General features: G+C 46.9%; 1 protein-coding gene across 1 annotated transcript; it reads left to right on the top strand.

Moving 5' to 3' along the window:
- Positions 1-13,007: 13,007 nt before the first annotated feature.
- Anxa2 (annexin A2) lies at positions 13,008-52,669 on the top strand. Its single transcript, XM_041679843.1, has 13 exons — positions 13,008-13,062; positions 24,890-24,953; positions 28,867-28,966; positions 38,694-38,788; positions 42,417-42,530; positions 45,598-45,688; positions 46,636-46,715; positions 47,462-47,521; positions 48,673-48,766; positions 49,686-49,781; positions 50,144-50,202; positions 51,798-51,920; positions 52,338-52,669. The coding sequence occupies exons 2-13, from the start codon at positions 24,906-24,908 to the stop codon at positions 52,395-52,397; spliced, it is 1,020 nt and encodes a 339-aa protein (XP_041535777.1). The 5' UTR covers positions 13,008-13,062; positions 24,890-24,905; the 3' UTR covers positions 52,398-52,669.
- The last annotated feature ends 18,778 nt before the right edge of the window (positions 52,670-71,447 follow it).

Below are 71,447 nucleotides of genomic sequence, written 5' to 3'. Positions count from 1 at the left end.
GAGCTTTGAGGTAGACAGCCGAGAGAGAGAGAGAGAGAGAGAGAGAGAGAGAGAGAGAGAGAGAGAGAGGAGACAGAGAGAGACACAGAAACAGAGAAGAGAGAATGTGTGTGTCTCTGTCTCTGTCTCTGTCTCTGTCTCTGTCTCTCTCTCTCTCTCTGTGTGTGTGTGTGTGTGTGTGTGTGTGTGTGTGTGTGTTCAGAAGCCAGAGGTCAACCTTGGGTATCTCATTCAGTCTTTCTCCACCTTATTTTTTGAGGCAGGGTCTCTCACTGAGTCTGGAGCTCTCTGGATCAGTAAGGCTAACAAGATCCAGAGATCTGTCTGCCTCCATTCCTCTTGTGCTTTGTTTACAAATTCACCACCACACCCAGCTGTTTTGCATGAGTTCTGGGGAATTGCACAGCTGGCATTTTACTAACTGGGCTCTCCCGCCAATCCCCCTAGCTGGCAATTGTTGGACGAAAGAGTGATGGGAAGTGAGGTTGGGAGCAGCTCTGAGGCTGATTCTCAACCCTACTAGTGGACACGATCCATCCCTTTTTTCTCTTCAAGCCTGTTTTGTTTTTGTTTTTGCTTTTCCATTTTTTTTAATCCCTAAAGTCTTCATGTCAGACCAAATCAGTGAGGGGTACTACCATCGGGGCTAAACTTTGAAAGGCGTTTTGGAAATTTCAAGCCGGGAGAAAAAGCACAATAAACACTGCAGAGAAAGAGACATGCATGAGCTGTTAGAGTGGTAGGTCACCAGTGGGGTAAAGGCCTCACCTACAGGGAAGCAGAGAGGAGCCGGCCTGCAGGATATGATGGGAGAACTCGTGTCGGAAACACTGTGGGGCATTCTGATGGCATGGGGGTTAGACAAAAGCTTTTCATGGGAGGGGGAAGGAGGGTAGGCAACTTGGCTGACCTTCTCTAAGGAGAACCACTGTACAAGAAACGGGGGACAGGTTGGGAATGAGGGGGATCTGCGGGAAGCATTGGGAGGCTGATTTTTGTTGTAAATCACAGTGACCACTTTTTCCTGGCAAGCCCACCACCCTATGTCTTTAGTGCCAACCAAATCTGCCATATGTGTAGGAATGCAGCTATGCCCTGGCTTCGAGTTTCGGTGGCAAATGCCCTAGAGGGATGGGTAAATCAAAGGGAGGTGAGTCCCACAGCCTTCCTATGACAATGGCAGATGTCTGTGTTTACTGGACAGCAAAGAGCTAAATAAAGCAGGGGTTCCTTTCCACACCTTCTCTAGGGAGAAGTGAGCTCCAGATGCATCATTTGAAGAGATGCTGGTGACTTCCCAACAAAGTCACTTAAGAAATGAAAGCTGGGGCTGGAGAGATGCCTCAGCAGTTCAGAACATGTGTTGCTCTTGCAGAGGACCCAAGTCCAATACCCAGCACCATATGGTGGCTCACAACCATCTGCAATCCCAACTCCAGGGGATCCAACAGACATGCAAGTGGAATACATACATCTATGTAAGGAAAACATACACACAAAGTAAAAATAAATAAACCTAAAAAAAATTACTACTGAGATTTGAGGCTGTATCTCAGCTGGTAGAACACCCACTTCTATTTCCTCTTTTACTTTTCTATTGTGCAATAGCTTCAAAGAATACTGATATGATTGGGCATGGCGGCACGTGCCTGCTACCCCAGCAGTGAGGAAGTTGAAGCAGGACAAATAGAAGTTCAAGGTCGCCCTTGGCTATGTAGGGAGTCCCTGGCCGGCCTGGGATTTGATGGAGAGGCCGTGAACTGATCTTCCCGCCTCTGCTGGCACCACTATGCCCACTGCACCTGCTGTGAACAGCTGTGCACCTCTGTTCGTGCCTTGGAGTGTTGGTTTTGAAGAGTCCCCTGGTGTGTCAGTTCATTCTCTGTAGATATGTCACCACTGAAGATTCCACTCCAGCCCTCACATTTCCACTTTCTCCTGCCCTCTAAACTAGTAACTTTTTAAGCAGTGTTGCTCATTTTTAAAATTATACAGTGTATCAGCAACTATAAAAGCTTGATTAGGTTGATAGAGCTCTACTTTGACCCTCACATCAAAATGACTGAATGTCCTTAAAACAAGAAAGGCAATCCTGCTGCATTCATAGATTAGCATCCTGCACTCAGGACCTGGCTGTGGGTTTGTATACCTTTAACTCCAACTGGGCAGTTCCCTCTCTTCCTGTTAACCTTTGCCCTCTTAGTCACCTGCCTTGGCTGGGGATGACCGTTAGCTTTTCCTCAAAACTCTGCTCCAATGAGCAGGATTTGCTTTGGACAGAAATCCTTAAGCAGAGGAAGATAGTCTCACAATGGAGTGATTAATCATATCCCTAGTGACCAACATTGCCACCAGCCTTTATTCAGGATGGGGTGTGTAAAATAAGCAGTCACACCTCTACCCGGCCACTTCCTGCCTGTCCAGAATGTGTGGGTGTGTGCTCTATTTCCTCTTTTACTTTTCTATTGTGCAATAACTTCAAAGAATACTGGGTAACTGAAGCACTGGCTCCAAAGGAGTGGCTTGCTTCTCTCTCTCTAATGGTTAACTGCTCCTCACAGAGCTAGTCTTTTTCCTTCTGTGTTCCTGGAGCACTTGTGTTTCTTTTCTGATACATTTACCAACCAGCCTATAATTTTTTGTTCCCATGAAACCTTGTGGAGGAGGCATTTCCTGTTGTCCATCTGTCGCACAGCCCTGCCTGGTGCCTGGCACTTGGTGGAGTATAATGTTGGTTATATTGGATGATCGATCCTGACAGCTCCTGGAGGATCAAAACCAAGCATGTTTCCACTTGTCACAGGATAAGCATTCTTTTTTTGCCTCAAATTTCGTCGAAAAATATTTGTAAAACTTTTGATAAGAGCCAGGTGTGGTGGCCTTTAATCCCAGCACTCAACAGAGGCACTGTGAGCTCAAGGTCAGCCTGGTTTACAAAGTGAGTTTAGGACAGCAAGAGCTGTCAGAGAAACACTGCCTCGCAAAACAAAATCAAAAACAAACAAAAAACTTTTGATAAGAAAAATCCTCTTTCTCTCTATTCCTAACAGCCTTTCTGAGTCTTTCCTTTTGGGCTGCATAACCTGAGGCTGGAGCTGTATTTTTGACCCCACCCTAGTTGCTATAGCTGATGAATCATAGAAACCAGAGTCGGGAAAGACCAGTGAGATCATCTGGCCGGTCTAAAGATCAGGGAGTGGAGCCCTGGAATGCAGGGATGACTGCAGAGAGAGAAGAGGTGCCGCAAGGGTCGAGCAGGCAGCTTGCCCAGTAATTTGCCTTAGCTTCTACCACAGTCCTGAGACCCACCCTCTTAGAAAGCATCAGGCATCCCCAGTGCCCTGGGAAAAGCAGAAGCTGGAGAGCAAAGGGATGACGCTGAAGTTGAGTTGCCTGAGTAATAAGGCAATCATTCAGTGATTGATTTAACAGTCTCAGAAAACTTGAGACACTGTCTTCGCTTAACTTTATTAATTTAGGAGCTTGTAAGGAACTTAGAAGTAACCTGGGCCAAAATGCTTTGTTCCTAGATTCTGAGAGACTAACACTGGGAAGGTAAGAAACCCCAGGGCAGGAACCACCCTTGTTCCTCTGCCATAGCCTCACAGTATCTACTTCCTGGGCTTTCCCTCACTCACTCCTTCCTCCCTAAGTCTCCGTTTCGTCCTTGTTCTCTCTTGGTTCTCTGTTGTCTGAAGAAATGGCAGAGCTGACTTTGTGTCTGTAGCAGCTATCCACTGTAGGCCTGACCTCTGCCACCCTGAATGAGCAACACAGAAGCAAGTGAAGCCCCCACTTAGCCCACCCGAAACCTGTCCCGACTTTTCTGACTTCCTTTCTGGCAGCTTCTCTGTCCTTCCAGCTGTGGAGCCTTAGTTTCACCTCCTGTTTCTGTTCTGCCCTCGTTCCTTAGATTTTGATGGCTTCTAGTGCCCTAGGCTTCTGTTGGTGTCCAGCCAAGCTCCACCTTAGCTTCCTGCATCCTCTTTTAGCATCTCTGCATCAGTTCTGGCCTTGGGAGTAACAAAACAGGGCTCCATTCTTCCCTGCACCCACCCGTGGCTATGACCTGTGCCTATAGGGTGTTAGCATGTGTCTCCACCCTATGTTCCTGTCTCTGGTTATCTACCTATGTTCTCACAGGTATGTCACATATTATTAGGAATCTAGTACATTAAGGATATTTAACAACTCTCTCTTGTTTTTAATCATGCTGTGCCCACTGGGCATGGTAGCATAAGCCTTTAATCCCAACACCTAAGAAGACAGAGGCAGGTGAATCTCTGTGAGTTCAAGGCCAACCTGGTCCACATAGAGAATTCCAACTGCCAGGGCTGTGAAGAGAGACCCTGTCTCAAATAATAATAATAAATCCTTATTCTACTTCATTTGATTTTAAAAAACATTTTTTAGTCACAGATACACATTTAAACAATATCGTGTCTAAAAACATGTTGGAGGTTCTGTAGCCCAAAGAGTCTGAACTAAAGCACTGACTTTTTTGTACGTAGTCAGTTCTTTTCCAATGGGAGTGAGTTCCAGGGATCCCCTTCCCATGAATAACAAAATCTAAAGATGCTCAAATCTTTTCTTTAAGATGACACAGAAGCGCTGTGTAGACTAGATCCAGAGACAGAGCAGAGTGGACCAAAGAAGTGCGGAGTCCATAGTGCATCCATGACACCATGGAGATAGATTTACGTGTGAGGATTCTAGAATGCTAAGGATGGCTTCTCTCTTACACTGAGCACCAGTCTCAACTGGCAGTGACCTGTGGTTCTGGATTAGGAAGTCTAATGGATAAATTAACAGTAGCCTAGATCTTTGACCACACTGAGACCCCTAGCCTTCTCGAAAGCACAGGACGAGGTCATGGTGGTCAACTGGGGTTTCGGTTCCTGCATTGTTTGCGTCTGCGTGATACTTGCAGGACATATTGTAAATGCATACAGTGTGGCCACTCTGGAAGTTGATATTCCCAATGAGGGTTTTCTGGCTTCTGGAGAGAGACACTCGTGTGGTCACCAATGCAGCTATAAAGTTTAGTCCCAAGTCTGAGGTTGGGGATACCATACCAATCCATGACCACATCAACCTACCTGGTAGTTCCTATAGCCAGAACCCCCTCAAAGGACCCAGTGATAGACTATCTGGGTTTCATTTCCCTGCCATAGCTGATTCTTTTGACCACAGAATAAAGTGGAAGGCTCTTGGTGCCTGGAAACAAATGGGAGAAATAGCAGGAGCCATGTATGATGTTGGTGTCTCCCAACCTTGTCTCCCACGGAAGCTGGGGGCAGACACTGTTGACATGAGCCCAGTGTTTGAAGTTACAGTTGCTGACGCTCAGATCTTCCAGTCTTTGGCTCATCAAGAACAAGGTCATTGCTGATTATGAAAACCCGGAGAAAGTCAGACAAGAGGAAATCCTAGAGACTGGACGGAACAGCCTGGGTGGAAACTGGAACCATTTGTTTCCATTCTAGTGGGTAACATCCCATCCCCAACAATGCCAGTTGCCTAACCTGTGTTGACCTAATGCTTCACTGATGGCATCCAAGTAGCAACTGTCTACTCTGGTCCCTTGCTGGACTCAGATTCTCAGTCAGTACCATAAAGAAAAAAGGGGCCTGCCTTCACCATCCTGCTTTCTCTCTCCAGATGACTTGGGTGCTAGATCCCCTTGTTCAGTTGCCTTCTTCAGAACTGGTGCCTGTGTCCTAAAATCCATGTACACATTTCAACTTCAAACAGTGCCTTGTACTAACTTTGTAAGATGCTATCCTTGTACTCCTGGGGTTTAGTTCTGCTTCATCTGAGGTACTGAAGGGTGAACAAAAATCAACTCAACACCACTTGGATTTTATTTAACACCGTAATATTTTGAGACCAGAGAAGTGAATATGAAATTAAATAAAATAGCATGGTATTTGCGTTTGTAAAGTGAGCAGCCTATAAGTAGTTGTCTAGGGAATAGTGTTTATGCTCAATACAGACACATGATTCATTTTCAAAGGTTCCCAATGAGCAGGTATTTGAACACCTGGATATGAAATCCACGAATGTTAAGGGTCAGTTATGTTCACTAACACAAGGATGCTCTTTCCTTGTGGTTTGAGCAGAAAAGGAACCCAAGAAAGAGGAAGACTAATTATATTTGGAAAAAAAAAACCTGATCTATTGATCTATTTGTTAAGCAAGAGTTTAATTATTCAAAGCACTTCCACTTAGAAAAATACCTGGCCTTTTCTTTTTTTTTTAATATTTATTTATTATGCATACAATATTCTGTATGTCTGCAGGCCAGAAGAGGGAACCAGACCTCATTCCAGATGGTTGTGAGCCACCATGTGGTTGCTGGGAATTGAACTCAGGACCTTTGGAAGAGCAGGCAATGCTCTTAACCACTGAGCCATCTCTCCAGCCCCCCTGGCCTTTTCAATGAATAAATAAAACTTGTTTCTGTGTAACAGTGTGCACATGTATGTTCAAGATCACTAGACCTAAACGTATTACACTGTGCATGTTAAGGGTCTAGTTTTTTTTTTCCCCACTCCAAGTCCATGGCTTCCAGGACCCATTAGAGTCCATCCCCACCAAGTCAGCCCCTCTACATGGAGACAGCTTTAGGAGGCCCACACTGGCCAGGGGCAGGGCTTTACAAAGAAGACGTGCAGCTTCTCATCTGAGTGAAGCCTGGCACACATGCCTAGTACCAGGAGATAAAGATACAACACAAACAGTACAAGAGTTATGGGACTAAAGGCATCAATTCTACCCTACCTGTAAACGTCATGCCGCCCGTTATCTTGTTAGAGCCATTGTCCAGCATACATTTGTGTTCTTCAGAAGCTCAGATGTATACCCTGCCTTGTTGGTCTAATCACAAATTACCAGTAGAGAATCAACCTCAAGTGAGAGTTTTGCCCTATTTTGCATTTCCTAGTTCTGCAGTGTTTTGTCAGTGGAGCATGCTCCCACCTGTTCAGTATCCAGGGATATTTTTCTTAATAATTGGGCTTTCCCTGCTCTCTGAGTGATGGGAATAAAGGCATGCACCCCTACTGCCCATTCTACACTTTTTTTTTTTAAAGATTTGAGTGTTCCCCCAATCCTAGCATAGTCTATCACAATCTTACTGTCCAAGAAGGCAGCTGGCCTTTACCTGGCTCTTTATCTGTTTTCTTTTCTCAACTCTTTCTAATATTATGGGAGCAACTATGTTAAATATTAATGTGTACCTCAGTTGACAGAATGCTTACCTCGTATACATGAAGCCTGGGTTCCATCCTCAGCGCCGCATAACACTAGACGAGGTGGCACAACCCTGTAATCCCAGCATTTGGGAGGTGGATATTGGATTCCAGACTATCTAGTTTGGTATACATGAGACTTTACTCAAAATATGAATAAATGAGGGCTGGAGAGATATCTCTGTGGTTCAGAGCACAAGTTGCTCTTCCAGAGGACTCAAGTTTGGTTCCCAGCACCTACATGGTGGCTCACAACCACCTGTAACTCCAGTTCCAGGGAATCCAATGCCCTCTTCTACCCTTTACAGACATTGCATGGATATTCTGTATGGACATACAAGCAGGCAAACATTTGTACACATAAAAATGGATGTTTTTAATTTTTAAAAACTATGTTTAAAAGGTGACCATTCTTTTGATGTGTACTTTCCAAAAGGTAGCCATTATCCATTTGGTATCTATTCTCCCATGTATTTACATGTATATATCTCTATATATAGATAGATATGTATATCTATATATGTGTGTGTATACATGTACACACCTACACACATTTTTGTATTTACACATACATTCTAACATAAATAGAATCAAATTACTAATCTTATTCTGTTTAGCTTTTTTCTTTTTTTTTAACCCCAGCTTAAAGGATACATTCAGTATTTAAGATTTAAATATATTCAAAACATCCAAAATACATCAGGTAGCCTTCAGTAAAGTTGACAGTAAAGTGGTCTTCTTTGTATATTTTCTTACTAACCACATTTTTGAAAGGTTTATTTGCATGTATCTGTGAGGGGGTATATGCACCATGAGTGACATTCCCATATGTCTGCATGTCCTCACAGGTCTGGCAGAAGGCATCAGATACCTCTAGAACTGGGGTTTCAGGCGGTTGTGGTTACAGACTCTGGGGTTACAGGCTCCTACCTGGGTGCTAGGAGTCAAACTCAGGTCGTCTGCTAGAGCTGTACACTCTCTTAACAGCTGAGCCATCTTTCCAGTCCCTCACCACAATACTTTACGTTATGAAAAATACTACCCCCTTTTTTTTGTTTTTGTTTTTCGAGACAGGGTTTCTCTGTAGCTTTGGAGCCTGTCCTGGAACTAGCTCTGTAGACCAGGCTGGTCTCGAACTCACAGAGATCCGCCTGCCTCTGCCTCCCGAGTGCTGGGATTAAAGGCGTGCGCCACCATCGCCCGGGCCTTTTTTCTTTAACAGATGTAGGAGCATGACTGACATGTCCTGTGTACCAAATTATGTTTCTGACTTGGTGCAAATACAAATACAAAATAATTTTGTGCCTAACTGTGTTTAAAATGTTGGTAGAGCCATCAACATTTTGTAGACTCACACCTTTAATCTCAGCACTCGGGAGGCAGAGGCAGGTGGATCTCTGTGAATTCGAGGCCAGCCTGGTCTACAGTGCTCATTCCAGGAGAGCTAGGGCTATTACACAGAGAAATCATGTCTCAAAAAACCAAAAATAAAAATAAAAAAAATGCTGGTAGAAATACATGATAGTAGTTGGTAGGATTTGCAATGTTCAGCTTTTGACTTGCCAATCTTATCTGTAGTGGAGAGGGAGCTAGCTCGGTGACAGGACACTGTGTGGCATGTGCAAGGCCTTGGGCTCAATTGCCAATACTGTCCATTCCCCCAGTTGACGTGAAATGCACTGAGTTAAGAATTAAGCTGCTCTCTCCCCTCCTCCCGCTCTCTGCACATCCTACTCCCCCATCAAGGGGGATGAGAAAAAAATTGCTTCATAAATAAATAGAGAAAGCCAGAATTAACCAAGGTGGGGGAGATGAAGATGAACTAAGATGCTGGGCTGGAGAGATGTCTCAGTGGTTAAGATTACTCACTGACTGTTAATCCAGAGAACTCAGGTTTGATTTCCTAGTGCACACATGACTGGCCATCTACTTCCAGTGAACCCAGCACCTTCTTACAGCCTTCTCATGCATCAGCTATGCATGTGGTACACAAATATGCATGTAGGCAAAACATACACACATATAAAATAAAATACTATTTTTTTAAAAAAAGAAAGGGGAGAACTAGGTTGTCTTTAGCTCAGGAAGCATCCCTGTGAACTGGCCTAAGAATGAACTTAACTGAAACAGGGAAGAGAGATATGTACAGGCTTAGCCTGAGTCCTGGCACAATCCTCTGAGTTAAGGGAAAAGATGTCAGAAATGTGGGCTATATTATCAGAGTTGTATCATTGAGGGCTGGGCATGTACTCAGTAGACAGAATGCTTGCCCGGTGTGCACGAGGCCCTGGGTTCAATCCTGGCACTGTAAAAACGCATGCTGTAAGGCCAGCCAGCCCTGAAGCAGTATGGACAGGAAGGTCAGGGGTCCAGGCCACCTCAGCTGTGACTTCAAGACCAGTCAGAGATACCTGGGACACTGCTCCAAAAAACAAACAATAACCCTCATCAAACAGACAAAAAACACACACACACACACACACACACACACAAAAAAAAAAACCCTGAATGCTTTTTAGCAAGATCATTCTGGCTGCCCTGCATCAAGCCAGTGGGGAAGTAAGGACCTGTGATGTCTGAGGACACTGGCATCCCACAGATGTTTCTTGCAGATGTATCTTAAAACAGAGTAGAAACTGTGGTTTGTCCACGTGGTGGCCTCTGTGTGGCTTAGGTCATGACACAAGGTTAACAGACTCTGTCTGAGAGCTTATTCTAAGTCCAGCGTGGCTAGACTGTAAAAGCCTGTAAAAGTGACCACGAGCTTCAGGGGACCAGAGTTAGTTCGGCTGAGGGGAAAACTGCGCTTTTCAGAGGTTAGCCTGGCCACATAGCTTTCCTGACATTTTTACAAAGTGCTGTCCAACTGGAATAAGAGCTTTTCCTGTGTACATGTGCATGTGAGTGTGTGTGTGGGTGTATGAAAGTGTGTGAGTGATGTGAGTGTGTGTGTGTGTGTGTGTGTGTGTGTGTGCATGCACACATGTGCATAGAGACCAGAGGACAGCCTCTATTATTATAGTTCCTCGGGCACTCCTTTAAGACAAGATCACTCAGTGGCCAGAAACTGGCCAAGTAAGGTAGGCTAAGCTGTCCAGAGAGCCCCAAGGGCCCGCCCCCTCCCCCGCCCCTTCCACTCCTTCAACTCCCTGATGCTTAGATTACAAGGACACATACCACAGTCATATTTTTAATGTGAATTCTGGGGGTTGAACTCCAGCCTTTGTGTTTTCAAGCCAAGCATTTTACCTCTCCCACCCCTGCCCCACCCACCTGACCTGTTTGTGGAATTTTATTAACTATACATTCAGTGTAATACAACTATTGCCTAGCAATGGTCAATTTGATTTCCAAATTATCCCGAATATGTATCAGTAAGCGTCCCCTCAAATTGCCTTTTGATAAACTGTGTGTCCGATGGACTAACATCAGAACCAGTGAGATCTCCAGAAAGAATGCAGGATGCCAAGGAGACAGGACAAGAAGAAAGGTGCACACGAAAGAGAGACCTCTTTGCTTCCCAAGCAGAACTATAGTCAGTGGTTTCCAAATTAAGAAGTAGTTTCAGGATAAAGATGAAAACAAGGATGCGGCTGTGCAAAGATATCTATCTTAAGACTCCAGGGGACCGGAGAGATGGCGCAGCAATTAAGAGCACTGGCTTCTTTTCCAGAGGAGTCAGGTTTGATTCTCGGCACCCACATGGTGGCTGACAACAGTCTCTAACTCCACTTCCAGGGTCCTCTAAGGGCACCAGGCAAATGTGTGGTCCACAGACATACATACAGGCAAAAACACTCATGCACATAAGATAAAAAGTTTAAAAACGGTGTAAATAGTTTAAGATCCAGAAAGACTCAGCATGGTGTTTTGAAGACCGTCTCAGCGCTTTAAGACTTCCTCAGCGTTTAACCCATGGCAGTCGGCCATGTGTGAAGCAGAGGGAACTGCTTCAGGGAAACAACGGAAGAAGACAGCCTTTGAATGGTGAGGCAGAAGCTCTTCACATTAGCAGAGCTGGTCTCGCATTCCTCAGAAATAGCCACGTATGACTTCTAACTGCCTCTTTTTTTTTTTTTTTGATGGGGTCACTGACAAGTTTAGCAGGGCATAAATGAAGCCTAGCCATATATGTTAAGCTTTGCCAGATGTCCAGAATAAGCCAGAAATTCTTTAGAATGTTTGGTGGCTTTTCCTACATTTCACATGATGTCAGTCAAGTGTCATTTCCGGTACATTCCCACACACAAGCAGGAGTGTGTGGCCTTTGGGGCTGGGTGGAGAAATAACGACAGCTTGCAGGCATGGTGTGCCTGCCTGCGTCTTCTTATGTTCCAAGGTGTTTGCACCCAGTCGACAGATAAACGTGGTTTCTGTCTTTAAAGCTGTCCCTATTGAAGAGCTGTGACTGCAAATCAGACATTGTCTCAAAAACTTTACGGTGTTTTCTTCTTGTCATTCTGCTGGGCCTTGTGTACAGCTCCTAGAGACAGGGCTGGGCAACTCAGAGCTTGAGCTGGGTGTCGAGACCCCAGCTGAGGCCAGCTTCACAGCTAACTGGCCGTGTGACAGTGGGCACTGTACCAAGTATCTCTCCCCTGGCTGTCCTCCTCTGGCTCCTAGGAGTGAACTGAGACTCGGGTGGGAAGTTTAAACAGATGTTGAAGTCAGGAGGGCTAGGAAGATGGCTCAGCTGGCCCAAGGGAAAGAGCCTGAGCCAGCTGGTCTGGCATAATTTGTGAGCTCCAGACCAAAGAGAGACCTTGTCTCAAATAACAAGGTGGACCATTCCTGAGAAACAGCATCCCCGAGGCTGCCATCTGGTTGGCTTCCACATGTGATACATGCGAACCATAGGTACACACAAAGAGATGGGAGATATGCTGAAGAACCATTAGGACCAGAAGAAAAGAGAGGTGGAAGGGGGGAGCTTAAAGACCTAGCGTGGTGAACTGTGTTCTGTATTCTTCTGCTAGCTTGAGTTTTGATACAGTGTGGGCAGTCACACACAAACGTAGTTCATCCTGCCTTGTCCATGTGACTCCCCTGGAAAAGCAGGCTAGAAAAGAAACAATAGACACCAGAGAAGCAATTGGTCAAGGGAAGGAGGAAAAACAAAACCAAAACAACTCAAAAAGCCAAAACCTGCCTTTAGAAAAGGCGGTAGGAAGTCCTGGGATGTAGAAAGCACAGAAGTTCTGCTGTCTGGAGGAAGGAGGCACCTCCAGGCCTCACCTCCAGGTCTTTCTGACTGCTTGGAGGCCTCCCTGCCCTGTGGCTTTGGTTTCCAAGGCTCTGTAGGGCAGTTTCAAGCGAACTGCCCGCCCTTCCCATGCTCCTCCATCTGGTGACCAGAGGTTAAACTAATATGTTTGCAGGCGGTTATGGAGAGCTGGGCGCCAACAGCCTAGCTCAGGGGAATCCAAATATATGTGTCTTGAAACAATTCTACCCTCCATTACCTAAAAGCCTAGAAGCAAAAGAAGAAGTGAATTGGGCAAGTCTGCGGAAATCTTAATTACCCAGGCCAGCCTGAGCCCTGGGTCCTGTACCCTAGGAGTAAGGGGGGTCTAGGGGGTGGAGGCTTGATGGGCCTGGGGAGGTGGTGGGGCTGTCCCGTAGGGCAGGGCAGGGCCTGGGCAGCGTTCCAAGGAGGGTGAATCACCCGGAGCAGGGTGGGAACAGGCCTGGGAGGGGAGGGGAGGCGGGGCCTTACGCAGGGAGGATGGGGCGGGTATAAAAGCCCCACCCAGCCCAGCCGGGCCGCTCGGCTTCTCGGGAGGCTCTCAAGGCTAGGCGCCCGGCCCAGGTAAGTGGGGTGCGGCTCGGTCGCCCGCTATGGCCTCAGGGTTGCGGTGTTGAACGGGAAGCAGACAGGCTCCGGCAATGGGGACCCTGGGAGGCACGGAGAAGGACCCACCCCACTGGGTGATCTGCGGGTCCTGCAGTAGAGTTGCAAAGTGTCCCGCCTGGGGTCGTGACACGTCTCTTTGCATACCACGCCTGGGGGGGTGTTGGGCAGAGGTGGGGGGGCCGTGATTCCCCCCGAGGTCCTCTGGGAAGCGGGGAGACCCTGTGTGGGGCGGAGAGTCGGGGGGTGCGGCATTCCAGACGTGCTAGGTGCCAAAGGGGGACTGGGTGTGGCCGCTGGGGAGCCTGCGGCCCAGCGGTGAAGTCTGTGGACTTTTCCCCTCCGCTTTCTGCACTGAGTTCTCTCACTCTGAACCATAACTCCTGCAATTTCAGGTGAATTTCCTTGCAGCTGACAAACGTACTTTTGTGAAGTCGGGGTACAGGGGAGGTCCCGGGGGGGGGGGGGGGACCTGAACTTCAAGTCTTGAGTATCGTGTTCTCCTTTACCGATAAAACAATCTCATCTCAGTCTTTGTCACAAACTCTAGATTGTCTGGTAGGAGAGCGACCTCAGATTTCTTTCTTTCTGTGGAGTTTGCCATTCTCTGGAACGCGTGCAGAAGGAAGCGTCCCCGGGTGGTTCCGTAGGGAAAGTTGCCTCGACTGCACTGATGCCACCATGAGTCAGTTGACAGGATCTATAGAAAAGGGCGTGGCTCCTGGGCTGCAGGTTCCAGTGCTGGCCCGGAGGGCTGTGGTTCCAAAAGTTTCTTTATCTATAAAAGTGGTTTCCGAACTCTTGTTCTTAGCGCCACCCACACTGAGTTATTGAAGGTTTCCGAAAACAAGTTCATTCAAAAATAGATAGTAAAGCGCACTGAAAACACAGCGTCGTGCAAATGAAAAAACAAACAAAACCCCTGCTAGTTGAGACAAAGCGGTAATCTCCACTCTCAGGAGACTGAGGCAGCAAGGTCCTGAGTGTGAATCCAGCTGAGCTACACAGTGAGACCACTGTCTCAAAAAACCCAGAAGCTGATGATCTAGCTCATTTGTAGAGCGCCCTAGTAGGGTACACAAGATCCAGTCTTCATTCTCAGAACCGGAAAGAGTTACTCATTTGTGTAGTAATTTGCCATACTCAGCCTCAGCCCTTAACAACAACCATAAACTTTCGGGATCCAAGGTCCTCGACCTGTAACTCAGGGACATTACTAGGTGAGTCTACAACTTGACTGGGGAAGCCACTCCCCTGCCATTCCCTCAAGAACTCTGTAGAAGGTGTTTGGAATCCCAAACTAGCATTCAAAAAAGAAAAAAAAATTACTTTGCCCTGTATCTGAGTGCTGCCTAGTGGCAGGGGAGCAGGATACAAGATGGGAAGGTGAGGAGTGGTCTGTGGATAGGAAGACAAAGTCACTGGTGTCGTTTTCAGGTTTTTTCCCCTTTGTTTTGATGATAGTCTTGATTAAATCGTGTTAATTGAAAACGTGTGCCTGCCTCTTCTCCGATTTTTTTTCCCCTGCTTGTCCCCTTGCCGTGTTCCGTTGGCTTTGGAGACTCTGCCGTCCTTCTCCACACCCACTTCCTCCTCATTTCGGCACCGCCCTGCCGAACTTGTGGATCTGAGTCAGGGAACTTGAAGATGGCAGATGAGACCAGGGCAGAGCCCTGGCTCTTTTCACTGGGTCCACAGCTTACCCAGGGGTTTCTCTAGAGCCCATGGCCTCGGCTGCGGCAGGGGCAACCCCCTAGGCACATCTTTCTGTTGAGGGTTTCCTGTTTGGTGTGGTAGAGTTCAGGAAGTTTTACTAACGCTTACAGCTTTAGCTGAGAGCTTGGGTTTGGACTGGTGTCTCAATGTTTCACATCCTGTGTCTTTGAGCTATTAAAGCCCCTCTATTGATTAGCATTAGATATGCATGCAGTCTTGGCCATCGGCTTCCTGGCTAAGTTCTGATTTAAGTAGTTTTCCTGGCAAGGCAGGCACTCTTCTAAATTGCTATTGATTTCTGAGGACTGTGGTTTCTCCCTGCGACTTTGGTCCTGGATTAATGTGTGTGAGGGCTGATGGGAACTTTTGCTTTAACTCTTGGCTTGGGCAAAGTGCAGGGACCTGTTTCATCGGGGGAGAGTGGGTATGTTACAAAAGGAATCCCAGGCACTATGGGCTGCTTTAAATGTCCATTTGTCTTATGAACAAAGTGTCTGTTAGGTGCCCACTGTGTCCCAGTCCCAATTATGGTACTGAGGACACAGCAGCGAACTAGATACACATCTACGTGCATGTGCATTCTCTGTGCGCTTGCACACACAGACACACACACACACACACACACACACACACACAGCCCTTGCTTTTGAGATTTTGAATCTATTGGGGAAAGAGAAAAAGATAAGTGAAGTAGTTGTAGAGATAGCAATTGGATTTGACATTTTCTTTTTTCCTAAACTAGTATCTCCTCGCCAACCCGGCTGGGTCTCTCTTCCCCACTTGTACACAGCTGTTTCTCAGACCTGGACATGGAGCTGAGCTCATCCCAAAGAAGTGTCTAAATCAACTGGCTTAAACCTGTCCTGCAGAATCAACTGCGAGCCTTGAGTAGAAGCTGACTCTTTTTCTGCACCTACAATTAATCCCCCAAGTTACACCCTCCTCTAGCTGTGGGCCTGCCACCAGAGAGGAAATTCCAGTCCTTAACAGAAATTCTTTCCACCCATTTGCAGTCTGGCATGGGTTTCCTTTTGTTTCGAGAGGCAGCCCCCATCCATGTCGTTGAGGGGACTGGTGATTCTGGGTGGTTCCACTGACGTGATCTCCAGATGTTCCCTAATGGGTGCACATGGACGCTTTTAAGTCATCTGAGCTTAGATCTTCTTAGGGTATCCATTTGCAGCATCCAAGCTGTCTGAGTTCAAATCCCAGACTTGAAGTGGACACTGTCATCCCAGGGAGTGGCCATGACACGGAACCGTTTGTACGTGCCCTTTGTCTCCTGGCCACACCCAGAGGACACTCACAGCTCAGAGGAGTTACAAGGTTCTCACAGCTATCTCTCTCAGGTTTCCTCTTTGCTGCCTGGCTCTCTGCTTGTTCCTGTGTGTGCTCTGGTTCCCATGTTGTCCTGTGGCAGAGCTAGAGCCATAGCATCCAGATAATGTGGAGATGGGGCTGGCTACCAGCTGCTTATCACCAATGGGCAGAAGCTGGCCTAACATCATCTGCCAGGCTGTCTGAAGATGTTCAGAGGCTGGGAATGGGAGCTCCCAAGTCTGAATGGGTGGAACTGGACCTGGATTTTTTTTTTTTAAACATTCAGTTTTAGGTAAAGAGGGGAAATTGAGAAAGGAGACTCTGTTGGAAAAGAACAACGTAGACTTAAACCAGAAAGAACCAGTGTGTGAACCATTCCAACTTGCCATCTAAGTGAGACTATAAGCTGTCAGACCTCTGAGTCAGGACAGAAAAGTAAGTCATAAGTCCCATGGCTGGACGGTGTGGAAGATGTCCTCCAAACACTCTACTCTGGTATTTCACAAGTGCGGAAAGACTAGCAGGAGGTCTGGGCAAGGAGGGTGATTGAGAAAGCTGCTCTCCGCTGTCACTCCCTAGAGCTTACAGTCTCTCTTAGATGCCCACTGATATCGAGTGCTCCGGGTAGAGGAGCAGATAGTCCTGAGCATCTGAGAGAAGAGTCAATGGTCTCGCCTGACTTAGGTGGAGAGAGCATGTGTGAGTGTGTGTTTGTGCGCCTGTGCAAAGACAGTATTGAAGATGGGTGGTGTGGCTCAGTGGGTAGAGTGCTTGCCAATGTATACAAGGCTCGGATTCCATCCTCAGCACCATATTAAAATCGGGAGGCAGGAGGATCCAAAGTTGAAGATTATCCTTGGCTAGAAAACTGACGCTAGGCTGTGCTAAATGAGAACCCTTGTCTAAAGACAAGAGAAGGGGAGGGAGGAGGAGGGAGAGAGAGAAGAAACAACAGACTTAAACCAGGAAGAAGGTTCGTAGTGTGGGGCAGTGTCTCAAACTTGGGCTTTTCTTGTTCTGGCAGTTGAGCCCAGTTGGAAGCCTACTATGTGGGCCATAAGACACTGAGATTGAATTATAGGTGCTCAGGCTGCATTTCCCAATGCTGAATGTGTCTCATGCCAAATGACATCATTCTTCCACTCTAGTCTCTCTCCACCCACTCCCAGTCTATCAGGAGGGCCTCCCAAAGCAAGAAGTGGCAGTATCTGTAGCTAGCAGACAAATATTGATTCAGATCCCACAGCCAGAGGGACAGGCTAGAACAAGCGCTGCAGGGGCCTCTTGCTGAGGCCACGGGGCTGGTGGGCGGAATTCCAGGAATCCTGGGGCTTAACTTGGCCCTGTGAGTCAAACATTAATCAGAACCATAAAGCTAAGGGGGAAAGTATGCGCCTTCAAGAAGGTTCTGTTAACTGAAGATGATTTAGAGGTTTAGAGGGTGAGGTCCAGTGGGAACTTCCTTTCCCATCATTCTTGTTTTTTTTTTATTATTTATTTAAAATCCTAGTGTGATTTGTAGACAGTGGTGTCCAGGAACTACAATAAGAGAGCAAAGACTGTGATGGGGAAACCCAGTCCTCCACATTCCCACCCCCACCCATTCTGACTAAAAATCTAGGTTTGGAGTCATTCCCATCCCCATTGATTCATCGTGGTTGCTAGGCATCTGTTTTGGGGTAACCCAACAACATGCTGTGTCTTGTTAACGCTGGCCAAGTGGGTGTGTCTCTGAAAGTGCTGGGCTGGATTCCCTGCAGACCAGCCATGTCCCAACAAGCTCTGTGCAAATGAATATCTGGGCTTTCTGGAACTAGCACTTTTTAACTCGGCGAAGTGTATTTTTGCTGTTTAGAGCATTGCCTGTGAAATCTTTCCTCGGAGTTTTTTGCAAACGATGTGTTTCACTTTTCTTTGACAGAATAAAGGTTAAAAACAACTTTATTTGTACTTTTTGGTCATTGCCATAACTTTGTTTTTTTTTTTTGAAGCAGAACAAGAAAATGTAATAAGATCTAGTTATTAGTTTTTATTTTTTTAAGACAAAACTACAAATTATTTGTAAAACAGACTATCTGTTTTATGTTACATGTAAATGACTCCACAGATTCCTTCACTGCCAACTTTGTCTCCTGAGAGCGTGGTGCCCGCAGGGTAAGTCCCACTGATTGTTTTCAAGGCCACGGGAGACAGTGTGTTCCCTTCACTTAGGGAGGCGCTGGGGCAGTCCCTGTTTCTCCACCACTGTCAGGTGCTACTTCACACTGGCTGAAGGACGGTACGGCTTTCCGAGTCTCCTCGGATTGGACTGGTTTGTTTTCTTAAACAGAAACACCTGCCTGAGAAAGAGCCCTTTTCTCAGTGGTGCCAGGGCCCAGCCCACCATGGGAGCCAAGGCCCTGGCATAGAGTGTTCTCATCAACAGATGGCTTACCTGATAGTTCTTTCTGCTATGCAGGCTGAAACTAGTTGGTCAGCTGGGTGCGGCTGAGGTGCTTGAAAGAGAGATGCAAATCTGGGGAGCAGAGTGCCAAAAAGAGAGGGTGGCTCTGCTCTTAAGGTACCTGAAATTTTACATTGTGGGGTTAGGAGTTAGTTTAGTGAGGACCCTCTTACAGGCCATGCCGACTCATTTTTGTTTGATTGGTTTTTTTTTTTTTTTAATTTCTTTCAAGCCAGGATCTCATACAGACCAGCCTAGCCTCAAACTCAGTCTGTAGCCAAGGATGAACTTCCCTTCCTCCCACCTCCACCTCCAAGGAGCTGGGATTACAGTCATGCACTTTCGCATGTGGCTTTTGGAGACCTGGTTTTAAGTCTTGTGTTTTGGTGAACAGGTAAATAGGAGTATTGGGTCTAATCACATCCCACCATTTCTGTAGCCAAACTTAACTTGGCAGCATTCATTCAGGTCCTTGGGTTTGGGGGTCACCGCACGGACATGGCTTCCTAACAAACCTGTCCCCTTGTTTTCCTGAGGTCCACTGGGGATGTGTCCCTCCCCAGTCCCCTACTCCCTCCACCCCTGACATGTTCCTCTGGCTGATGACTCACTGCCTTCACATAGAGGCCTCACCTTTAGGCCCTAGACTGAGCCACTCTGCTTCCTTGATGGTTGCGACATAATAATCTCTCTGTTGAAGGGGCACTGGGGCAAGGTCTAAAGAACCAAAGCAGAGAAGTCGAAGGTCCCGGGTTGTAGCCCTCCCCTGCCGTGGACCGTGGGTAGTCTCTTAAGTGTCTCTTCTCCAAGAGTATTTAGTTACTTGTCTGGTGGTTGTGACCAAATACCTAAGGAGGAGCACCTAAAAGGACGAAGGGCCTATTACAGCGTGCAGTTTAAGTGCACACAGTCCATACTAGCAGGGAAGGCATGGCGACAGGAGCCTGAGGAGGCAGCTGGTCACATTGCACACACAGTCAGGAAGCAGAGAGAGAAGAATGCTAGCTCCCGGTATATGGTCTTTTGTTTTTAATGTAGCCCATGACAAAAGCTCCTGGCATGGGTCTTCCCATTTTAATGACTCTAAACTAGGAAATCCCTCACAGACACACCCAGGGCTGTGTTTCCATGGTAAATCTAAATCCACTCAAGTCAGCGGCAAAGTTGTTCCATCACAGTGGGAAGCTGCAGCTGAGGATGCTACATCCCTTATGTACAGTCTCGGTGCGCCCGTCCTCTGAGTCTGTGGATGACCTGACCATTACCAGAGTCTATACAAGCCTCACCAGCACTGCAATGACCTTTTATGACCCCACAGCATACTGATCCATTCTCCTTAGTCAAACTAAAGTTTTAGCAATCGTGGTGAGAGGCAACACTCACTGTTTGTTCTAGCAACTAATCGACCCTATTCAGAGAAACTGCACAGCCAGAGGATTGGGTGAAGTGGAGAAGCAAAGGCTATATTTTATTTCCAAGCTAAAATAGGGTCGCCATTAAACTTGCATGAGCTAGGAAATATTTATGGATGTGGGCACTTAGATATGGCTTGTCAGTCTCTATGACTTTGGGGTTATTATGATATTTTTGGTGCAGAAAGGTTGTGATATAAATGGGACTTCTACCAAAAACTGTTTCAAAGTACATGTTTGGGGCCGGAGAGATGGCTGAGTGGTAAAGAGTGCTCGCTGTGCAATAAGAACCGGACTTCAAATCTCAGCCCAAAGGCAGCAAACCAGGTATCACAGCTCTGAAGGGGGCAGAAATAGGAGGACCTCTGGACTGCTGTCTTTCAGCTTGCTCCAGCAAGTGCAAGCTTCAGGTGCCAGGAGAGAGACCCTACTTCAAGAGGAGACAATGGAGAGTGGTAGAGGAAGACCCCAGTGTCCTCTTCCCGCTTCTCTGCTTGCACACAGATGCATGAACTTCTAATACACCCGCGCGCACGCGCACACACACACACACACACACACACACACACACACACACAGAGTCTGTTTGTCACCTAGTTTGTGGAAATATGTATTCTTTATTTGTATAGGGGTCTGAGACTAGGTAGAGGAAATGCAGCAAAGTACCCTTCCAGCATTGAGTCATATGTAACTGTGTACTATTTCAAAGCTTTTCAAGTGGAGGGCACTCAGTACTAAATGAATAAGGAATTCCTGTCAAAAGGTTGCGGAGGGCTGTGTGGAATGGGGCTCTTCTGACCTTATTGGAGCACTACCAGCATAGTGGTGACTGGAGGAATGCACAGAGTGCCATGAGATATGGTGAAAGCTGGGTGCGGCAAAACACACCTGTAATCCCAGGCGAGAAGACTGGGAGTTTGAAGCCAGACTGGGCTACAGAGTGACATCCTGACTTTTTGTTCTCTCTATTGTATATGGTGTGCATGTGTGTGTGTGTATGCAAGAGGGTGAAGGTATAGATGCACATGTATATGTGTGTGCATGCATGAGGGTACAGGTATAAATGCACATGCATGTGTGTGTGCATGCATGAGGGTGCAGGTATAAATGCACATGCATGTGTGTGCATGCATGAGGGTACAGGTATAAATGCACATGCATATGTGTGTGTATGTATGAGGGTGCAGGTATAAATGCACATGCATGTGTGTGTGTATGTATGAGGGTGCAGGTATAGATACACATGCATGTGTGTGTGCATGCATGAGGGTACAGGTATAAATGCACATGCATGTGTGTGTGTATGTATGAGGGTGCAGGTATAGATACACATGCATGTGTGTGTGCATGCATGAGGGTACAGGTATAAATGCACATGCATGTGTGTGTGTATGCATGAGGGTGCAGGTATAGATGCACATGCATGTGTGTGTGCATACATATGGAGTTCAGAGTCTGATGTCACTTTTTGTTTTCCACTTTCATTTACTGAGGCAGGATCTCCTGAAGAAGGAGCTCTCCCATGTAGCTAGACTAGTGAGCCATCTTACTCAGAGATCTCCTGTCTCTGTCACTGGGGCACTGAGATTACAGGTGGACTGTCACATCTACCTGACTTTTAGATGGGTGCTAGGGATCTGAACTCTGATCCTTACACCTGTGTGCCCAGAATTTTATCCACTGAGCATCTCCGCAGCTCCATGACACCCTGTTTTAAGGGGAATGGGGAGGTGCAAAGGGAGGGGAAGTGAGAAGAACAGGAGCCAGAGAGAAAGTAAACCAATTTGCTTGAAGAAAGCAGAGTCAAGGAGCACTTTAAGTACTAATTTTTTTTTTTTTTTTGGTGGGGGAATGAATAGAAGGAGGTGTGGCTTGGTCCTGATGCTAATCTTTGAAGGCCAGCGCTCAGCTCTTTTGGAGTTAGAGGAAGCTCACTGGCCTTGATTTCTTTCTAACTATTTGGCAAGATCAGATGGTGGATTGAGTTGGTAGCAGTAGGGAGGACCAACTTGATGAAAGAACAGATGATTATAAATGCTGGCACAGAAAGCAAGATTTGTGGGGCTTCCAAAAAAAAAAAGAATCCCTCTTATGTGTCCTCTGCTTATGTGTCGAGGCTGCGGGAGAAGAATTAACAGGAATGGAGGGTGTAAAGTGGTACATCAGATTGTCTTTGATCTGCACAGTACTGCGGGGAGGGCTGCATGTGGGCAACTGTCTGCAAAGCAGTGCTCAGAGCTGGGAAGACAGCTCGGAAGAACAACTCAATAAAATCTCGCTGTGTAGCTGAAATCGCCGGAACAGCAGAGCTGGGGATGAGCCTCACTGACTATTCATGAACTTGGAGCCACACACACGTGGTAGTAGTGGGCACAACTGTGCCACTTGGGTGGTCAGCTGGCACTTTTCATTTGTTTCCTTCTGCTTTGCATTTTAATTCCTTAGTCTGGAAGCCTGTGAGGCAGACGATAACTGCTCTTAACTGCTCTGGAAACTCTCGGGCCAAGTGAATCTGATGGGGAGCCTTTGGCGGGTTTGGGCCCAGGTAGACTGGAGGGATGCTCGACCAAGGGAAAGGCTAATCTGTCTGAATAGGTGCAGAAAAGGCGTTGGGGCTGAGATTGAACTGTGGCCTTCTCTAATTCCTTTAGACCAGCACCCATATATAGAGTGCTAGTTTCCATACATTCTGTGTCTACATAGAATGTGAGGAGCGTATACAATCTTGAATTTCCTACTGGCCACATTAAACAACAACATAGGACCAGTGAGATGGTGGAGCAGGTAAAAGGCACTGGCCACCAAGCCTGATGACCTAATTCAGTGCTTGGGACCCACATGATGGGAGGAGAGAGAGAGAATCAACCTCCATACGTATACCGTAGCATGTGCGCGCACACACACACAAGCAAATATATAAATATAAAAATAATAGTAGCAACAGGTGAAGACTGGAGACAACTTAGAGGTGAAGAGCCCTTCTTGTTCTTACTGAGGACCTGAGTTTGGTTCCCAGCGCCCACTTTAGTGGTTTTCAATTACATGAACTCTTATTCCGGAGGGATCCTACAACCTCTTCACGCCTCCATAGGCACCCATATACCACATGCATGTCTTGACAAGTGTGTGTGCACACACACACTGGTAGACACACACACAAATGCACACTACGCTCCACCTTTATATCTTCCCGACCTTGGCTGCCTCCATAGAACTGCCTCTTCTAGAATGCCCTGGAATCAGCCATGTGCAGCATTCCAGCCCAGCTCCTCTCCCTTAGTAATGTGCATTTAAAGTTCCTCTGCATCTGCCCTTGAGACTGAGAACTTCTTAGCGCTGAATAATAGTCCTTTCTAAGGGATGCGCAGAAGTGGATGGACAGAGCAAGACTTTTTACCGTGGAGAATGACATGCGTGCACAGGGGACGTACAGGGGACACACGGGACACACGGCAGAAGAGGCGCTGAGGGAGCTGAGGGAGTGGAGGTGTCACAAACATTTTTGGTGACCTTTCTTTTGGTCTGGCTTAAAAGGCTTCGGGGAGGAGGAGAGGGCATGGTGAGCCTCTTGGCAAAGCAGAAATACATCCTGACCACAAATAAAGGTGACCCTCTCTGCCTGAACTCCCACCTCCCACAGCCTAGAATTCACTTAGTTCAAAATATTCCCATAAGTTGGCACACGGCTGTGTCATAGACTGTCTTCAAAGCAGTTTTATGAAAGCATTTAGGCAAAGCGACCTCCTTGAAGAGAACAGAGAGCGTCATTCCTACAAGTACCAAGGGCACTGGCAGTACAAATGCTGTTGGCAAGCTTTTGGGGAGGTGGCTGGGTGCTGTTTTTCTTTGGGGTGATTATGCAGAATGACCTGTCTTGTCTCAGTAGAAATCACTCTTGGTGGTGGGAGCTGGGGTTATGGGGCTATCAATTCCAACAGCCTAGTCCACAAATAGGGGAAGGCCATTCATCTTCCATTCATATGGTTCCCTGACTGATACAATGTATTCCATGGGAGATGATGACATTGCAACTGCTCTAAATCTGAAATGCAAGGTCAGCCCTCAACGAGATGCGTTTATGTCAGAAAGTTGGTCTATTTGCATTTATAAACAGTTTAATAACCTCGCTGCATGTGTGTGCATGAGTGTGAATATCCGTGTGCTTGGGTGCACTTGTGTGTGGAGGCCAGAGGTCACCATTAGGTGTCATTTCTCCTCTGGCGGTACCCACCTTGTTTTTTTGAGGCAAGAACTCTCATTGGCTTGAGCCTTGCCAATTAGGTTGAACTGGCTCACCACTGAGCCCCAGAGATCCACCTGTCTCCCAACCTTTTGGGGCTCCTTTAAGGTCCTTGTGCTCAGAAGGCAAGCATGTTATGTTCAAACCCATCACATTGCCCCAGTACCTCCTGAGTCTCACTGGAGGAAATGGTTGTGGGGCTCATATTAAAAGCTTTGTTTGGGATCAGGTCAACATGGAGTCACTGCTGATCCCAGCTCATGTCCCTCTTACTATATGAAGTCACTTGAGAGTGACACACAAGTAATGACAGTTTTGCTATGCTTATTGCTTTGGATGGACGAGCCCATTCTCTGTTGGAACGAGTGCTGTTTGCCACAGGAAGCTTTTAGGGTTTGCATTCACAGACCAGACCCACCAGGTCCTGTGTCCCCAGAGCAAGAGACAGACCAGTTTAGAAATCCATCCCCAACCTAAGGCACCCGTCTCTAAGCTTTCCTTTTCTCAATGCTAAGCTTGAGAATTGGCTGTTGGAGACAGTACTCGCTTTACCAGCCTCCGACGCAACAGTCCAAGACCTTGGTGTGATGAGTTGCTGTGCTTCGGGGAAAGAAAGCTTCCTTTATAAAGACTTCATATTATTTCTTTTTTCAGCTTTTTTTTTTTCAAAATGTCTACTGTCCACGAAATCCTGTGCAAGCTCAGCTTGGAGGGCGACGTGAGTATCTAATCTTTCACTTTGTATGATTTTGTAAATTGGACATCTGTTGAACTGTGCTACGGTCTCCCTGTATACACAAGGAAAATGGGGCCATAATTCAGCCATTATTAGGCGTCTCCTCTGCATCCCGGTTCCTCATTGCTTTAACCGTTACTCACAGTTTCATTTGAAATCAATGTCATGGTGCTAAAACCCTTTTTGGCATCGAATGGAACTTGGACAGCATCATTGAGAAGGAAATGGCTGGAATTGTGTTCTGTCAGATTTACTACATGAGTGGTGATTATTGCTTTGGTGATATGTGCGTTTTTAATGTCAAGCCTTGAGCTTTTATTTATCGTAAGCTTCAGCCTAGAATTCTTCAACTAGAATTGTCAACAAACAGTTCTAGTGTCTTTTAGGCTTCTTAGACTATCTGGAATATTCTTCTAGGCAATACCTATGGCTATTTTTTATTATTATTATTATTATTATTATTATTATTATTATTACCCCCTGAGTCCAATCAGTGCTGTGTATATGTGCAGGACTCATCCACTGAACTATGGATAGCCTACTAGTAACCACGTCCTCAGAGAAAAGTGATTCTCTCTCAAAGCAACCACCAGCTACAGTACTTCATCAGCTAGGGTGGGGTCTTAGAAGCCTCTACTTTTCTGTTTAATCCAGCACTTGGGAAAGCTTTTCTACAAAATAAACCAGAAAGTCTCCTTTTTGTTTGTTTGTTTGTTTTTGTTTTGTTTTTCAAGACAGGGCTTCTCTGCGTAACCACTCTGGCTATTCTGGAACTAGCTCTTGTAGGCCAGGCTGGCTTCAAACTCAAGGAGATCCTTCTGCCTCTGCCTCCCCAGTGCTCAGGTTAAAGGTGTGTGCCGCCACCACCAGGCAACAAAGTATCTTTTTAAAAAGAATAATAATATAACTAATCAAAGAGCTTTGTTGTTGTTTTATTTTGTTTTTCTTTTGTCTATGAGGGAGCTCAGAAATAAAATTTGTCTTTTAAGAGTCACTCAAAAGACAGGTGACAGCTTGGGTCCTGTGCACAAGCCCTTCTTTGTTGTCTGTGGCACCTGCTTTCCTAATGTGCAAATGAAGGGACCTGTTTGAACACAGACTATGTGGAATATTAAAGCCTTTTTGCTGTTTCCTCATTTAATTCTTTCCTTGTCTTGGAACTTGGCCTGCTGTTAGGGCCTAGAGAAGTCTTGCTGTTACATAATTTGTTTCTCCAACAGATTTTATCTAATGCCTTTGATAATTAGATTGTTCTTGATAGCAAGTTTCAGGAGAAGTTGCTATGGCTGTGGCCAGGTTGACAGAGTAAAGCCTAAACTTAGTTAACTTGAAGCCATAGGTTCTGTCCACAGCACTGCAGAAACCACCAGACATGAACATCTGTAATCTCAGCCCTTGGGACATAGAGGCAGGAGAATTAAAATTTCTAAGTCATTCGTGGTTTTATACCAAGTTTGAAGCTAGCCTGAGACCCTTAAAATAAAAGGTTTGTGAGAGCTACTCAGTCAGCTGTTGAAGCTAGTCTACCCTAGAAGTACGTGTGGAGAGACGGGGCGAAACTAGAAAATTTCCTATATTGCCCATTACTGTACGGGAAGGAAAGATCACTTTTACCTAATAACTTAATTTTCAGACAAATGGATTTTGTAGACATTCTATTATCCCTTTCTTTATGTCTCTAGACTAAACACAAAGCCACACCCACCTTTCTCCCACTCACTGATACGACGACAGCATATCACCTGACCAGTGAGCCATGTGTCATGTGGGTGTATGGTCGGCTGCCTGCCCCTGTCAATAAGTTACTGGTGGCCCTGTTAAGAATCAGAAGAGAATTTTTTTTGTAGCTTCCTGCACACTTTCTTCTGTAGCTACCAAGAACAAATACAGAAAATTTTTTAAGAAAGCCCTTTGCTTGAAATTTCCTTTATGTAAGCTGGATCACTTCACCCATCTTCCCAGAGCATTCCCTGACCCGAGTCACTGGCGTCCAACCTACAACCCCACAGGCCATATGTACCCCAAGATTGGTATGAATGGGACCCACCATGAAATTATAAACTTACTTCAGATACTAGGGGGCATTATTTTGTAACTCAGTCGCCTCATTTTTTAGCATGAACTTTGTAGATAGTAATGTCATGCATGCCACGGGGTCCAGCATGCCTGGAAGTGGTGAAGTTAGACCAAGCAAACTCTGCTGATGGATGCATTTGTGCTTCAGAGTTATAGATGTGAGCCGGATTTACCATGCGGCCCCACTTAACAGGTGTCTGACCCTGAACTCAGAGTTCTAGCTTTTCCCGGGGGACACTGGGAGTGTGGATCTCAGTGGCTCCCCTGTGTCACCCTACTAGTAAGGAAACCCAGAGGTGTGGGTGCTGGACTGGCTCAGGAGACCTGCAGGGGAGCAGATCATTGACCTCACCACAGTCAGCTGCTCTGACCTTGGTCATCGTCGTGTACCATGGAGGCTTGATGTGGGGCATTGCAGGCTGGAGAGCCGCTGTGGGGGGGGTGTGGTTCAAGACCACCCACCAATCAAAACCGCATCACTTACACCCATTGTCTGCCCTTCCTTTTGGGGCAGGCTATCCTTCTGAAATAAACATTTCAGGAAAGGAGGGCAGTTAAATGTACAGGAGAGGATGGATAGAGAAGCAGGCTGTTATCTTGGGGCGGCGGGGAGAGGCTCCCATCCATCAGCTCAGGAAAGTGGTAGACTCTGACAGGCATCCAAAGAGGAAGGACTTTAGAAGACAATGAGGGAAATGTGCCAGGCAGAGCAGTAGGCAAGGGCATCCTGGCAAAGGCAGAGGGCAGCACTGAGTAGAAGGGAGAAGAACAGGAACTTGTCACAGTAGAGAGGATGCGGGCCAGTCGGCACCAACCTCGGTGCCGCAAAGTAGCCACAGCACAGGCATGAAGAAAGTCCCTTCCCTTGCACAGCCCACAGAGGCATGGGGGTGAGCATGGCTCATAAGTTTGTTTGTTTAATTGTTTTTATTCTGGGGTCCGGGCCTCATGTACCCCAGGCTAGCCTGAAACTTGCCATGTAGCTGAGAATAACATCCGATTCTCCTGCCTCTGCCTTCCCAGGGCTAGGATTACCATCCCTGCTCATATACTGCTGGGGATCAAACTCAGGACTTCATGCATTTGGGGCAAGCACTCTGCCAACTGAGCCACACTCCCAACTCCTGAGTCACTGTCTGAAAGAGTTGGAACCTGGGCAGCACAGGCCTGTAGTAACGCGGGGCAGTGCGCGCTCATCTTTCAGACATTTCCACAGTTTTAACTTAGTTCAAATTCTTGCTAGACCAGGTTCTTTCTCTTCAGAAACTTGAATAGATGCTGGTGTCAGATCCCTAGCTTGGTGCCCTACACTTTGAAGCTCTCGCTACGAGTAAAATGCAGAGTAGAAGCACTGTACGGTCTAAACCAGCAGAGCCTTTGAAGAACAGCTCCTGTGGAAACAAGTGAAAATTTTCTCTTTTTTGATATGGGCTTGGGTCACTGAAACTGGCCTGAAACTCCTAATGCAGCTGAGGATGATTTTGAACTTCTGCTCCTCCTACCTCTATCTCCAGGGTGTTAGGATTATAGGTGTAGACTACCAAGCCCAGGTTATGTGGTGGTGGGAGAGGAAAGTCAGGGTCTGGTCTATGCTAGGCAAGTACTCCACCAGTTGAGCTCCATCCCCAGTACCAAAATGAACCCAATATTAAGAAAAGAAAGACACCCAGAGTGTGGTAGCCTGTCAACACCCATTCATTTAGCATGAAAGTAGCTAGAATTATTAAGAGAAATGGGAGTGCGGGATCTGGGCTCGGGGTCTTCTTTCACCGAGAGGATCTGCAGTGTGTCATTGAGTGTGTCTGTGTTCTCTTCTCAGCACTCCACACCCCCAAGTGCCTATGGGTCAGTCAAACCCTACACCAACTTTGATGCCGAGAGGGATGCTCTGAACATCGAGACGGCTGTCAAGACCAAAGGTAGGCCATGCCCCTGTCCTCTCCTTGTCAGGGTGGCCTCCAACTCACAGGATGACCGAGTCACAGTCACCCGAGATCCCAGCTCCAGAGTATCAGATGCCCTCTGCGGGCACCACACTCTTGTGCACCCCCCTCTGCAGTCACCACACTCTTGTGCATCTCCCTCTGCGGGCACCACACTCTTGTGCACCCCCCCCACATAACTAAAAGTAAAAATTAAAAAATATTGCTACTTTAAAACATGTATACACATACACACAAAAAACATGCAGTCCACTTTGTTAAAACGATTCCTCTTTCACCATTGGGCCTGTGATTCTTGTGATTTCTCTATAAACCTTTGCAGAAACACCCTAGAGGCTAATAGTTAACTTATTCAACAAAGATGGCGTCTTTTACAAGCCTAGCACAAAGGGTGCTTTTTATCCCCGCACGAGAAAGCTCTCAGCCCACTGGAATGTAAAGATTGCATGGGTGAACTCTTCCCCACAGCTGAGATGCTCACGTTAATAAAAGTACTTCCAGGCCCTCCCTGAGTCAGCAGGAAAACATTCTAGTTCCCAAGCAAAGAAAGCCCTGAGGGCTGAGACGTGGGTTCCCACATTCCTGCGTGGGCAGGTGTGGCTGACATCACTACCACCATCTTCATCGTGGTTGTCTTCACCAGGGTTTTTTTTAAGTACTTCTCGTGGGCAGATGGTGTATTGGGCCCTCTTGGAACTCCCCACTTAGCTGGCCTTCAGATTAACTTCTGATGCTATCTTGTACCTTTCCCAGTTTACCTACGACACCACGGAGGGTTAGCTACCATACTTCCTGTCTGTTGGCCTTGGTTCAGATGTGAATTTGAACACAGTCCTGCCCATCCCCAGCCTGTGTCACAGCACCCAGCTGTTAGGATTAGACTCATCACTTTGTCTTAGGCCATTTCCAGGCATGAAAGCCGGGGTGTGGTCTGATCCTGTTGTCATTCAATATGCTTCCCAGTTGCGGCCCAGAGTTAGCGAGGGCACCTGTTTCTTCTTCCTTTTACCCCCGCCCCAGCATTAGTGCTCAGTGTTGTAGCTGGAATCACTCTGCCACTCAGTTTTTTTTGTGTGTGTGCCTAGTGGTTTTAGTAAATAACGGTTTTCTTAAGTCTGATGCTATTTAAAAGAAAAGACTTAACATGTTTTGCTTTAAATGTACTTTACAAATGTTTGTCAATATTTGTAATTTAATATGCTCATTTGAACATTCATTCACCTCAGACATGTCAGTTCTGCAGGAAAATGACAGTAAAATATAGTATACTATATGTTATTATGATAGCTACAATTTTTACTCAAAAAGGGGGAAAAAACAAAGGCACTGATAACTGACTTGTGAAATTAGGAATCATTGATTCTTGTGTTTTCAATATATTCTGTTTCTGTGTCTTCTAAATTTTCCATGATGGTCATGCACTGTCTTACTGGAGACAGGCAGCACAAGCTCATTACGAACATGCCCCTGATACCTCAGATAAGTAACGGCACTCAGAGTCAACAGGAATCTGGAGTGATCAGGACACTCCTGAACACCTTCACCTTGGATGCTTCATCACAAGCTGACTTTGTTTTAACATCAAAGGAAACAGGGTAAACCTTGAATGTTCATAGAAACACAAACCAGGGCTGAGGGATAGCGGTCTGCGCCCTTGCACCTGTGGCAGACGAGGTGATCAGGGCTCTTGCAGGCTAGGAGCTGGGACATGCTGCCCGGGACTGACTAGTTGCTATCAAACATGAGGACTGGGCATGGGCAGAAGCCTGGCATGAAGACAGTGATTAGGAGGGGCAGGGTGGGTGGAGATCTGGGTCTGGCTCTAGCCTGGTGACTCTTCTCTATCCCTTCCCCTGGCACCTGTGAGAGCCCACCTTTGGGCATCACGGTGGCTCACTGCTAAAATGGGCTTGCCTGCTGCGTCCGTCACAGTTTCTCTTTCTAGCACATGCAACGTCCCTTAGCAGATGGCTCTCTGCTTTTGCTGCTCCAAAGTGGTGTGACTTCCTCTATCCCTGAGTCCCTAACAGTTCCCCAGTCATGGGCTTGCAGTGTAGCCCAGGCTACCTCAAGTTCTTGATCCTCTTCCCCTTGTCGCCCCATTTCTGGGTTTACAGCTGTGTAGAGTCGATCACCTCCGTGCCTCCTGCGTCCCCAATCCATGCTTCCATCATGGTTCAACACTATACCCTCGAGATCTGTCTCTGTTTGAGTGGTCTTATTTATTAACCTTTTAAATTTTTTATTTATTTTTAATTTATGTGCATTGGTGTCTGGCCTGCCTGTATGTCTGTGTGAGGCTGTCAGAAGCCCTGGAGCTGGAGTTACAGTCTTTAGCTGTCAAGTGGGTGCCGGGAATTGAACCTGGGTCCTCTGGAAGAACAGTCAGTGCTTTTGACCCTGAGCCATCTCTCCAGCCCTCTGAGTCTTTTCACACATGCTCAGGCTCATGAGATTGTTTTTTTTTTTTTTTTTTTTTTTTTGGTTTTTCGAGAAAGGGTTTCTCTGTGGCTTTGGAGCCTGTCCTGGAACTAGCACTGTAGACCAGGCTGGTCTCGAACTCACAGAGATCCGCCTGCCTCTGCCTCCCTAGTGCTGGGATTAAAGGCGTGCGCCACCATTGCCAGGCTAGGCTCATGAGATTGTGTGAGGAGGTAACAACCCACATAGTATTCAAAAAGATACACAGATATCAGAGCACAGAGGGAGACAGATGCGTGTGTGGGACAGGCAGCAAAGGTGCCTTAACAGAGTCTGGGTGTCACCCAGAAGACTGAATGGTCCCCATGAGCTTTGATCCATTTTCACCAGCTGAATTTAGCTCACTCTTTGTTTCTAGTCGGAGAGATATTGAATGTTTTCTTCGCATTACCTAAACCTGGTGCAAGGTTGTTGTATGTTTACTCTCTGGCCTGAGGTAGACCATGCAACACCTTACGTAATTTACATCTAGTTAGAAGCTGAGTTAAGCCACACAAAAGTAGTAATATTGCTTAATTAACAAGAGGTTTCTAAGGCTTGATCTGTAGGAGTCTCTTGGTCTAGAATGGCCTTGGGTTAAATATATACTATGGAGTGTTCAACACAGCTGGGGATGGTTTACCATATGGGTCCAAATAACTAGAAAGGAAAGTCAGCTAAATTAGAAAAGGATGAATCTCGACTCCATGAAATAGATGGTAATTAGCGACAGCACAGCCCTGGAGTTAGCGCTGCTGCCAATGAATCCAAGCAGCTTTGGCGTCTGTAGAGGGGAGGGCCCGGAGTCGCTCTATTACTGCCAGTTTGGATTTGAGCAGTATTTGTGTTCTCCGGAAGGGCGAGGGCCCCCCTCCCTCGTGAGCGAGCCCAACTATAGAAGTGAGTTGCTGCACTTCTTCTCTCTTATATTTTAAAATAGCACCACCTAAGATTCCCAGCAAGGCCACAGCACCACCCTCCTGTGCACCGGAGAGTGAGCCAGCACCGGTAATTTTGGTTTCGCTTGCACACCTGGAGGTGGATGCAAGCAGCTGAGTGTGGCAATTAAGCGAGTTTTTTCTCTGAGGGTGCCAGGAGGTATATTGGCTGGGGGGCAGAACCTCTTACTTGCCAGATTGGGGGGGGGGTGGGGGCGACAGGGTAAAGACTAAAGAAAACCCTGCCGCTGTGGAGAACACCCGTGAGGAAGGTCTTTGGAACTCACTGGCCCAGGGCATCTCATTCTGCTAGCAGGGAGCCTGTCCACTCTCCCCTTTGTAGAGGCCTCCCTCTTGGGGTTGAGGGTCACTGCAGACCATCTCACAGCTGTCCTCAGAGGCAGATGAGGCCCCTGGTGAGTCTCAGATGCACTAACTCCTGAGCACAGCTGTGGTCTCTGAGGGCATTGTCTGCATAGCTATGTAGGTACCAGGTGGCTGGAAAACTCAGGGGCAGGCATCCTCAGGGCCTTTCATCGCTGGCGTGCCTCCATTGGCTGCCTCTCCTCGGCCCTTTTCTTCTTCGTAAGAACTGCCCTTCTGTCTGGTGAGGAAATCCAAATACCGGTTTCACCCAGATAGGGCAGAAGAAACCAGATTCTTATCTGGCATCTCATCTGCTGGTGACTTGAGTGAAGAGTGGGCCTGCTGGTTTCTGTGGCAGCTTCCCTGTTCCACATGGTAACTGGAGTAGTGGGGCATAAAAAGGGTACTTTTTATGTTACTCCATTTATGAATAGATTCGTGTCTTTGTGTTTTCCTGCTGGATGCTACATGACATTTTGGAGACATACTAGATGATTTTCTGAGCACTAGAAGGGCTTTTTAAATTTTTTTTTGCTATGTAGTCAAGGACAACTTTAAATTTCCAATCCTTCAGTTTCTACTTCGCAAGTGCTAGGGTTCCAGGTGTGCACCATAACACCCGGTTAGTGGCACTAGGTTCCCAGCTCAGGACTTCTTGTATGCTAGGCAAGCAGCCTACCTACTGAGCTACAGCCCCAGCCCTGGGTTCTGGATTATTAATGCACCCCTTGCCTTTATTAAAGTAGACAAGGCCTTAGGTCCTTTCTCAGAAATTTAACCAAGGTGATATCAGAACCGAGTGAGAACAGAAGTTTGATCTCCAGGCTAAAATGCCTTCTTGGGTGCTTAGCTCAACTAGGCTGTCCTTTGCTGGACTAGTTGGAACTAGTTAGTTCCTGGTCACCTTGCCTCAAAATAATCACACAGAAACTATATTATTTAAATCACTGCTTGGCCCATTAGCTCTAACTTCTTATTGGCTAGCTTTTTTACATCTTAATTTAATCCATTCCCATTAATCTGTGCATCACCACGCAACAGTGGCTTACTGGCAACTTTTCAGCATGTCTGTATCTGGCAGCAGCTCCATGGCTTCTCTTCTTTGCCTTCTTCCTCCCAGCATTCAGTTTAGTTTTCCTTGCCTACCTAAGTTCTGCCCTGCTCTGCTATAGGCTCAGAGCAGTTTCTTTATTCACCAATGATATTCACAGAGGGGAATCCCACACGGTTCTTGAACTGTCCGTGTCCACAGCTATATCACACCTAAGAGGCCTGATGCTTCTCCGCCCCTACCCTGTGTATACATTTTCTCTCCCAGCTCTCAGGGAGCTTCCAGAGTTTACCTTGAAACAGTACTGTTAATCTCCTGGAAGCCATTAGCAACCATGGTCCTGTCTTCTCTCTGCCCTGTGTTTTCGTTGGCCAATGATTGAATCCAGGCCAGAGCTAGGTCTGCGTCAGAGAAGCCGAGGGAAGAGCTTGCCTCCTGCCATTCTCTCAGTCATTTTTCGTGTTCTAGCAAATGATGTTTTACGACGGTCCCTGCTTTATATCTGCGAACTCCAGGCATTAGGAGAGAAGCAGTGTGCTCCGGGTCATCAGGCCTGGGTTCCAGATACTGTCCCGACCACCACCTCTATTGCTGCTACGTATGCCCTGTGTTAGTTATTTTCTCATATCTCGGTCAAATACATGACAAAGCAGTTTAAGGGAAGAAGGGTTTGTTTGGGCTCACAATCGGAGAGCATGGTACATCACGTCATGATGGGAGGCATGGCAGCAGGAACGGGAGGCAGCCGGCCACGTGGCACCCACAGCCATCAAGTAGAGAGAGATGAACGTTGGTGCTCAACTCAGTTTCTCCATTTCATACAGTCCAGGACCCCAGCCCATGGGATGGTGCTGCCCCCATTTATGGGGGGGGCTTTCTACCTCCGATAACTCTAACTAGGTAGTCCTTCTCAGACATGCCTAGAAGTTTGTCTTGTAGGTGAATCTGGACCCTGTCAAGCTGATAATATTAACTGTCATCGTACCCCTGGGTTCCCAGCCCAGTCCTCTCTGTGGCAGACTTCAGACTCTGTGTAAAGATGATTTCTCCTAAGCCTCAAAATACCAGGATATCCAGCAATCTGAGCTGTGGTCCCCACCCCTGCCTCCCACTCCTGGAGACCTGCATAAGGCAATTTTCATTTTCTTTCCAACCAAACAGCTCCCGTCCTGAGGCCTCTTGAACCCTCATCAAACAGATGAGATCCACTCTCTGTGCAGTCAGCGCGTCTCTGCTGCTGTGAGTCAGCATCCTGTTCCAAACGGTCCTTGGTTCCTTGCCACGGACAGTGGAGACACGCATTTTCCATGGAATGCCGGAGTACAGGGCAGACGTGGGATTTCTACCCACAGAGCGGGGAGGGCGGGCTCAGCCACTGTGGGATTCAGCCAACACCTGAAACATGTCTTTTTTCTTCTTTCTTTTTTTCTTTTTGGTTTCTCAGAGACAGGGTTTCTCTGTGTAACTCTGGCTGTTCTGGAACTTGCTTTGTAGACCAGGCTAGCCTTGAACTCACAGAGATTCTCCTGCCTCTGCCTCCTGAGTGCTGGGATTAAGGGCATGTACCACCACTGCTCAGCTACTTGAAACTTTTTAATGCTTGAAAAATATGGTGGATAGTTGAAAAGACCTGAGCCCCCAAAGTCACCACTTGAACCCAGCTGTCACTCATGACTTCTTAGAGCTGTCATTTAGCAAAACCCTTCCTTAGGAACAATCCTTCAATTGGAATACTGAAAAAATGTAGATGATTAGATTGGCCAACCATTTTCATCTAAGGAATGCCCGTGCTCACCTGGAGTCAAGTACATATATCTTGGGTCTTTGCCAGTCTTAGGCAACTTTAACTTCTAAGGTTTGAGTGGGTTTGATAAAGTTTCGAAAGATCACCCGAGTGGGGCTCAGCAGTTACAAATGCTCCCTGCCCTTGCAGGGAACCCAAGTTTGGCTCCTTCCCAAAGACTAGACTGACTCCGGTTTGACTAACCGGATACGGGGCTGCCAGGAGAAATGTGAAGTGCTCCTTCGTCGGCTGAGATCCGGGAGAGCAGTTTGTACAGCTATCTCTTTCTGGGTGTTATCTCTTGCCTGGGTTATTTAGAGAAGAGTAAATATTTCCTTCCCAAAGGCGGCCATGACCCCTCTGCCTCATAGAAACGGGCGATGGTGCGAAAGTGCAGTACAATGGCAGATGTTCCCATTCCCCAGATTGCTCAGTCACCTCTGTTAGTGAGCCCCAGAGAAGGGGTGATCCGGGAGTGGTGGGAAAATGCTGCTTCGGGGTCCCAGCTCCAAGAAAGTCCTAGTGAGCAGAGCGTTTTGTGGTTTGCTTTGATTGGCTGGCTGACTGACGTGAAGTCATGCTGTGGTGTGGTGCGCATGTGCCGTCAAAAGGCGACTTCTGGGAGCCAGTCCTCTCATCTCGCAATGTGGATGGCTCCAGGTCTCAAACTCTGCTCATCGAGTTTGGCAGCAATTGCCTTTGTCCACTGAGCCGTATTGCTTGCTTGGGACTGAGTTTTAGTAAGTGTTCTGGAATTTCCGTACTGGTCAGCCAAGGGTCACGTTCTGACCTCAGGGAGGCTTTGACTAAGTTGACCGCCATCCCTGATAACATCTCGGTGGAGGTAATGTTAGGTTCTCTCAGAGCTTCTGTGTGGAACTGCAGGCCTTCATCCTTTGTCCCCAGCTTGGGCAAATGCAGAGAGTGACACACAGGAGCCAGCATTTCCACAGGTCACTGATGCAGACCTGGGCTACAGTCTGAGCTTTGGACTCCTCGTCTATCAAAGGAAAATAGGCCCACATCTCCTTATCCTCATTTCTTAATCGTCTGAAAGCCTTGATATGTGACTTAGGCTGACTCCAAAACTGCAATCCTCCTGCATCAGCCTCTTAAGTGCCAACATTATCGTGCCATGCCAGATCATGCTCAATGTCTTCTGAAGTGAGGTCACCAGTGAATTCTAGTTCAAGGACTGTGTGACATTCACTGTGTATTTCAACACACCCCTCCACCAGATTTATGGGCTTTATGAATTTTGCAAGTACATTTAATTACCTCACCCCTTGGATAATCACTGCTAAAACTTTGATAAATATGCTTCTCCATCCAGTCTTATACACAGATACATTCTCTTTTTTTTTTTTTTGTCTTTTGAGACAGGGTTGTTCTGTGTAGCCCACACCACTTTAAGTGTGTGGAAGCAGAGGCAAGCAGATCTCTTGGAATTTGAGGCCAGCTGGGTCTAAATAGTGAAACCCTGTCCCCAAAAGAAAAACAAAACAAAACAAAATTAAAAAAAATGAAGATCTAAATAAATATCAGATTATACTGGGCCCACGGGTTTACAATCTATGCTTTTGTTTTTATGTTGAGTACTTTTCCCAGATTAGTCAATACTTCTGTGCCGTAATTTTAAAAGACCACATAGTATTCCATGATGTAGACAAAGGGATATTTAACCAGCCTCTTATTGGATTTACAAGGCTGACATTAGCATCCTCAGAACCGACCCAGGGTCTAGCAATAGGGCTACTGTGTTTACACTGACTCCTGCAACATCCGAGATGAAGTTAGAGACATTTGCTAATATGCTTGTTTATTGTTGTGACTTCACTTTGAAATAAGTATATAAAAGTTTTTTTTAATGTATTATCACTTTTTAATGTGTATTAGTGTTTAGCCATGGGAAGTTTTGGTCCCCTGAAACTGGAGTTACAGACAGTTGTGAGCTGGAGTTGAACTCAGGTCCTCTGAAAGAGCAGTTAGTGCTCTTAACCATTGAGCCATCTTTCCAGCCTCCATCTTTATTTATATACCCAGAAATGGTAACTTTCTAATGCCACAAAGCATCAGGATGTGTCCCCTGTCCATCTGCTTATTGTTTTACCCACAAATATCATAGTTCAGGGCTCTTGAGTGCTCCAGAATGCCCTTGACTTCCTGTAAGACAAGCCATGTGCAGTCTGGGAGTGACCTTGTGAGCTCAGAGGTTCCAAAACCACTTATCTAGTTAGGGCAAAGACTGTTCATTTTATTAAACAAAGTTCATAGGCAGGCAGGAGAGAGCCTTCTCTGCGCCTGAATCCTCAAAACCAAGCTCTCCTGACTTAAATGACAAGTAAGGACTATTTCTGATATAAAATTGGAAACCTTCAGATACCACTAGGCATTGCTTATCTTTGTAAATACACATGTTCCAATTAAAATAGGTACTGAAACATTTGGGCGGTACTTCAAAACTCCCAATTTAGATTTAATTTAGATTAAAACACTTACTCTTTTTTAATACAGTTGTAAAATTGATTATTAAAGTCACCTATTGAAGATTGAAAGCACAGGAGGTGTATTTTCCTTGTGAGATAATCTCGTCTTCAATACGTGTGGTTCTATTAATCAATTAAGCTATTAAAAATATAACTGCCATATTAAGCCTGACTCGTTTGTCATGACAGCTGGGATAATTATAGAAATTATACCTAGACATTTATACAGTCGTAATCTTGCAATAAATATAAATAATTGTCTCTATTAATTCATTTTGAAGGTTCTGTCTATTAATTCTCCAGCTAAGTGGCAATTTGGGCGCCTTCATTTAAAACCCTCCTAAATCTTTGTTGTTCGTTCCGTCTGGCTGCCAGAGCTTCACACACAAACCTCCCACGGTTGACTTCAGGAACCAATTCATGAACCAAATAGCTTTTTAAGTACAAATATTTAAAGGGTCGAGGGCAATGAGAGTGTCTGCATAGGGTGGGGAAGGGGGAAGAGCTGGTCCTGACAGCCTAGTGTTGGGTGTGGAAAAGAACACGCGGGTTTCACTGTAGAAAAGTCCCGTAAGTAGGAGAGCGTGGTGGGTAACTGTTCACAATTGATTCTCCACAGGAGTGGACGAGGTCACCATTGTCAACATTCTGACTAACCGCAGCAATGCGCAGAGACAGGATATTGCCTTCGCCTACCAGAGAAGGACCAAGAAGGTACTGGAATCTTGGGGTAGGGGGCAGGCCTTGCTGAATTAATGTCCTCAGATGTTGCCTGTTCTGTTCTTAGTTACTGTGAGTGTATGTCCCTTGCTTGTGTCATCCTGCATACCCCGGGGTAGCGGGTTCTTGAGCTTTCCGGTCGTCATTCTCTTGTCTTCATCTTCCATCTTGGGTTGCAGGTGTGTGCAACCACATCTGGCTCTTTTACATCCAGCAGTCCTTACCTGCTGAGCCATTCCTCCACCTCTACCCCTGCCCAACATTCTTTCTGTGCATTGCGGCTCTTCTTTAACCAAAAAGAGTCTTGTAGAACTCTTGGATGTCCAAGGCTTCCCTCTTATATCCTTGTGAGGGTTCCTACTCACACAGGTACACGTATGGAAGCTGGAACATAAAGGCAACAAACACCCTAGCACACATGAGGGAGACTTTCTGAAATAGGCCTCAAGGGATACCGGCAATGGTACCACTTGTGGAGGGCTGACTTTGCATCGGGGACTGTGCTTAGTGCTTTGAATGGAGCGACTGGCTTCTTCATCAGATGTTGTGAACTGATGGCTTTCTCCACTGGGCACTGATCTGAACAGGATCTTCTCACTGACACTGAAGGACTGGGGAGATGACTCAGTTGGTAAAGTGCTTACCATATAAGCACGAGGACCTGAGTTCAATCCCCAGCATCCATGGAAAAAAAGAAACAAAGCTAAATACACTGGTTTGCCATTGTAACCCCAGGGCTAGGGAGTCTAGACAGGAGGATTCTTGGGGCTCTCTGGACAATCAATCTAAATGATTCAGACAGCTCTGAGTTCAGTGAGAGACCCTGTCTCAAAAATCAGATGAACTTCAATTGAGGAAAGAAATAAACATCAACCTCTGACCTTCATGAGTAAACACACATGTGCACATACACTTATACGCATGTGCATATGAACATATGTACACACACACAAAAATAAGTAACGTGCTTGGAATCTTGAAATTATTCCAGCAATTGGGCTTGTCTGAAGTGCTGTGGTCCTTCCACTGTCTTCAGCATGCCTCACTCCTGCTAATTAAGGAGTCTTGCGTATTTTCTCCTTTGCTGGCCCACAAGTGGTTAAAAGCAGCTCCCACTTGTTCATCTTATTTGACCAAGGCATTGGGAAATTTTTTTTAAGGACACGCTTCTTAATTTTTAACTTTTTTTTTCTATGAAAAGCTTTCCATTTTTTCTTGGACGGTGCCATAAGAGTGACTTCATGTAACTCCTGTCCGACTTGAGGTTTCCACTTCCAGGCACAGTAGAGGTCACCTGAAAGGATGCCAGAAGAGACTGTATGTTCCTCGAGTTGACATGACCACCAGGTCCTGGGAGTCACAGGTCAAGCCTTGCCGTAGCTCCCTTCTCCACACGCTGGAACAGTTGGAAAGGACATAAAAAGGAAAGCAGCTGGCTCCCTTCATCCCGCAGCCATTAAAATTCTTCTTCCACTAGACTTGTATTAATCTTCAGTGAGGCGCAGAGGGGAGTGTTTTATGTCTCTAGCTTTCCCAGAGGATCTGAGAGCTGGGAGAGTCAGGTTCCTGTTGGAGCAGGAGGTCTACTGCCTTGGCCAGTGGGAGATAACTTCTCCTTCAGTGTGGTCTTGGAGCTGTGCAGGCACACGGAACTCGATTTCACCTTAGATAGCTGGAGAACACAGATCCTTCAGAGTCTGTTGGAGTCAAGGTGTTATCAAAGTGAGAGTCAGGTCAGCAAATACACAGGTATTGTCACGTGCTTGGTAGGGATGGCCTGCTGTCCTGATGGCCCAGAATGAGCATCTGTCATAGAAAGATGCCACAGCAGCTTGAGGTTGTTTCTGAAGGACGTCCTGGCAGTTTTTTTTCAGATGCATTGTTTGTCAAGGGCTAGAGTGGCAGTTCTCAACCTGTGGGTCATGATCCCTTGGGGGCAGGCAAATGGCCCCTTCAAAGGAGTTGCCTAACACCATCAGAAAACAGAGATTTACATTACGACTCATAGCAGTAGCTAGGTACAGTTATAAAGTAACAAAGATAGTAATTTTGTGGTTGGGGGAATCACTACAACATGAGGAACTGTATTAAAGGGCTGCAACATTAGGAAGTTTGAGAACCCTGCTCTAGTACGATACAGACTGTCCCTGCCCAGGTGGTAACCACAGATCCTGGCACAGATAACAAATGAGGGCCACGAGGAGGAAGGAAGTTTGGAGTTTCTGCTTTGCACATTCAAACCAGTTCTAGACATGAAGTTTCTCTCTACAGAGGACAACTGTTCTTTTATTAATCCCTTCTGGGATTTTTGTTTATGCTGAGTCATATATTGGACATTCTGAGCAATGCAAGTCAACGTGGAAAAATCCAGTGGGTGCCCAGATGCCCACTGAGGTTGGTGCAGAGATCACGGTGACGTAGAGTGTCAAGGGCAGACTAAGTTGGGATCACTTAACCTCAGGGTTCCAATTTGGAAGGCTGGCATTGTAATTGGTATGTGTTGTTTTAGAAAGACCCTCCTACCTCCTATGCATACTTAGGACATCAGAAGCCAGAGAAAGAAGGTGAATGGGTGGGTCCCCATGCATCCTCAGATCTACATCAAGTCTGACGTTCTTGACAAGTGTGGGTTCAGAAAGATTGTCTCTAAAGCAAGCTACACATTATCTCTAGGAGCAGGGACAGGTTGACCAGATAGCTTGCTTACATGGCCAAATTTCAGGCCAATGAGAGACCCTATCTCAAACGGAAAGTGGAAGGCACCTGAAGAATGACACCTAAGCTTGTCCCGTGACCTTTATACACACGCGTGTCGTCATACATGAACACACACACACACACACACACGAGAAAACAGTTGTTGTTCCAGTCAGTTTAGTTCAGCCAGTCAGTACATATAAGTGGTCAATATGTCCAATCTCCAAGCAGATATGTGTAGGAGCCACGCTGAATTAAGGATTTGTCTACAAATGTAAGTGCTGCCTCAGACTTAATTCAAGCCGTCTTTTCACAGTGATAGGGGAACCCCTGAGAAATGATGTTCAGCAGCGAGTCAAAGGAGACTCTAGGGGGCTGGAGTTCACATCAGATTCATTAGTAGCACCCGAACTGGAGGAGTAGATGGCTCAAGGTGAGGTGCAGTGTTTTAAACAGGGAAGGCTCGGAGCCACTCCCCGCCCTGCTAGGCCATCTGGTTCCTTCTGCCAGGTGCAAGACTCCACCCTAGAGCAGCTCCACAAAGGTCTTCCTGGGATCTCAGCAGCCCCTGAGGGCTCTGCTCTTCTTTCTACCACACTTCTTTGTGGTTAGGCCTTGACCTTGGAAAGTGCCCTGTCTCTCATGGGGTGTCCCCACCATACTGTGAAGCCCTGCTCTTAGCTCTCTCTCTGCAACTCTGATGCTACATTGGTTTCTAGCCTGGATGTTACTGGATTTTGTTACAATGTGGCTTCTGACCTCCTAGTCTGTTGAAAGGAGTGTCGGGAGGGAAGTTCTCTCCAGACCACAGGGTCCTCGAAGCCTCACAGCCTGCTTTTTAGACAGAGATATCTTATTTCTGTCTCACTGGCTTTAAAGTGGCTATTGGTCGTCAGTGTGGCTCTTTAACGTCTCTCTTTTGCAGGAGCTTCCGTCAGCGCTGAAGTCAGCCTTATCTGGCCACCTGGAGACAGTGATTTTGGGCCTATTGAAGACACCTGCCCAGTACGATGCCTCCGAACTGAAAGCCTCCATGAAGGTAAGCACGTGCGGGGTGGCATCTGCCAGCTCTCCCATTAGTGGATGTGGATTGCGGCTTTTTGAGTGTAATTAGGTGATTGTCAGTTGTGTTGAATTCTTATTTGAAGTCATTTCCCACCCACCCCCAGTGCTATAAGTTGTCAGGATTTGAACCAAAAATATTTCAATTTCTCTTTCTCTCTTTTTTAAAGACTGCAAAGAAATTTCCTGATGCTGAGAAGCCAGTTAGCAGCTGCTCAGACTTGGCACCTGGGCGATTGGAATGCCTTTTGGGAAAAAGTGGCTTCCTTGATTGCACTTCCTCTTTAAGGAGGATATGTGGGGTGTTAAGGAGAAAGAAAAACAGCTTTTGTTTAGCAAAGCTTGCAGATTCTGCCCGTGCCCTCCTGGTGCTGCTTCCTCTGGCTTTCCCCAGTCCAGTCCTGGTTCAAAATTAAGATTTGGGCCCCAAATCAGCAACATAGTGCAGGCAGGGCTCGATTTCAGGCTGGAAATAGCACCTGGATTCAGTGGCAAGTTTTGGCAAGCCATAATATTGTTATCTAATATTTGATTTCGCAAAGTTATTTTGCAAATGGGATTTGAGGTTAAATTAGTAAATTCTAGTTTAGGCATATTATAGATTTTGTGCCCACCTGAGCTAGACAATATTACTTAAATATAAGAGTTATATAAATGTCAGACACAGCAAATCTCAGGACCCCTTTTCTCTGGATGCCTGTGACACGTTGGATAATCTGATGCTGCCCTCTGCTGGCACTGCTGGGTAAGGCATCTGTAGTGAGGGGAAGTGTACAGCACACACAGTTGAATTGCCATCCTTTCCCAAGGACACAGGGGTCCCAAGGACACGGAGATAGGGTGGGATGAGGCTCCTTTACACACAGGGTGTCACCACAACCCTGGACTTGATAGCACAGGGCCACTGTAGGACGTGTTAAATGTCTCTTTTCTTCAGTTTGTCAATATAGCTCAGGAAGCTCTCAGTTTATTTGGGGGGTTTGCCTTGCCTTTCCTAGGTAGGCTGTCCTGCAGGGCAGCTGTCAGTAAGAATCGTGCCATGTCAAACCAGCACGGGCTGCATGCTAATAATCCCAGCGCTCCAGAGGTGGAGGCAGGGGGATCAGAAGTCCAAGGCAATCCTTGGTTGTGTGGGGAGTTTAAGGCCAGGCTGGAAAGAAAAGAGAGAGGGAAAGGAAGAGGGAGAGGGAGAGGGAGGGAGGGACAGTAGTTTCATGTCAACAGCTTGACGAAAGTAGCATTCCTGAGGGTGCCCCATCTTTGGACCTTTGGGGCCATGTGGGAACCACTCTTTCCCTGGGTTTCTTTAGCCATCAACGCTCGGATCAGTTCATCTTACTTTGGTCAGGAATCCACTTAGTTGTGCTTCATGCGACTGGCCTGGTATCTATTATTAGGTGTTATTGACGTGAAGCCGACCTGTGTGAGCTGTCAGTCACTCCGCTAATCTAAGTAATTGAACCCAATGAAAGGTGCTTTAACTGCGCCATCTCTGACCTGATGCCAGCGTTTCCATTAGCTATCCCGGCGGAGTAACTCATCTGAAATACACACGTCTTGAAGTGACATTAACTAAAATGATGCTGAAAGAAAGAAAGAAAGAAAGAAAGAAGAAAGAAAGAAAGAAAGAAAGAAAGGTGTTTTCAGTTCTGGCAATATCAGTGGCTGTGTCTTGCCATATGTCACAGGAGAAGTTGCTCCTGTGATAAGGATTATGGGTAAGCTGTGGAAAGCTTGGGCCAAGGTTTAGGAAATCGCCAAGGTCACCTTTGAAAGTAGAGATAAAACTCTGTCAGAGACGCAGGTGACGAAAGGATTGATGCCCGATGCCCATCTCACTTCCCTTTGGTGGCAGAGCGTGGCATTTCTTCTGGCACATGTGTGCCAGTCCGCATCTCTGTCATCTTTGAAAGAAGCTGCCTCTTTCTGGACATCTTCAGATGCTGGGTGGTCACCTCAGAGTCCCCATTCAGAGTGCTGCCGCGTAGGCTTTGTGCTGACCAGGGAGGAATTTGAGGTTTTGCTGGAACCTGTGAGAAATCCTGATTAAAAGCTCTGGGAGAAGAAGTCAAAGATTAGATTAAGACCAAAATTCCAAATTGACTATTAACCTGAGGCTTAGCTTAGATTATACAAGGCACAATTTTAAAGGGGCATACAGACTCTAATAAGTTTAATTAATAGCTGACATACTTTTCATGTAGCTAAGTACCTTTCTTATTGTATTAACGCCTTATAATTGATTTACATTTTAAACAGCTGTAATTCTGCTTAGTTCAAAGAGGTACCTCTCTATTCGTGAAGACAAGTACTAGAGGACCCTGGTTATTAAGTCCTAACTTTGATCAGGAAGTCAGCTTTGAAATACATGTTTCATTGAGTCCTTTCAAGCTCCCTGGTGCGCTCCGAAGTGTGTCTGTTAAACCTGAAGATCTCAGGTATTAGACTCTCATTTCCTGATAAAGTTCTGGAGTCCGGGCTCATTTGGCACCTTTGTCGTTCCCCTTTCTGTCACTAAAATATCCGAAAAGTGCAAGCAAAAATGGAAGTCGCATGGTGCATTTTTTAACTTTGAGCCATTCTTCCATTTCAAAGAAGAAAGGCTAATTTTTTTTTTTACCCTAATGGCACCCTTCTCTGCTAAGTAGATGTTCTAATCTATGGCTGCTGCCTGACAGTGACCATATACCATATCTTGTTTGATGAAGACAACTATTTCCTGCTTATTAAAATGTCACGGTCGGTCGTGACAGAAACTAGCAAAGACAGATGGCCAGCAGGAGCCCACGGCTTCCCCTAGCGCGGTGGGATAGCGAAGGCTGTCTCTTCTTGTTCGTTTTTTTTTAAAACATAGTTGAACGTAGATGCATGCTTACACCGTCCTGGGACCTGGTGACGTGACAGAGGAACGGCCTTATTTAGTGCTCCAGGAGTAGAGCACAGACTGTGAGAGGGACGTAACGGGGAGATGGGGCTCACAGCCATCTGTCTGCAGCAGGCTGAGGGTGGGGACACTGCTCATGTCTGGACTTCTTGCTTTCTAGGGTCTGGGGACTGATGAGGACTCCCTCATCGAGATCATCTGCTCCAGAACCAACCAGGAGCTGCAGGAGATTAACAGAGCGTATAAGGAAAGTGAGTAGCCTGTTCTGGGATCCATTCTCTTAGCCCAGTTGCTTCCCCCACCCCTGCTTCTCTCTCTCTCTCTCTCTCTCTCTCTCTCTCTCTCTCCCTCCCTCCCTCCCTCCCCCCCCCCCCCTCTCTCTCTCTCTCTCTCTCTCTCTCTCTCTGTGTGTGTATGAGAGAGGGAAAGAGGGAGGGAGGAAGGGAGGGAGAGGGAGAGAGAGAGAGAGAGAGAGAGAGAGAGAGAGAGAGAGACTGACTAAGCCTGGAGCTCACCAATTAGACTGGGCTGGCAGGCCAGTGAGTACCAGGGTTGCCCCTCTCCCTCTCCCTCTCCCTCTCCCTCTCCCTCTCTCTCTCTCTCTCTCTCTCTCTCTCTCTCACTGTGTGTGTGTGTGTGTGTGTGTGTGTGTGTGTGTGCGCGCGCGTGCACGCGCATGGGGGGAGACGAAGCCTGGAGACTGGGCTGGCTGATCAGTTAGTACCAGGGTTGCCCCCCCCCCCCTCTCTCTCTGCCTCCCCAGCACTGGGATTACAAGCACACGTGGCACACATTATGCACCCGCATTCCAAAGCAGCTGATTCTGTCCTCCTCCTGTGAGGGAGCTGGGGGATAGAACTCAGTTCATCAGATGTGGATCTGATAGGATCTACTAAGCCTCTCCCCAGCATCAGAAACAGTGTTTTAATTAAAAAAAGAGTTCGCTGATTAAAGAGAGCCTGGGGATCCCTGGCTTGACTTCATCTTGTTTGTTGGCGCTGACAATCACCCTAACTCTGATCTCGTGGGAGCCAACATCCTTCTAGAGACTTCCTCCTCAGATGGGGACTCAGGAATAGACTGTTTCCACACAAACCAACAATGCCCGCTATTTGAAACCTGGTGCATAAGAGATAGTCGGGGTTGGTGGTTGGCTGTACCAGTGGGAAGCATTAAGCCAAACGTGCTGTTTCCTCAGTGTACAAGACCGATCTGGAGAAGGACATTGTTTCTGACACATCCGGTGACTTCCGCAAGCTGATGGTCGCCCTTGCAAAGGTTGGTCTCTCAGTCTCTCCCTCCCCCTTTGCTTCTTTCCACGGGGGCAGGCACAGCTCCTTCTTTACTGGGGAGGGAATTAACTAAATCCTTGTGCCTGCTCAGAAATTCCGTTGCGTCCCGTCGCTGCAGAGCTGTCATTTTGTTAATAGGATTTCTTATCCTGCAGAACCGTGTGGACAACTGGACTCCGGGACTAGGGGAGGGGTGGGCAGCTCCCAAGCTCTGGCCTGGATTTCTCGGTTAACCCTCACTGAGTGACTTAAGGAAGGTCACTTTGCCTCTATTTGTGGCCACACCGGCCCCGTTAATGTGACCTTACTTCTATCACCTCTCACCTTTTCTGTGTGTGCAAATGTTTGCCCCTGTGGGGCTTTGGAGTGTGTGTGGGCCTCTGTGGGCTCTTTGCTGATGTTGGCACACTAACGTGGATGTAAGGTTTGTCTGCTATTAATCTCCAGTTCTGGCCAGCGTGCACCTAAGCTCCTGTCTGTCGAGGGGAGCTAGTTCTTCTCTCAGGCAAATGACTGGGGAGTGTCCTGCAGGCTGGCCCACTCCCATCTCCCTGACAGTGATGACTCTGTGGCTCTCCTGTCCTCATTTGTCCCTCTCTGGACACCATAGTCCCTGGGTCTTTTTAGAATCCACTTGCATCATTTTGTTTCCTTGACCAAAGCCCACTGAAACACCGTCTACCTTATAATGCACAAAGATCTGGGTCTGACATCTCCACTGTTCTCCTGTAGGGCAGAAGAGCAGAGGACGGTTCGGTCATTGACTACGAACTGATTGACCAGGATGCCCGGGTATGTGCCGAGCTGCTTGGCTGAATTTTACAATGACCTGTGTGTCTGGAAAGGGTTGTATCCCACATAACCATTTGTTCATGTACAATGAATAACCCTAAATTAATATTTATCTCCTCTCAGGTTCCCGGGGTCAGGCATGGGGACTGGATTGGTCGGATGTTTCTGGCTCAAGGTCTTTCCTGAGGCTGTAGACAGACGTTGGTCCCGAGGGTGTAGCTAGGTCAAGGGTGTGGCTAGGTCAGAGGGACCTTCCCTATGTGGCTCAGGAGTGATCCACGGTTGGCAAGAGATGCCAGCATTTCCATATACAGGCCTCCGTGGGGCTGCTTGAATGTCCTAACAGCCTAGCAGCTGGCTTCCCTGAGGGAATGAGCCGAGAGGGAGTCAGAAGCCCTCAGGCTTTTATGGCCCAGTCCCAAGTGTCACGACTGACACTGTTGTCATACTCTGGTCATTGGAAGTGAGTCCATGAGTCCAGCCCACAGCTGTGGGAGGGGCAATGTCCCCAGCTAGGGAGTAGTGGCCACTTCTAAACCTCAACTCACCTGAGAATATGAGTCTACTTTCTCGAAACCATACTTGTAATGCCAATGTTAATTACCAGATCTGTACCTAGCTCCCTTTGGCTTCTTCAGGTCTTGAGTGCGTGCGTGGGAGCGCTAGGTCCCAACAGTGAGCTATCAGGGAAGATGGCGTAGCACAAGCAGGACAGGAAGGCTCCCTGCTCTGCTCGGCGGGGACAGGGGGAGGTGACAGAGGCTTGCCCCTTCCTCATAAGGCTGATTTAGATAGCTGTGAACTAGGTGTGCCTCACTTAGAGGACCAACAGTTGGGTTATCTCGAAGCATGTCATAAAAGCTACAGACAAAACCATGTGCCTCAGTTTTAAAATCCTATATAGTCTGCAGAATACTTCTAGTATGAGAGAAGGTTTTTTAGTAAGTACTAGAAGTGGCCTTGCCATCTAGGGCGACAGCTCAATGTGGCCCCTAGAAGCCAAGAGTGAGCACACCTGTTCTAAATAGCACACTGGGGGAAGGGGGCGGTCACACCCGCAGTGCAGGCTTGCATGCTCCCTTGTCACTCTTGAGCAACGCTTGCTTGGCGGTGTGTGGCTAACATTTCCTGGTCGCCTGCATCCCTCACAGGAGCTCTATGATGCCGGGGTGAAAAGGAAAGGAACCGATGTTCCCAAGTGGATCAGCATCATGACTGAGCGCAGTGTGTGCCACCTCCAGAAAGGTGGGTGCCGTGCCAGGGACACCTCAGTGCCTGGGGGCTCTCAGATGGCATAGGCAGAGGCTACACGGAGGCTTAGTGCTCCCGAAACAAGGCTTGTTCTCCACTTAGCTTCCCAGTTTCTTTTATGAAACTGTTTGGCCTCCTTTCTCATTCTGGACCCTCTGTCCGTAAATACGTTCTATATTTGATGTGTTAATTGTTTTACTCTGTATGTGAGTGTGCTCATGAGTGCATGTTCATATGAATGCACATGTGTGTGGAGTGCGTGTGGGAGCCAGAGGCAAACCTCGGATGTCATACCTCAGGAGCCATTCTTCCTGTTGTGTTTGTGAATTTGCCTGGAATTGAACATGGAGGCTACGTAGACTGGAGATCCCCTGCCATCTGCCGCCGCCTTCCCAGCCCTGGGATCGCAAGCACATACCACTATGCCTGACTTTTCAGGGGTTGTACACAGGTCCTCATGCTTTCAAGACAAGCATGTTGTTAACGGAGCCTTGCTTAGTCCCTTTCTTATTGGAGGATCATTGTTTATTGAAGTAGAGGGCATGACTAGCTATGCTGTTTCTCATGACATCTAGATAGATGGGTTCCAGTCAGAGAGGATGGAGATGATTACGTTCGGTGGCCTGGGCAGAGCCATTAGGGATGGGAGCTAGACCTGGGTCCTCTAGCAAGATGGGGAATTCACGTCTGCTCTACCAGAATGACCTCTGACCCCTGGCATGATATTATGATCACCTTCAATGTTTTTTTTGGGGGGGGAGGGAGTTGTTTTTGTTTTGTTGTGTGTGTATGTGTGTTGCTTGGTTGTTTTCTTGTTGTTGTTTGTCGTGGTGTATAAATATGTAGTCGATAAGCCGGTCATCAGTGCAGCCTTGACTAGCACTTCTGATATTACGTATTGCTTTGTTTTCAGTGTTCGAAAGGTACAAGAACTACAGCCCTTATGACATGCTGGAGAGCATCAAGAAGGAGGTCAAAGGAGACCTGGAGAATGCCTTCCTAAACCTGGGTAAGCATGTGTGGTGGCTTTCCGCCATGCCTTGGAGAGCTTTAGAGTTGACTGTAGACAACTGCAGACAGGCTCAGGTTGGCAGAGCAGAGAGTTGCCAGGGAGGCCTGAGTCAGCTGGAGAAGAGAGGGCTGTTACGGGCAAGCTCACATGCGCACTGGGTCATCACTGGCCTCCACATCTCAGGACTGATGATGCCACAATGGTGTGCGCAGGATTCTGTGTTTTCCTTAGCCGTCTGCATTCTGCATCCGTGTGACAGGCCACTCTGGTCAGTGTCCTGGAACAAGGCCATCATCTCCCTCACTGCAAGAGAGGCCAGCAGCCTCACTCACCCCTGACACTGTCTCTTCTCTCCACAGTCCAGTGCATACAGAACAAGCCTCTGTACTTTGCTGACCGGCTGTATGACTCCATGAAGGTAAGGGCAGCTGGCCCGGAGGCTCTGTTTCCATTTGGCTCAAACTGAGTCTTCTTGACTAGTGTCTAGAGCAGTGGTTCTCAACCTTCCTAATGCTGTGACCCTTTAATAGAGTTCCTCATGTTATGGTGACGCCCGACTATAATTATTATCATTGCTGCTTCATAGCTATAATATTGCTACTGTTGTGAATTAAAATGTGGACATCTGATATGCAGGATATCTGATATGCGAACCCCAAAGGGGTCTTGACCCACAGGTTGAGACCCACTAGTTTAGAGGAAGGGTCCCAGTATCTGACGGGAGCGTGCTAATGCTGGGATTGTATATGGTAGGTGAGAAGTCACCGATCCACTTTCTCCCACTGTTCAAGTATGTGTGATGCAGCTCCAGAAGGAAGTGTCCCCAGTAGGAAAGGGTTAGGTGACCAGGTGACCGTGGTATCTGAGACCTGCTGGGGCTTTCAGTGATGGCCTCCTGTTATCCCCAGGATAGAAACAAACAGGATGCGAGAGACCATTCACAGGTACTACACACAGCTTGTTAGTTCCCTCCCTTAAGTCCTGACAGGAACCCCTGCGGGGCTTCCGGTTTTTTATCTTCTTGATGAGAAAGGAAGCTGGAGCTCCTGGAGCCTCGGCTAGCATGCAGTCACATGGCAGACCTATAGCTGTGTGTTCTTCCTGCATGAACTGCCCGGACCAGCCTGTCGTTCCTCACACCCTCATCCTGCCTCGAGTGCTCTGCTTTCCAGGCCTCTGCTTTCCCTCTCTGGAGCACCTCCCTTGTCCATGCAGCCCGTGTGGCTCTCCTTGGTTGGTTTGTTTTTTTGTCACAGATAACGGTTTCCTCAGCACAGGCTAGTCTGTGTATTCACGTAGAGCCGCACAAACAGCATGCTGACTCTTCCTCTCTGCGGCCCTAAGTGTCAGCAGCCCTTTGCTGCATGTGCAAACTCACAGGCTGGCCTTCGTAAGCACAGAGCTGACTTCAGTGCTGGCTGGAGGGGTGGCTCGGCGGTTAAGAGCACATATTGCTCCCTCAGAGGACCTGAATTTAGTTCCTGGCATCTATTTCAAGCCATTCCTAGGCTCCTATAACTACAGGGGATCTGACGCCCCCTTCTGGCCTCTGTGTGCACCTACATGTATACATATGTGCTCCCCCACCCTGTATACATACTTAGAAAGTTTAAAAGAAATCTTTAAAAATTCAAATGTGCTTGGAAATCCAAGGGAATAGTTTCCTTTGTGTCTTTAGTCAAGTTACAGCGCGTCAAGAAGCACGTAAGAGAGGCCGAGAGATGGCACAGGCATCGAGAGCACCTTCTGCTCTTGTAGAGGAGCTGCAGTGGCCCCCAGCTCCATGCTGGGCAGCTCACAACCATCTGGGACTCCAGCTCCAGGAGCTGACACTCAAAAGAGGGGCCTATGCGCGTGCGCACGCGCGCGCACACACACACACACACACACAGACATTTCAAAAATAGAAATTATTGTATAAAAAGAATAATCACATAAAACTGTGATAGGTGCTGTTTATATAGTGATAACTTTGTCAAGGGACTTAACTTGGGTGATCAATTTGACTTTCAGGGCAAGGGGACTCGCGACAAGGTCCTGATTAGAATCATGGTCTCCCGCAGTGAAGTGGACATGTTGAAGATCAGATCTGAATTCAAGAAGAAATATGGCAAATCCCTGTACTACTACATCCAGGTAAAGCCTGTGGCACTGGGCTGACTCCGCCAGGCATGGTGTGTGTGTTTGTGTGTGTGTGTGTGTGTGTATGTATGTGTGTGCGCGTGTGTGGTGGAGGTGGTTAGAGAGAACAATGGCAGATTGGCAACCTTTCTGTTTTCTCATTTTGTAGAGACCCTGTAGGTGGAGGCCGCTTGTTCATTTTTCCTGGCTGCCCAGACCTGAAATAATCACTCAGAAACGATAGTATTTGCAATACTGTTTGGCTTACGTGTATTTCTAGCTGGGTCTTACATCTTAAATTAACCCATTCCTATTATTTTCTGTTTTACCACGAGGCCCGTGGCACCCCAAGGCTATGGCAGGCTGCCCGGGAGTCTGTTTTTTTTTTTTTTTCTCACACTGCCATTCTTTTCTCTTTCTGGCCACTTGTAGCAAGACACCAAGGGCGACTACCAGAAGGCCCTGCTGTACCTGTGCGGTGGAGACGACTGAGGGACCGGCACAGTGGGTCACCCAGAAGTGGCCGAACTTCTGCCCCCACCCGATGTTCTAGAGACCTGGAGCTCCTCCCTGTGACGATGACAGCAGAGCCGCAGACCCGTCCCCCACCCCAGCTGCCTTAGTATAGCCTGGCTTTCCCTTCATTCCTTCCTTTATGCCAAAGAGATGAACATTCCAGGGAGTTGGCTGTACCGTCTGTGACAGGAGACACTTCACCTCTTAAGTACTGTGTCGTGAATAAACCGTTTTTACTTTAGAAACAACACCACGGCCTTTGCTTCCATGCATGCTTGGGATTCGATTGTTCACCCAGGGAGGCTGCCCCTAAGGGAAGAAAGTTCTAGAACTGAGCTCTCTCCTCGGGTAGCCACGACACAGATGTGACTTTTAAAGGAAGAGTCAGAAATTACACAGAGTTCAAAACTGAATTCTTAGGCGAGGTCTCTAGCGCCCACCTGGTTCTGCATGTGCTTCTCCTGGGGGGGAAAGCAACGTTTGATTCCCACAGATCAGCACCGGGCACGCACCAATGGCATGATTCCATCCCAGGGTAACTTGGTGAACAACTGAGCTTCATTAGGGCTGCTTAAGAGAACATGGGTCTCAACCCATCTTCCTGACAGAGGCTTCATCAGTGAGGCAAATGTCCCTCTCAGTATCAGTTATTTGTCTTATATATCCTCAGGTGGGCAATACACGCCCCCCCCCAACACCCAGCAACACACCAATGATGTGTACATCGTGGGGTGGGGGCCACAAGCCTCTCCCTGCTACCCGGTGGACTGCTACTGAGTAAAGCATCACAGATGCTGAGAATTCAGGTGAGCAAAGGCCCAGCCATGTTTGGAAGACGGTGTCCTACAACACAGGTGTACCTGAGCCCTGGGGTTGATTCCTAGCACCACAATGAAGAAACAACCACTCCGGTTGCTCTGTCCATATTTTCAAAGCTTAGTACCCACTTCTGGTGGAAACAGGACATCTGCACTCTAATGGAAGCCTCTTTGGGGTCACTCCACACAACTACAGGTGACAGGGCCAGGAGGGCAAGGTCCCCGTGAAGTAGTTGAAAGCAGGTATCTGAGGTGGCCACAAACTGGGGAGAAGTCTGAGGTGGAGTGGGATATTCTGGGTTTTCTTTGGTTGTTGTGGTGGGTTTGTTTGTTGTTTGTTTTTTGCTATTTTTGAAGGATTTGGTTTATGTTTAATTAGGTGTATGTGCATGTACCTGTGTGTATGTAAGTGTGAGTGCAGGTGCCTGAAGAGGCCAGAAGAGGGCATCAGCTCCCCTGGAACTGGAGTTCCAGGCAGTTGTGAGCCATCTGGTGTAGATGCTGGGAACTGAATTCAGGTCCTCAGCAAAAGCAGCATGTGCTCTTACCCTCTGAGCCACCTCTCCAATCCTCTCATCATTTGTTTGTTTATTTATTTTACAGTCTCTAGTAGTTCAGGAAGCCTCATGCATTCTCAGACTCCCTCTGCCTCCAATTCCCAAGTGCTGGGATTATAGGCATGTACCACCATGCCTGTTGTACGCAACGATGGGGATTGAACCCAGGGCTTCATACATGCTAGCAGGCACTCTCCTACGGAGCTGAGTCCCCATCATCAGCTGGCTCTAGATCAGTGAAGGGACCAACAGCAGCAACATCCCCATCACTATCAGCAACATTATCCACATAAACAGCAGCAGCACCACCACCACCACCATCACCAGCAGCAGCCACTGAGGCATGGCACAAACTAACTCTAGAAAGACCAAGCAGCCAAAAGCTGATAACTTTCCTTCTTCCCCGTCCTTTCCGATCTGGGCTGCAGGTCTCAGTGAGAGATCAGTATTTTCAGGAAGAGTGGCCTGAGAGTCCCTGGAAAGTAACCTAGGTAACTGTTGTCATAGCCAGCCCCGCTCTATACACAAGGTAGGGAGAGGCAAGTGATGTATGATCTAGCTGTGTGGCCTTCAACACTGATGGCTCTCTATGATTAGTTTTTAAGCATTTATAGGTCTATATTGTTTGTTGAACATCCTCTTTCTTACAACTCCGCCATCCCACCACCTCCTCCCTCTCCCATTGACCCCCTTTCTCCCCTAAACAGTTTTGCATCTACTTTTATTTAATATGTGCACACATGGTTTTTTTGTGAATGTATAAAATCCAGAAGCCACAAATTAGAGAAAATCGTCAATGTTTAAGTGGGAAAAAAAAGGAATGTGTCTTGTCTCAGACTGGCTTGATTCACCTAATGTGATGATATCCACTTCATTCATTTTCCTGCAAATGGCATGACTTTGTTCTCTTTTTATAGGTGGGGGGAAAACCACTGTGTATGTAAACCACATTTCCTTAGCTATTCTCCTATTTCTGGGGACCTAGGTTAATTCCATAATTCCCTCACTGTCATTAGTACTGGGGTCAATGCTAATGGGAAAGTATGTCTGGAACACATTGACTCAGAGTTTTTGGGGTGAACATCCAAGAGTGGCATAACAAGATCTGTTGTTACAATGAGGATTCCTTGTGTTCCTGTGCTCACCCCGCTCCTCCATCTAGGTAGCTAGGGCCTTCCCTGGAGTCCATGGTCTCTGGCAGGTCCTTGCGTGAATGGACTGTGTAAGATGAGCATGTTTTTTTTTTTTTTTTTTTTTTTTTTTTTGGTTTTTCGAGACAGGGTTTCTCTGTGGTTTTGGAGCCTGTCCTGGAACTAGCTCTGTAGACCAGGCTGGTCTCGAACTCACAGAGATCTGCCTCTGCCTCCTGAGTGCTGGGATTAAAGGCGTGTGTCACCACCGCCTGGCTAAGCATGTGTGTTTTTAAAGCAACACCAGTACTCATACATGTAAACTCCTGGGTCTTCCTGGCTCAAGGTCCTGTTGAGAGCAGCTTATATCAGTACTGTCCCCAAACAGAAGGTGGTCCCCCTCCCAAGTCCCTCACTGTACTTTCCTACCAGGGCCACCTGTCTGTCAAAGGTTGTGCTCCATAGTCTACAGGCAACAGCCAGGCACAGAATGTGTGTGTGACATGAGCTGTGGACAGAAGCAGGAAGTCTGGAAATATGGACGCCACCTGCTCTGCTCCAGGAATTCAAGTGCAATTAAAGCAATGACAGCAGCTGCAGCTCTGCCGAGAAAACTAAATGCAACTGTGAGCTGACTGGCTCGCTCCCATGACTTTCGGGCAAACTGGAGATGGAAATTCAGATGGAGCGTGGCTCCTCGGTCATGGGGAGCCCATAAAACACCTCGAAGGCCACTAAGATAGCTAAGACAACAGGTTACACAGACCTAGGCTGTTTGATCAAATCATCTCCCAGAACATTAGAATCAGAGCCCAGAATCCCCAGATCCCCTCCTTTGTGTGCTTAGGGGCAGAGTTCAAGAAAATGCATACGAAGCGGGACCTCTCTCTTTAACCCCAAATTATTGTGCTGAATTGTGAGTTGAGAGGGCGGGGCAGAGGCTGCCATGGCAGTGATTGCGCCCAAGTGTGCAGCTCGCTCTAGTCTCTCCAGAAAATGAGCTTCAGGCTGCGGGGATGTGGGGTGGGGGTGTGAGGCCACAGGATGGAGGGAAGGCTAGACTCAGAGGAACTGGAATAGCATGGCCTCTAGTCTGCCGGCCCTGACCCTTCTGCAGGTGTGAGGGAAACTCCAAATGGCAGGCTGACTAGGAAGGGCTCCAGGGAACTGGTGGAAACCTGCTGTGAGCTGTGGTGGTCTGGTGTCTTCCAAAATCCACACTCAAGGCTGCTGGAATTCTCTCTCCATGTCTTCTGTTCCCTTCAGTCAATGTGCCCAAAACAAAGCATCTTTTGAAGCAAAAACCACTGTCTGGAGACTGGAATACTCTTTTTTTTTTTTAATTTTCATTTATTTATTTATTTATTTATTTATTTATTTATTTAAGATTTCTGCCTCCTCCCCGCCACCGCCTCCTGTTTCCCTCCCCCTTCCCCAATCAACTCCCCCTCCCTCATCAGCCCAAAGAGCAGTCAGGGTTCCCTGCCCAGTGGGGAGTCCAGGGACCTCCCACCTCCATCCAGGTCTAGTAAGGTAAGCATCCAAACAGCCTAGGCTCCCACAAAGCCAGTACGTGCAGTAGGATCAAAACCCAGTGCCATTGTTCTTGAGTTCTCAGCAGTCCTCATTGTCCGCTATGTTCAGCTAGTCCGGTTTTATCCCATGCTTTTTCAGACCCAGGCCAGCTGGCCTTGGTGAATTCCCAATAGAACATCCCCATTGTCTCAATGTGTGGGTGCATCCCTTGCGATCCTGAGTTCCTTGCTCGTGCTCTCTCTCCTTCTACTCCTGATTTGGACCTTGGGATTTCAGTCCAGTGCTCCAATGTGGGTCTCTGTCTCTGTCTCCTTTCATCGCCTGATGAAGTTTAATATCCAGGAGGATGACTATATGTTTTTCTTTGGGTTCACCTTCTTATTTAGCTTCTCTAGGATCTCGAATTATAGGCTCAAGCAATTCCATTTTGCAAAGACACGGGGAAAGACGTCAGGTAGTGTCTTAGCAAGGTTTCTATTGCTGCGACATAACAGAATGATCAAAAAGCAAGTTGGGGAGGAAAGGGTTTATTCGGCTTACACTTCCACATGGCTGTTTATCACTGGGGGAAGTCAGGACAGGAACTCAAACAGGGCAGGACCCCGGAGGCAGGAACTGAAGCAGAGGCTATGGAGGCGTGCTGCTTACTGGCTTGCTTCCTCTGGCTTGCTCAGTCTGCTTTCTTATAGAACCCAGGACCCAGCCCAGGGACTGCACCACCCACAATGGGCTAGGCCCTTCTCCCGGGATCACTGGTTGAGAAAATGCCTTACAGCTGGATCTCATGGGATCACTGGTTGAGAAAATGCCTTACAGCTGGATCTCATGGAGGCATTTGCTCAACTGAGGCTCCTCCCTCTCTGAGGACCCTAGCTTATGTCAAGTTGACACATAAAGTCAGCCAGTACAAGTAGGTTTTAGAATTTTGTCAGCTGATCACGACAAAAATTTAATTTTATTATTTAAGGCATGGATGGCAATGGACATATCACACGACCGTGGAAACCATGCTGCGCTCTGATCGTGAGGTTTTTTTCCCCCTAACCTATATGTGGGCCAGAGCTGTCGTGTTGTATAACTTAACATGCTCTGCACATTGAAATCCATGTACATATACACACAACCTGAGTGTCCAGACACAATGGGTCTGTACTGTAACTCCCAAGGTATGTGCGTATGCTAGGTTTCTTTTTCTGGGAACTAGGCCTCTAGAGTCAAAAGCAAGGAAGCAGTGCAAAGGATGGGCCTCAAATGGTAGGTGGTTGCCTAGCCTTTGCAAAGCCCTGGGCTTAATTCCTAGCACTGTGCACACTGGGCATGGTTGTGCACACGTCATGTCAGCACTTAGAAGGTGGGAGCAGGAGGATTACAACTTCAAGATTATTGTTAGCCTCATGGAGAGTTCGAGGTGAGCCTGGGCTAAAAATTAAATAAAATAATAAAATAAGATAAATAAAAAGTAAGAGATAAATCTTAACTTGCAGTTGATGGGGAAACCTCAAAGGTCCCACTCCCCTTGGCTTCTTGATCACTGGGCAATGGGCAAATGCTGATGTGTAAGAATCATTCACATTTCAGAACGTGGAGCTCCCAGCATGCTTAGTAGCGATAGCTAAAGCAGAGGAGACCAGGTTTACAAAGTAGGTAGCTACATTCAGCAAGAAAAATGTTTTGAGGACAAAAAATTCTTTGAATCAGTCTTGAGCCTTCCAAGGACTCGAGTGTTCAGGCTTCTCCCTATGGTTTGATATATAGCTTATTTCTTTTACCCTCTTTTTCTATCAATGACCAAAATAAAGACTCTGGTGCAAGGGGGGGGGGGGGGAAGAAAGGGGAGGGAAAGGAAGAAGGGAAGGGAGCGCTTTGAACCATCCCATAGCAATGAGGCAGAGCAGGCTAGAGCCATCAAGTCCTAGCTGCTCATTCTGTTGATTGAGAAGAGCCTGTAGCCTGATTTCTTTCACCCGCATACGTTTGAGCAAGCAAAGTTTATAGAGATGACTTATCTCATTATGTTAGAAGGGTGACGTGCTATCTCAGCATCTAGAAGCAATCTGAACCGACGTTGTCGCGTGAAGAAAAGCTTTTGTAAATACATGCGAAAGACGCCACCTCGTCAGGCGTTAAGTCGGAGGTGCCCTGGAAAAAAAAATGTTACATTTGTGCATTCAATTAGCTTGAGTGTGGCTGGAATTTTGTCTGTGGAAGGCAGCATTTCCGCAGAAAGACTGAAGCATCCCCTACGTCAGCAGGTTTCCTGTGAGAGGGGAGCGCACTCTCCCCCTCCAATGCCATCTTTTGCATTTGTGCTGGTCCCAGCCCTGCATTCCTAATCAGAATGCTCAGCCTAGCTCCTCACACTAGAGTGAGGGGGTGAGCGAGCCAGCAGCACTTTCTACAGCATCCTGGCTACACATGGGTGGGGAGAGCCTCCTGCTCTGAAAGTCATGTTGAGTTCTGAGCCAAATTAGGGCATGGTCCAGAATGGGTGCGAGTCCCCTCAAACTCCCTCCTGGACGATCTCTGGTGACCTTTCAGGGTCATCAGGATGCTGTTTAAACCTTGGATGCTGGGCACGGTGATACACATCTCAAATCCCAGCACTCAGGCAGGAGTTTCTGAGAGCCAGGGCAGCCTGGGCTATATAGTGATTTCCGGGCTAGCTTGCACTACAGTGAGATTTTGACTCAAAAGCCAACAAAAAGGGGAGGAGCTGAGGTTATGGCTCTGGGGTAGATCACTTATCTAAGGTTCATATGTACCTTAGATAGACACACTTCAGGTATGATGAATACTATCAATATCTACTTTTGGTTTGGTTTGGCTGGCTGGCATTTTTTAGTTTTATTTCTGTTGCTCTGATAAAATACCCAAACACAAGGCATCTTAGGGAAGAAAGGAGTTTACTTAAGTATGAAGTTCCAAATTAAGGTCACCGTGGTGAAGTCATGGACTTCAGAAAGCTAATCCTATCTTGTCCACAGCTGAGAGCGGCGAGCAATGCGTGTAGACATGCTCACTTGCTTGCTCGCTCTTCACTTGCTTTCTCTATTCTCACCCTGCTCTGAAGCTATCTGCCTAGGGAATGGCGCTGCCCAGAGTGGGCTGGGTCTTCCCACATTGATTAATGTAATTGAGCCTACCCCTCATAGATGTACCCACGTACCCCAACATAATCTAGATAATCCCTCACTGAGCCTCTTCGTGGGTGATTCTAGGTTGTATCAAGTTGATGATTAAAATGAACCGTCACACAGCCTGAACACCTTTCCCAAAGGTGGTATGTATGTGCTTAGCCTTATCTTGAAAGTTGGTGTGAAAGCATCATCTTTAATTAATGGAATGTGAAGAAATAGAGGGATGTTGGGCTACAGAGGGTATCTCGGACTCCTGAAACTGCAGTGAAGTATGAGCTTAGTGTAGCTGTGTATCGTTCAAAGGCGGGGCTGGTGTATTAGTTTCTTTGTCATTGCTGTGACAAGGGCTAAGAGAAGACTGGGTTGTGGGAAGGTGTGGCAGGGACTTGAGGTAACTGGTTGCATATGTCATCAGGAGAGAGAGAGAGAGAGAGAGAGAGAGAGAGAGAGAGAGAGAATATGCTGGTGCCCAGCTTTCTTTTTCCTTTGTATTCAGTTCGAGATCCCAGCCTAGGGAATGGTGCCACCCATATTTTAGAGTGCCACCAACTTCAGTAAAGTTAATCTAGACTGTCCCTGGCAGACATCCCCAAACCAAGGCTTCCGTGGTGATTCTGAATCAAAATGCATTAACAACCAAGATTAATCATCGTTGGGCTTAGGAGATTGCTCAGTGGTCAGTGGCTAACAGCGTTGACTGTTCTTGTAGAGCACCGGGTTCCACTGCCAGTGCTCACAGGCTCACTCCAGTTCCAGGAGCTCCAGCGCCCTCTTCTGGCCTCCTGAGGTACCGGGCATGCACATGGTGCACATGCATACACAAAGTTAAAACACTCATATACATAAAATAGTAAAAAAATAATTCTAAAAAAATTGAGAAGATTAACCTCTAGGGCTGTTAGAGGAAATGAATCACTACGTGAGTTTTGCTGCTGCAAACACCACAGAGGGCCCAAACCAAGACAGCATACAAGGTCACTAGGTGATATATAATCTATGAACCAGTCATATATAATCTTATGGATCACCACTAGATAGGACTAGAATATCATTTTAGGGTGTGTGACTGTGTTCAGGTTATTACCTGCTCTCCTTTATCAGACCCTCTCCTGACCATAGCCAAACCAGCTCTCTGACACCGAGAAATCAGCCAGGAAGAAACCTATCAGTCAAATCTGACTGTGAGGGTGGCTGGTGCTTTTAAACGGTAGAAACTTCCCTAGCTATAACCCATTACAGCTCAAGTCTATTTGCTTTCAAGTAGATCTCTAAACATGAACTGTAAGCCCCAGGGGGTGTGTCCCACTGTGCCAGCTGTTCAGGAGGCTGAGGCAAGAGGGTCACTTGAGCCTCAGAGTTGAAGGCCAGCTGGTGCAAAACAGAAAGACCCTGCCTCAAAAACCAAACAGAACATAATTATAAAACTCTAGTTGTAGCCGGGCGGTGGTGGCACACGCCTTTAATCCCAGCACTCGGGAGGCAGAGGCGGACGGATCTCTGTGAGTTCAAGGCCAGCCTGGTCTACAAGAGCTAGTTCCAGGACAGGAACCAAAAGCTACGGAGAAACCCTGTCTCGAAAATCCAAAAAAAAAAAGGAAATCATCTTAACAGTTTTAAGGTGTAGAAAGGAGTAGACAAATGCCTAGAATGGTGTCATCCTGGAGCTCCAACTTTACTGTAGATCCCCGAACTTGGGAAAACATCTTGGTTTGAATCTGAAAGCTCCTTCCCAAGCTCACTTCACTAACACCTGGCTCCCGGTTTGTGGTGGTGTTTTGAAGACCGTGGCACAAGGCTCTGCAGCTGGCCTTTGAAGATGCTGCCTGACCCCACACTCCCTCCTATCAGTTTATAGTCTTCCATAATGTCACCTCTCCTCACCACGTTCCCGCAGCCACAAACATCGCCATGCCTTCCACACTATGGCAGCCAAGACCCTATGAAACGGTGAGCTGGATTAAAGCCGACCCTGTGTGGTACTTTGTCTGGGGGCTGTAAAAGGAACAGGAACAATGACGTCACCTTTGCCATGGTTTGTTGAATTCATAGATGACAAGGAAGGCTTTTAAAGTCTGGGCGTAATGCAAGCCTTGTTTCTTGCTTACTCGTTCGCTGCATAAACACACATATGTCAGCACACACAGAGACTAGAGTACACACGCAAGCAAACACACACCACAACACATACATATACATGCGAACTCACATACCAGAACACACAATGCCCTTGTACACATAAACGTGCACATGCCAGCATGCATATACTCACACAGGAAAACAGACCTCACATGCACATATGCAGACTCACACATGTACCTATAAACCCACACCAAAGCACGTGTGCACACACCCGACCTTGCACATACACCCAATTTTGTCCCAAGGTTTGAAATTCCCTCAGAACATTGCCAACTCTTTTACCAGAACTTCAGGGTGCCAGGCAGGCACAGGTACTCACCTTGTCACAGGCTCATGTTCTGGGAGGTAGAGCATATTATTTTAAGCACAGAGGCACATGAAACTGTCTCTATAGTTTGCAATTCCATTTGTTCTGAGCCTGGGAGAGTCACTTCTTGGGGAAGGAAAGATGAATTTGCAATAGAGTAGAGCGCCACCTTGTGGACAAGTGGGTAAAGACCACAGGCATGGATCAGCTGAAGACTTGAGAGTTTTTGATCCTACTGCACATACTGGCTTTGTGGGAGCCTAGGCAGTTTGGATGCTCACCTTACTAGACCTGGATGGAGGTGGGTGGTCCTTGGACTCCCCACAGGGCAGGGAACCCTGATTGCTCTTTGGGCTGACGAGGGAGGGGGACTTGATTGGGGGAGGGGGAGGGAAATGGGAGGCGGTGGCGGGGAAGAGACAGAAATCTTTAATAAATAAATAAATACATTAATTAAAAAAACCTACAACAAAGTCCGTGGGCTTTTCTTAAGTGAATAAAAATTATTTCTAATAACTATGAAATCAGTCTCTGAAGTGTGCTGTGGTTCCAAAGGCAAACTTCCCATTATCATGTCTTAAATTTTGCAATTCCATAAGAACTGTGGCTGCCATGAACAAGCGTGGAATAAGAGTTACAAAAATTTCCAGAAAGGATTCTCTATCTTCAGTACTGCGTGAGGGTTCTTAGTAGTTTTATAGTGCTGTTCCTCTTATATTTAAAAAACTGAGGTGATTTATAAAGAGTCCATCTGTAAGACATTTGTTGTGTAAGCTTGAAGATCCGAGTTCATTCCTCAGAATTAAAAGTAAACATGTGGGCGTGGTGGCACACGCTTGTAATCCCAGCACTAGGAAGGCAGAGACAGGCAAAGGCAGGCGCATCTCTGGGGCTTGCTGGTCTACCAGCTGTGTAATCAGTGAGCTTCAGGTCACGGAGAGACACTGTCTCAAAAAGCAAAGGAGGCAGTGTCTTCTGAGGAAAGTCACTGAAGGTCGTCCTCAGTGTTTCCCAGCATGCATGTACCCATGTGTGCAAGCTCACTTTCGTGTACATGGGGAAGGGTGAGGAATGGGAGAAGGAGAGAGAAGGAGAATCAGGGCAGGCCGGTTTGTGGCTTTTCTTCCTGACCTTGGAGGAGCCCCTACAAACCTTTGACCTTTGTTTTGTTGTTTGTATTTCTTATTTTCTCCTTGATTCTCACCATTTAATCCATAATCCCCTTGCTTAGCCCCGGAATGGCTTGGATTACAGGCGTGACCCACACCCTCAACTGTATTATTTAATAAAAAATTTGAATTACATTTACGTTGGGTGTGTATGTGTGATCACATAGGCCATGGATGTGTGGGGGAAGGCAGAGGATAACCTATGGGAGTCAGATCTTTGGCTGTGTGGATTCCAGGAATTGAACTCGGGTCCTCAGACTTGCTAGCAAGTGCCTTTACCCACTAAACCATCTCACTGGCTCCAGCTGTTTTGCTGTGTTTTTAAAACACGTAAAATGACAAGTTTGAAAGCTAAGGTTTCAAGTCTTCTTAAGATCCAAAATTTTATGTGTCTAGGGGGAGTCCTGGAGTTAGAAGGGAGGCTGAGTTGGTAGACAGCCTGCGTGGAATGCACCAATTCTTGGGTTCACGTTGTGAACCTTGTAGCACCATACATGGTAAGTATGGCCGGGCCTGTGATCCCAGCACTCAGGACGTGGGAGTAGAAAGATCAGAAGTTCAAGGTCATTCTTGGTTACTTAGTGAGTTTCAGGCCAATATGGGCTACATTGAAACCCTGCGTCAAAAACAAAAATGTTATTGAATTTTTAATTTCTCATATAGATAAAAAACATTGTTACACTTTTAAATGCTAAAAATAGTAATTTAAATAGCATAAGATTAAAAATATTAATTGGAGCCTCACTTTTTCATCTGAAAGAAAAACTTCTATGCATGATAATTATGGTGATTTCAAAATGTATTAATTTCTTAATTTCCATGATTCCTGGTAAAATGCAGCTATCTTGCCAGGTAACCCTAATTTTTAGTGAACATTGAAGCATAATTTCAGAAGGCTTTTACTTGGAATATTATGTTTTACATAGTTAACAAACTATAAAAACAGTCTGACATAACATTTTTTTTTTTTTGAACTCGGCTTTTCTGTGTAACATTCCTGACTGCCCTGAAACTCACTCTGTAGACCAGGCTGGCCTCACACTCACAGAGTGCCTCCTGAGTGCTGGGGTTTAAGGCGTGCACCCCAACCCCCACTCCCATCATAACAAACTCAATAGTTTTTCCCCTCGCTGAAATTCTTTTTTTAAAATATTTATTTATTTATTTATTATGTATACAATATTCTGTCTGTGTGTATGTCTGCAGGCCAGAAGAGGGCACCAGACCTCATTACAGATGGTTGTGAGCCACCTTGTGGTTGCTGGGAATTGAACTCAGGACCTTTGGAAGAGCAGGCAATGCTCTTAACCACTGAGCCATCTCTCCAGCCCCTCTCGCCGAAATTCTTACATCCCAATGTGAGAGAGTCTCAAAGAGAAACCACATTTCAGACAAAGACAGCAACCACGGAGAACTTATCCAGCGGGGACAAGTTTTCACAGGATGCTGACATTGTCCACCTAACAAGATCCCATTACCTGCATCTGTCAGTGATATTGAGTCGGGGTATGGGAGGTATCGCCCCTGTGCTGAAGGACACTTGAGGATGGGTGCAAACTTTCTCTGTATTCAAATCATTTTTTGTATGTACTTTTTAAGTGTTCACACACATTTAAAAACACTCACGCATATCTGTTTGCTTCAGTGAAATATATTTTACGGTATTTTTGGAAAACAGAGGAGGAGCCCAAAGGCTTGATTGATGTGGGGGTAACCACTTTGCTTCCTGGTTGGATTTGAGGCCCTCTTCAAAAGAAAGCCATGCCTGCTATTGTAAACAAGGTTAAGATTCCCATGGATGGGGAAGTCATAGGCTCCAGGGGAGACATAGTATTGTTGTTTTTGGTAAACAGATGCGATGTCAAAGTTCCTTCTGAATTTTTTTTTTTTTTTTTTTTGGTTTTTCGAGACAGGGTTTCTCTGTGGTTTTGGAGCCTGTCCTGGAACTAGCTCTTGTAGACCAGGCTGGTCTCGAACTCACAGAGATCCGCCTGCCTCTGCCTCCCGAGTGCTGGGATTAAAGGCGTGCGCCACCACCGCCCTTCTGAATTTTTATGTTTATACCCCATCAATGCTGCTCCAAAATAGAAGTTGGGATAGAAGTTGCATTGGTGAGTCTTGGCCACAAGAGGGCGCTCCAACAAAACATCTCAACTCAAAAGTCTCAGCCAACCATCTCGGTTTCGACAGTTTCTGGCTGGTTGTGTATAATGAACAACCTTCTTGTCACAAATTTTGTTTCACACAATAACTATCTGACTCTTAGGAGGTTGGGAGACTGGTCGGTAATCTCTGCGTGCAAGTCAAACTACTTTTATGTGCTGAACGGACTCCGTAACTCCTCCACCAGTTTAAAAAGAAAAGGGCAAGCGCTTTGCAAACCTTCCTTCTTTTAACCACAAAACCAAACAATGCAAACTCAAGCACACACAGAGAAATTCCGCTTTCAAAGAAGACTTTTGTGCATTATCTCTTTAAGAATGCTAAGTGTAGAACTATAATAAAAATATTAAAAACAAAACAATCTCTTGCTGTCTAATCCGGATAGGACCGTGGCAGAAAATGCTGCTAAGGCTTTTGGGGACATGGACAATTGTAAAAGCAAGTGGGCCACAAATTATATGCTGGTATCTGAAGCAAAGACCCCCCCCCCACACACACACCTCATCCCCCCCACCTTGGGTTATATATCATGATGGTTCTTGTGGGCATAGTGGTGGAGAATAAACACCCTTTACATCAAAACAGTTTTTACTGATAATAAAGTAATTAGAATAATTTATGTCCCCTGGTGCTATTCAGACCACGGCTTTGCTTTAGAGGAGGTTAAGCCGGTTATTGACCAGTATCAAGAGGGTCTCCCCTCCCACCTTCTCCGGTGATATGTTTATGCCCAGCTGGCACTTCTAAATTTTTAATAGAGACGAAGAGATTCCGTTTAATTAGGCCGAGTGGCTTGTTCGGTGCAGGTACTCGGGTACCGGCTGTAATGAAGAACGGAAACCGCCCATTGAATCACCTTTGAAGTCCCAGCTCCTTTAGGGACCATTGTGAGCCCAGCTCAATGGTGCCTGCGCTGCTTCCATCCAGAGGCTTGCTAATTCAGAGAGCGAAACCTAGATGAAGTAATTACACACAGCCCTTGCCCGTAGATGGTCAAAGGGTTTCCTTTGCCCCCCCAAATCAAAGTTCTTCATCGCGTGTCTGATTGGAGTGTTGAGACCGGGCTACAGAAAACCCACTGTTTTTTAGAAAATCCTTTCTCTTTTTTTCTTTTAATTTTATTTTCATATATTCTACATGTCGTGTGTGTGTGTGTCTGTGTGTGCGTGCACATAAATCAGGTAACAGACACGTGTTACCGTCACAGTGTTTCATGGTCATAATCCCTTCTGAAAATCAGAAATTAATTTTTTTCCCTTCAATCTCTGACCTTGGGTAAAAATATCAAATATTTGTGTGCCTCCGATGCACAGCAAAAAGGCCACCTAAATTAATGAGGTTTCTTGAATGGGTGCTCAGAAATGAATTACAAAGCTTAAGGAGGCGGAGAGATTTCTCGCGATTCTTGAAGCAATCTGCACGGTCCCGGGGAACGAGAGACAGGCTTTGTGTTATCGCGGTAGGATTAGTTTTTAGTTCCCGAAAGCCGGTCTATTTACGGGCAGCTAAGACGGAGTTAAACTCGGCAAAGGTTATTGTGTGTGTGTGTGTGTGTGTGTTTTAACCCACTCTGCTGAAGGTCCATTTCCTGTCGTCACCTTTTTCAAGTTTCCCTTGGAGCAGGGTTAGCAGTCCGCACCTGGAGTGAGTCCAGAAAGCTTGGATAATAATCTAATCCCCCGCGGAGGCTCTTTGGGCAAAGGGAGGAGGATGAGATTCTCCGTGCTTCCTGATGAGGTATCCATCTTGATGGGATCACAGCTGACAGTTCGCGCCAAAGTTCCTCACAGGCCTTCTGGCGCCCTCCTCAGAGTCCGCTAGACTCAGTAGCACGAACTACATGTAGTAAGCATCGGAATCAAGCCGCCCCTAATAGGAGAATACACTAATGTTTGTGGAGAGCGAGTGTTTGCTCTGCTGCAGGGAGAGAGGAGGGTAAAATATAAAGTAGTAGAGAAGGTGGGGGAAAGAACCCTTGTTTTTTGCTTGGCTTGAGGGTGACGTTCTGGGCTCTAGAACGTTCCATTCTAGGGGTTGCAAATCCATTTTCTCTTCTACTGGGTACTTGCCTAATTTATTTTCATAAGGTAACCTGGCTTCTCTCCTGTGGAGCCAGCGGTGCGTATCTGAACTCTTAAGATCAAACAGGACCTAGTAAGGTGGGATTTGTTCTCTTATCGATCAGCAAGCTTCCTCATGATGGTAGGGAATTGTATTAGCGGCTCTCAGAGAAGCGAGTCTTGGTTGGACCTCCTCGAAGTGGAGGGCAGAGAATGGCAAACAGCTCAAAACAAGGGGTGCAGGAACTGCAGGGTATGCAAGTGAACCTTGAAAGGGGCTTGTGGCCACTGCCTATGGCTTGAGTTTTATCCCCAGAACCCACATAGTGGAGAAGAGAACTGACTCCTGAAAGTCACAGTTGTCCCCCCCCCACTCACACACACACACACACACACACACACACACACACAAGCACACACCGTGACACACACACCATGGCACACACACACTCATATACACACCCACTCATATACACACACCGTGGCACACACTCTTACACACATTCACTCATACACACACACACACTCATACACACACACACTCATACACACACACTCATACACACTGTGGCACACTGGCACAGCCCTCTCATATAACAAACTCAAAGTGGAAAATGTTGACTAGTTTACTGGGTTTGTTTTCTTTTTTCCTTTTTTTTGTTTGTTTTGTTTTTCAAGACAGGGTTTTTCTGTAGCTTTGGAGCCTGTCCTGGAACTAGTTTTTGTAGACCAGGCTGGCCTCAAACTCAGAGATCTGCCTTTCTCTGCCTCCCAAGTGATGGATTAAAGATGTGTACCACAACCAACCTGGCTGTATTTGTTTTTCTTTAGGTTCTGTCAGGCTGATGAGAGCTGACCAGTCTGTCTAGTTCCAGTCTAATTTGAGACACACAAGTCTCCCAATTTTGTAGAAACCTCTGGAAAGAAGGGAGAGGCGTTCATTATAGAGGAAGGACATGTGACACTTTTTTAAAAGTTCGCTTAGGAATCAAAGCTTGATGACTGTTTGAAATATGCTAAAATGGGAAGTTAAAAAGGGAAGAAAGCATTTATGAAGAAGGAACTTAGGTGGCACCAAGTTCCATTTGGGCAGGGAGAATGTCTCATCCTTGTGGGGATGGATGGACTTCAAGGCCAGGTAGTCTGTGCTTTTCATTACCATCATAGACGGAAAATGGAGGCCCATTGTAACTCAGTGAATTACATAAGATGCTGCAAGGGGTGGGCGAGGCACCCTGGGCGGGGCACCCCTAGGGAAGCAGCTGCCTGGGAAATGGAGGCCTATTTTGGGGATTGAGAGGGACCAGTGAGAAGACAAGACCTCTGAGCCAAGTCTCTGGACCAGCAGCTCCTGGAATTTGCTAGATGATGTGTCTGGGTCCAGCACAGAGAGCTGAACTCGACTCTGCATTTTGACACAACCTGTGGGAGAGTTCTAAGGACAGTAGAGAGTGGGAAGCGCCAAAGCCCCAGACCACAGCTAGAATTTGGGGATGGGACAGCTCAAAAGTCAGGGTATGCCAGTGCCCTGACTGCTTCTAAGGCAGCTGCTGCAGAAAATGCCTGCTTAGCTAAGGGTGCATTAGGTACTGCTCCCATTGCTGTCAGATAATCCAAGCAACTCAAGGAAGGGAGGGAGGAAGGGAGGGAGGGAGGGAGGGAGGGAGAGAGGGAGGGAGGGCTTGTTTCTGCTCAGTCTGAAGGTTTGGTCCACCATGGCCTTAGGGACACAAAGCAGCTGGTCTCACTGCATCTGACGTCAGGAGGCAGAGAGAGATGAGCGCCATTGCTCACTCCCTTGGTCGTTTTACCCAGTCCAGGACCCCAGCCCACGGGATGGTTCTGGCAACAGTGAGGTGGACCCTCCATGTCAGTTCTCACAGTTTAGAAGTTCCCCCAGACACGCCCAGAGATCTGTCTCAGAGGAGAGCCTAGATCCTGCCAAGTTGGCAGTCCACATGTGCTATCAGAAAGGGGATGTTAAAATGTTAGAATGCTAAATGCAAAGAAGAAAACCTGACATCACGAAGTGAGGATGAAGGTGAGGGACGATAGTGGCATTGTGTGATTCAACCTCTCTGAGCGGCCACTTGAGAGGAGCTGTCAAGCCTTAAACATGTGTAGATGCCTGGTCTCATCCCTTCCCTCCAAAGCGTGAAGAAAGATATTGCAATGTTTATGATCACCAAAATCACTGGAAGGGGTCCAGAGATCCAATGGAGGTGATTTTTAAAGGGATTATGGTATCTAAAGCAGAATACCATGCAGTCATTAAATAATAAACCATAAGGCATTGAATGTTCTAGAAATGTGTTTATGCATATGATTGTTGGTAAGAAGAGTTCAAGTTAGTGTACTTTGTTTAGAAATATGCATATATATAAAGGGGTAGAAGGAATATAGCCAAGTGTTAACAGTTGTTGATGGGAGATACTAATGCATGTATACCCCCCCACAAAATATATATGCACCAACCCACACACATGAAAAATGGGGAGAAAATTTTAATCTATAAAATCGATGCTATAGATTGAATATGTCTTCTAGAACCTCATGTGTTAGACATTTGATCCCTAAACTCCTATGTTGGCTTTTGGAGGCCGGAGTGGGTGGGGCTTTGGGGAGTAGTAAGGTGGTGTTGTAAGGTCAGGGCCACTATGGCAGCACTTATGGCTTTGTGAGAAGAGACCAGAGCCAATACACTAGCCTTATCTCACGTGGGATGTCTCTCCGCCATGTTCCCATGCAGACAGAAAGCTCCCCCCAGACACCAGGACCACACTCTTGGTTTTTTCAGCCTCTAGAACCATAAACCCAAAAGATGTCTATTCTATACACTACCCAGAAGTTGATATTCTGCTATGCCTACAGAATATAAACTGAAAATTAGAAATGTTTCTGACATTGAGTGATAAATATTGAAGTGTGTTTTTTTTATGAGTCTTCGGGGTGTTTCCTGTCTGCCTCTCAATAGAGGCCCAGGAAGACCTTGAAAAGCTCTGAAGGAAAAGTCCTGATTTGGTCCATGAGTTACTCACTAGTGTAGCTCTATGACCTGATAAATAAGAGTGTTAGGGACTCAGAGCAAGAGTAGCAAGCACAGTGTAATCATCATAGAGAAGAATGAGAGCTGAGGCAGCAGGGCCCCTGCAGGCCGCCAGCCATTATCCTAAGGGCCTCTTGCTTCCCAACTTGGTTCAATAGTGGCCCCATGACTTACATAAGGAAAAGATACATGGTGGGAGCATCTGATATGTGTACAGAATTCTCAGAGTTCAGAAACTGTTAATTACACCCAAAGCTAAAAGATGGGCCGGGGAGAGATGGTTTGGTCTGGAAAGTGGCTACCATACCAGCACGAGGATGCTTAAATCCCCAGTGTATGTTTCAAAATAAAGGCCCAGTGTGGTGGCACACATCTGTAATTCCAGGGTTGGGGGCAGGGGCCATGGAGACCTTGGCCAGCCAGTCTAGCCAATTAGTAAGTCCAGGTTCAGGAGACCCTGTCTTGGGCCTGGTGACAGGGCTGGGTAGTGGTGGCACATGTCTTCAATCCCAGCACTCGGCAGAGGCAGAGGCAGGGGCAGGGGCAGAGGCAGGTGGATCTCTGTGAGTTTGAGGCCAGCCTGGCCTACGAAAAGAGTTCCAGGACAGCCAAGACTGTTACACAGAAAAATCCTGTCTTAAAACAACCCCCAAACAACAACAATAATAACAACAACAACAAAAGGCAACTAATTAACCCCCCCCCCCCAAAAAAAAAGAAGACCCTGTCTCTGGAGAGTTTGGAAGAAGGGCAAAAAGTTCTGGAGGAAGACATTCTATCTCTGGCCTTTGGTTCCTGCAGTTATACAGGCACACATGTGCACATACAGCTGCACACCCATGCACACAGCTGCACACACACGCACACACAAACACGTCACACACAGCTGCACACCCATGCACACACAGCTGCACACCCAAGCACACACAGCTGCACACCCATGCACACACAGCTGCATACCCAT

This window comes from Microtus oregoni, unplaced genomic scaffold (assembly GCF_018167655.1).
Source record: "Microtus oregoni isolate MIOR12 unplaced genomic scaffold, Mior012 000032F_ref0000030, whole genome shotgun sequence".
NCBI classification, from domain to species: Eukaryota; Metazoa; Chordata; class Mammalia; order Rodentia; family Cricetidae; genus Microtus; species Microtus oregoni.
Note: the sequence above shows the minus strand (reverse complement) of the source record. Positions and strands in the feature narration are given on the sequence as shown.

What these genes read in the sequence shown, in the direction of transcription:
- Anxa2 (XM_041679843.1), top strand. Translation starts at nt 24,906, where the DNA reads ATGTCTACTGTCCACGAAATCCTGTGCAAGCTCAGCTTGGAGGGCGAC. An exon ending in GACGGCTGTCAAGACCAAAG is followed by an intron (nt 28,967 to 38,693) that starts GTAGGCCATGCC and finishes GATTCTCCACAG; the next exon opens with GAGTGGACGAGGTCACCATT. An exon ending in TGATTGACCAGGATGCCCGG is followed by an intron (nt 47,522 to 48,672) that starts GTATGTGCCGAG and finishes CATCCCTCACAG; the next exon opens with GAGCTCTATGATGCCGGGGT.